This window comes from Felis catus, chromosome A1, assembly GCF_018350175.1.
Source record: "Felis catus isolate Fca126 chromosome A1, F.catus_Fca126_mat1.0, whole genome shotgun sequence".
In the NCBI taxonomy this organism is placed as follows: Eukaryota; Metazoa; Chordata; class Mammalia; order Carnivora; family Felidae; genus Felis; species Felis catus.
Window position 1 is genome coordinate 148,276,339 of NC_058368.1, and position 72,089 is coordinate 148,348,427.

The 72,089-nt window shown below is 33.9% G+C and overlaps 1 pseudogene; it reads right to left on the reverse strand.

Moving 5' to 3' along the window:
- Positions 1-35,581: 35,581 nt before the first annotated feature.
- On the reverse strand, positions 35,582-36,724 carry LOC101094649 (annotated as a pseudogene).
- Positions 36,725-72,089: the final 35,365 nt, after the last annotated feature.

Here is a 72,089-nt window from a genome sequence, read left to right on the forward strand (position 1 = left end):
TAATAGTGGATTTTTAGAGGATTAGAATATTCTCTTTGAAATGCCTTTCACTTTTCCTTAAAACTATCGAAATTCTACCTTTATTTTTCAGATCCATTTTCAGTCATTCTTCCATCATAAAATAAGGTCTTATTTCCTCTTTTTCTCAATTACCAGTTTTTATCCAACAAATTCAAATAATTCTATAAATGAGGGATTTTTAAGGACCCACATTTTGTACAACATATCAGAATTTGCAGTAGATTCAATATTATATAATAAACTTCATTTACATTTGGACCCCACCAGGGATGACAGTTCATTGCTTTTTACATCCATTTTACTTTCCCTAATAACACTTCTCTCCTCACCAAGGTATGACTCTTTTTTTTTTTTTTTCATTGCAAACATGCTTTTGCAATCATCCTCAACAACTCTTTCTCTCTATCATGCTCAACTGGAAAAATTCTAACTCATCCTAAATTCAGTTCTCCACAGATAAATATGGCTAAAATATATGTACTTGTATATGCATATACACATATTCACATGTGTGCACACACACATAACACCATTACAACTGTCATTTTAAATTCAGGATCATTAATATCAAGTGAAATTTTAATCATGTAGGAATCCTACAGTTGCCTAGAATCCCAGCCATTCTGACCTTTATTAGTCAGGATAACCTGGATTATACTGTTAATAAGCACCTCCTAGACTTTAGTGTAAGCATATAAACAATAGCTTACTTCCCACTCACGCCAAATATTCAACAAAAGAAATATTCAACAAAACAATGTTTAGGCATTGTCTAAGTTAATTCCACACTATTCTTTCACAACATCTTAGGACACCATGGTTGCAGGGCTGGGGGAAGAGTTCTCTGGGACATTTATCTCAGCAATCAATTGATTGTCTGAGCTAGATGTCCCAGAGAAGTGACATACATTTGATGACCAAACTGAGTCAAATAATGACATCTAACCTCAACACAGAAGTGAAACTGTTGCCAAATATAGGTCCCATGTTTCTCAAATAAAGATGTTTCTCACCAAAGCAAAAAGGTAAATATGTGAGATCATAGGGATGTTAATTAACTTTGAGGGGGCATCTTTTCTATATTTATATATCAAATCATCACATGATACACTTTAAATACCTTAAAATTTTATATGTCTCTCTCCTTACCAGGGTGAATGCTTTAAGGAAGTAATATTCTCAGTTTCAAGAGTCTGGCTTTTCACCAGGACGAGATAAGCAGTTTAGGTCTCTCCAGGGACTGGAATCTAACCTAGCAGAAGCAAGGATTATTTTGTTGTTGGTTGTACTTCCAAAAAATATAGCTCGGTATATTAAATAGCTCAGATACTTTAATTGCCTGATGAAAGAATGGCTATAAGTGAAATATATCTAAATAAAGTGTATTCATCAAGGTCTTCTTTATAAAATGGATTCACTGGGACTTTTATTATTCAAGTAACCGAGGAAAAAACAGTTTCCAAATAATTCCTTTGCATCCAAAGTTGTTGCTGAAATAGGAAAAAAAAATCTCTAATATACAATTCAAACTCACCCATATTTCTGGTGTCAAATACAAAATCTGGGTTCCCTATCTTGCTATCCAAACTTCAGCAATCCATTATTTTTATCATGTTTATGAAGAAAGAAAGAAAAACAAATATTAAAAAAAACCCTAACCTGTTTTAAATGCATTGCTTCTGTGATGACAGAATACACAAATACACAGCAAAGTAATACCTTTGAGTCAATCAGGCTCACATTTTATTGTCACCAAAACAACAATAACAAAACCTGCCATCTGTATGAATAAGTATTGCAAAATATTTAAATTATCCCACTTCTGGCATACTCTGAATTCATATACAATTCAGTTTCACATAAATTTGTTACCTGGAAACAAACACGTCTAAAGAAAATGAATTGGTATCTACGGCAGTCAGTGTATTTGAGTATAAATCTCAGAAGGAATTATCATGGAGTAGTTAGTTATGGTGAAAAAAATATGAAAATATTTTAATTCATAGTACTATTATTTAATTCTACGTAAGCTCTCTCAATACAACATTTTGAGTGATTTATAAATCGGTAGGAATTCTATCACTAATAATAATTACGTTTAGGTACACACACACACACACACACACACACACACACACAAGCTCTTTCTTTCCTGGATACCTTTCTTTTTTATTTCTACATAGAGCTATAAGGGAAAGTATCATCACAGACTGTGTATAAAATACTTATTTTCTCCAAAGTATATCAAAAAGACCACAGGAAAAATACGAAGAATAGAAATATCTTTGAAATAAATATTTATCTCAGGATCCATTTTTATTTTTATGTTATTAGCAAACAAAAGTTATCAAGTCATTTGATTGCCCGTAGTAATATAATTATCCAAGTTTACCATCTTACACTTTATAAAATGAAGAACTGGAATTAAAACAGTTTGACTCTAAAGTCCATGGTCCTTCCCATCCACCAAAATTATCAGTAAAGTACATTATATTTACATTATTAGAACTTTTTAATATATGAAAGACATGCATGTGTTCACATGTATATGTGCATATTAAGATTTTTTTTCAAGACTCATGCATTTAAATTAAGATAATCAGGATTCAGTTTGTTCTTTACCGTCATTTTACATGCAGATCTCATTCTCTAGAAGTGAATAAATTCAGTGTGTTGAGATAAACATTTTTTTAAAGACTTTAAAAAATATTTTCTCCCAAGACCTCTAAAGGTAATACATTTCACTTAAAACTAAGATATTCTATAGTTGAATGGAATCAGCCAATTATAATACTATAATAATACTATTATGGATACATTAAGTACTGCAAGGTTCTGTGACTCTTCGTTAAACATTTGAGATGCTTACTTTAGGTGAATATTGGAAATTACTTGAGTAGCAGAGGTACTCATCTGGATTTAGAAAGCCAGGACCACATTTCAGTTATTACTACATACAGTTATTTATTCCTTTCTAGCTATTGTCTTAAGGATTGGAGAAGTTTGAGAACCCAGGAAATTAGGTATCTAGAGGAACATACTGGATTGGGAAGTATTCCAAGCTGTTTTTAAAAAAAAATTAAATAAACTCAAAATGGATAAAAGACCTGAATGTGAGACAGGAAAACATCAAAACCCTAGAGGAGAAAGCAGGAAACAACGTCTTTGACCTCAGCCGCAGCAATTTCTTATGCAACACATCTCCAAAGGCAAGGGAATTAAAAACAAAAATGAACTATTGGGACATCATGAGGATAAAAACTCCTTCACTGCAAAGGAAACAATCAACAAAACTGAAAGGCAACCAATGGAATGGGAAAAGATATTTGCAAATGACATCAGATAGAGGGCTAGTGTCTAAAATCTATAAAGAACTCACCAAACTCCACACCCTAAAAACAAATAATCCAGTGAATAAATGGGCAGAAGACATGAATAGACACTTTTCCAAAGAAGACATCCAGATGGCCAACAGACATGAAATGATGCTCAACGTCACTCCTCATCAGGGAAATACAAATCAAAACCACACTGAGATACTACCTCACACTGGCCAGAGTGGCTAAAATGAGCAAATCAGGAGACTATAGATGCTGGGGAGGATGTGGAGAAATGGGAACCCTCTTGCACTGTTGGTGGGAATGCAAACTGGTACAGCTTCTCTGGAAGACAGTGTGGAGGTTCCTCAAAAAATTAAAAATAGAAATACCCTCTGACCCAGCAATAGCACTACTAGGAATTTACACAAAGGATACAGGAGTGTTGATCCATAGGGGCACATGTACCCCAATGTTTATAGCAGCACTTTCAATAATAGCCAAATTATGGAAATAACCCAAATGTCCATCAACTGATGAATGGATAAAGAAGACGTGGTTTATATATACAATGGAATACTATGTGTTAATGAGAAAGAATGAAATATGGCCTTTTGTAGCAACGTGGATAGAACTGGAGGGTATTATTCTCAGTAAAATAAGTCAGTCAGAGAAAGACAGGTACCATATATTTTCACTCATATGTGTATCTTGAGAAACTTAACAGAAGATCATGGAGGAGGGAAAGGGGAAAAAAAGTTATAAACAGAGAAGGAGGGAAGCAAACCATAAGAGACGCTTATGTACAGAGAACAAACTGAGGGTTGATTGGGGTGGGGGAGGGGGAAAGTGGGTGATGGGCATCGAGGACGGCACTTGTTGGGATGAGCACTGGTTGTTGTATGGAAGCCAATTTGACAATAAATTATATTTTTTAAAAAAGGGAAAAAATAGTCCGATTGAGATATTTTCCAGCTAAGAGACCACCTAAGCAACTATAGAATGTTTTGTATTTTTGTTGTTGTTTTGTATTGACCAGAATCAAACCACACAGTTGTACAAATAATTTGCAAATTTGGAGTATACTTCTGAAAAGGCATGTGATTTGCAGATAGCTCTGTCAGAAAGAACCAGCCCATAGTGGTCTAGGCTGTACTCTCCAGATTGTTCTGTCTTTTTATATGCATATAACAGAAACACTTCTTTGTTCTGTTGTACTCTGTGGAACACTCAGAGCACATATCCCAGTAAAAAAGAAAAATAAATCTTTTTTTAATGTTTATTCATTTTTGAGAGAGAGAAAGAGGTGCTGAGAGAGAGACAGAGCATGATCAGGGCAGGGAAGAGAGAGAGGGAGTCACAGAAACTGAATCTGTCATCACAGAGCGTGATGCAGGGCTCCAACTCATGAACTGTGAGATCATGACCTGAGCCAAAGTCGCATACTCCACCACTGAGCCACCCAAGTGCCCCTGGGAAGCAATACAATCTTTGCCCAAAGGTTTCAAATTGCTCTTATATCACATTCCAGTCATGGTATAAATGGATCCTCCTGGTACCTGGCAAAAATAGAATCAGAGTCCATGGTCAATGTAGTGAGAATTGTCCTAAGTGTAAGTGATCTCTGTCCTTTTTCTGCTGATGTGACCCTTCCCCAATAAAATGCAAACACATAAATATACACTGTTTCTGGGTATGTAGGTACATGTAGTCCAGCTCATCTAGAGAGTCTATAAACCTAATTATTCCTTTGTTAGAGTCATTGGCATTAAGAGGAATAGGACACAATACAATTTGATTTACATGTTTCATTCTTTATTTAATTATATATTTTATGGAAATTTCTATTTCAAATAAACTAGTTGCATCAAAGGATCTCAAGAGAGTCTTTTACAATAATAAATCTATTTAAAGCATATTTAGCGCACAATTATCTTTATATTCAACTGAATTCATTTTTAAAAGAGGATTTCAAAATGATAGAATATGAAAAACTTCAGAATGTAGAATAGGCTTATTTCCTATTCTTGTATCTGTTTTTATCAAACTGCAAATATATTATTAACGACCATGTTCTATACAATGAATTCAAATGTATGCTATGAAATATTCTACCATGTCTAATTAAAATTACTAACTTTTACTGAGCATTTATTTTGGGTCAGGCAGGAAACATGCAGGACAAAGAAAAACACTACATCTTTCCTCAAAATTGACACTTACAGAAGAGCAATTTGCTAGTCTTATTGTTAGCAAATGTTTTTAAAGTGGAGATTCCAATCAAAAGCTCTTTTACTTCAAAGTCTAATATATCCATAGTATAATTTTTCAAAACGTTGTTGAAACTGGAGGAGCCAAGATGGCAGAAGAGGATGGAAGTTTCTTATGTGTCTCATGTCCATGAAATACAGCCAGACCAACAGTAAACCATCCAACCACCTAGAAAACTGATTGGAGGACTAACACAACAATCTGCACAACCTGAACCACAGAATTCAGCAGGTACCTGGCACGCAGAGGTGAACTTGGGGAGACAGAAGCCAGAGGTAGGCAGGGAGCCACTTTTGCAGATGGAGAGAGGACAGAGACTGGGGCGGGGGAGAATATGGGAAAAGCACCCCTCCCCAAAAGCAGCTGGAGAGAAAGTGGAAAATCGGAAACAGCCACAGGGACTAAACTAAAAAGAGAGAAAGGAGAAAGGAGAGGGTTTAAATCCCATTAAGACTGTAAACAAGGGAAGCGCAAAGTCTGTAACTCCATAGCTCGATACCTGGTGGTGTTCTGGTGGGAAGGGCGAATCCCCCAGGAACAAAGTGGGGTCCGGGAGGTTCTAAGGCCACACAGGGAAAAGCAGTACCACTGCTGGAAGGATATTTGGTAGAGACTGTTGAAGCCACCTGGTCCGAGCAAACCCCAGAAAATGACCACATTCTCTGGTGCTGGAACAAGGTCATTAAGGGTGAAGCCTGGTGCCAGATGTGTGTTGTGATTTTCCATAATCCCTGGAAAGCTGCTGCTACATTATCTTGCAAACTTTTTCTGGGGTGGGCTGGCAGGTGGCTGCAGTCTTGGGGCACCAGTAGCAGTAGGGTCCCGCAAGCATTCCTGGGTGCAGCTGGCATTCAGCCATTGCTAAGTGAGACCCTCCCACAGTGGGAGGGATGGGTCAAAGCCACAGTCCTTCAGAAGTAAGGGGCAGGGGGAAACAGCCATATCTGAGACAAAACTCAGGAGAGAGGTACTGCCTAGGGCTTGGTCACAGACTGTGAAGAAGCGGGGAGTGGACAAAAGCTGAAGACAGAGGACAGGTGTGCAATTGCTGATGGGGGAGAACAGAGTTCTGATACTAGAGACTGGGTAGCTGGGTGATGCCATTTTCACTACTCCCACGCATGCGCATACGCAACTACGAGCTCTGCAACACTCCACCCCAGTAGGCTAGCAGCACCATCTAGTAGACAACAGAGCCGTTACCCTGAGGCCCGCCCAAGTGGGACAACCTCACTCATCAAGAACAAAAGTCTCACCGCCTACTTAGTTTATGGACTATAAAACCCTACAAAGCCTGACTTTCAGGGGAAAACGAAGTAATTTCAGTCCTATTTCAATCTGTTAGCAGGTCCATCTATTCATTTTTTTCTTTTTTTTTTCTCTTTTACATTATTCTTTTCCTTCAATACAGAAAGAGAAAAAAAATCATTTTATTTTCAATTTTTATTAAAAATAATTTTATTTTTTTACTATATTTTTTACTTTTGTGTAATTTTTTTCAAATTCTATCTTACTTCCATCATTGTATTTTAGTCTACTTCAGTGTACTCACCTTTTCAAATTTTCAAATGATTTCCTTGTTTTTTTTCTTTTTACTTTTTGTGTCTTTTCTTTTTCTTGAATTCAGAATGTGAAAAATTTCATTTTTACTTTCAATTTCTATTAAAAATATTTTTCTTTAAGTTTTTACTATATTTTTTGCTTTTATGTAATTTTTTTCGAATTCTATTTTACTTATATCATTTTATTTTAGTCCACTACAGTGTATTCATTTTTTCAAATATAAATGATTTCTTTTTTTTTCTTTTTTCTCCTTTTTGTTTATTTACTTTTTCTTGAATACAGAAAGAGAAAAAAATTATTTTTATTTTTAACTTTTATTAAAAATATTTTTCTTTAATTTTTTTCCTACTATGTTCTTTATTTTGTGGAAAATTTTTCAAATTCTATTTTACTCCCATCATCTAATTTTAGTCTACTTCAGTGTATTAATTTTTTCAAATTTTCAAACAATTTCCTCCCCCCCCCTTTTTTTTCTCTAATCTGTCAAACCACTTTCACCACCCAGACCAAACACACGTAGGATCTAGCATCATTTATTTGATTTTGTGTGTTTAATTTTAATATATTTTTTTAATTTTAATTTTTATGCCTGATTAATTCCTTTTCTCCCTTCAAAATTAAAAAACGAAGGAATTCACCCCAAAAGAAAGAGCACGAAGAAACAAAAGCCAGGGATTTAACCAACACAGATACAAGCAAGATGTCTGAACCAGAACTTAGAATCATAATAAAAGAATACTAGCTGGACTTGAAAATAGATTAGAATCCCTTTCTGTAGAGATAAAGGAAGTAAAAAATAGAATGAAATTAAAAATGGTATAACTGAGTTGAAACCACAGATGGATGCAGCGGCAACAAGGATGAATGAGGCAGAACAGAGAATCAGCATATAGAGGACAAATTTATGGAGAATAATGAAGAAGGAAAAAAGAGGGAGATTAATGAAAAAGAGCATGATTTAGGAATTAAGAAATCAGTGATCCATTAAAAAGAAACAACATCAGAATCATAGGGGTCCCAGAAGAGGAAGAGGGAGAAATAGGGGTAGAAAGGTTATATGAGCAAATCATAGTAGAAAACTTTCATAACCTGGGGAAAGACACAGCCATTCAAAATCCAGGAAGCACAGAGGACCCCCATTAGATTCAACAAAAGCCGACCATCAACAAGGCATATCATAGTCAAATTCACAAAATACTCAGGCAAGGAGAGAATCACAAAAGCAGCATGGGAAAAAAAGTCCCTAACCTCCAAGTGAAGACAGATCAGGTTTGCTGCAGACCTATCCACAGAAACATGGCAGGCCAGAAAAGAGTGGCAGGGTATATCCAATGTGCTGAATCAGAAAAATATGCAGCCAAGGATTCTTTATCCAGCAAGGCTGTCATTCAAAATAGAAGGGGAGATAAAAAGTTTCCCAGACAGACAAAAATTAAAGGAGTTTGTGACCACTAAACCATCCTTGCAAGAAATTTTAAGGGGGATTCTCTGAGGGGAGAAAAGATGCAAATAGACACACACATACACACACACACACACACACACACACACACACACACCAAAAGCAAGAGAGATTAGAAAGGAAATAGAGAATACCACCAGAAACTCCAACTCTACAAGAATCATAATGGCAATAAATTCATATCTTCCAGTACTCACTCTAAACGTCAATGGCCTCAATGCTCCAATCAAAAGACATAGGGTAACAGAATGGATAAGAAAACAAGATCCATCTATATGCTTTTTACAAGACACCCACTTTAGACCTAAAGACACCTTCAGATTGAAAATAAGGGGATGGAGAACCATCTATCATGCTAATGGTTAACAAAAGAAAGCCAGCATAGCCATACTTATATCAGATAATCTAGACATTTAAAAAAATACTGTATCAAGAGATGTAGAAGGTCATTATACCATAATGAAGGGGTCTATGCACCAAGAAAACTTAACAGTTGTAAACATTTATGTGCCAAATGTGGCAACACCGAAATATATAAATCAATTGATTACAAATATAAAGAAACTCATCAATAGTAGTACAAAAATAGTAGGAGACTTCAACACCCCAGTCACAACAATGGACAGATCATCTAATCAAAAAATCAACAAGGAAACAATGGCTTTGAGTGACACACTGGACCAGATGGGCTTAACAAGTATATTCACATTTCATCCTAAAGCAGTGGAATATACATTCTTCTCCAGTGCACATGGAATATTCTCCAGAATAGATCATATACTGGGACACAAATCAGCCCTAAGTAAGTACAAAAAGATTGAGATCATACCGCACCTATTTTCAGACCACAACGCTATGAAACTTGAAATCAAACAGGAGAAAAAATTTCGAAACGTAACAAATACTTGGAGACTGAATAACATCCTACTAAATAATAAATGGGCTAACCAAGCAGTTAAAGAAGAAATTAAAAATTATATGGAAGTCAATGAAAATGATAACACCACAACCAAAACCTCTGGGATGCAGCAAAGGCAGTCATAAGAGGAAAGGATATAGGGATCCAGCTTTCCTAAAGAAGCAAGAAAGATCTCAGATACACAACCTAACCTTATGCCTTAAGGAGCTGGAAAAAGAACAGCAAATAAAACCCAAAACCAGGAGAAGACAGGAAATAATAAAGATTAGGGCAGAAATTAATAATATCGAAACCAAAAAATACAGAACAGACCAATGAAACAAGAACCTGGTTCTTTGAAAGAATTAATAAAATTGATAAATCACTAGCCAGTTTGATCAAAAAGAAAAAGGAAAGGACCCAAATAAATAAAATCAAGAATGAAAGAGGAGAGATCACAACCAACACAGCAGAAATAAAAACAATAATAAGAAAATATTATGAGGAATTACAATTATATGCCAATAAAATGGGCAATCTGGAAGAAATGGATAATTTCCTAGAAACATATATACTAACAAAACTGAAACAGTAAGAAATAGAAAATTTGAACAGACTCATAATCAGTAAGGAAATCAAATTAGTAATGAAAAATATGCCAAAAAACAAGAGTCCAGGGCCAGATGGCTTTCCAGGGGAATTCTACCAAACATTTAAGGAAGAGTTAACACCTATTCTCTTGAAGCTGTTCCCAAACATAGAAATGGAAGGAAAACTTACAAACTCTTTCTATGAAGCCAGCATTACCTCGATTCCAAAACCAGACAGAGACCCCACTAAAAAGGAGCACTATAGACCAATTTCCCTGAAAAACATGGATGCAAAATTCCTCAACAAGATATTAGCCAACCAGATCCAACAACATATCAAAAAATTATTCACCACGACCAAGTGGGATTTACACCTGGGATGCAGGGCTGGTTCAATATCTGCAAAACAATTAACGTGATTCATCACATCAATAAAAGAAAGGACAAGAACCATATGATCCTCTCAATAGATGCAGAGAAAGCTTTTGTCAAAATACAACATCCTTTCTTGATAAAAACCCTTAAGAAAGTAGGGATAGAAGGAGCATAACTCGAGATCATAAAGCCATATATGAACGACCCAAGGCTAATATCATCCTCAATGGGGAAAAACTGAGAGTTTTCCCCCTAAGGTCAAGAACAGGACAGGGATGTCTACTCTCATCACTGTTATTCAACATAGTAATGGAAGTCTTATTCTCTGCAATAAGACAACACAAAGAAATAAAAAGCATCTGAACTGGCCAGGAGGTGGTCAAACTTTCACTCTTCACAGATGACATGATATTCTATATGGAAAACCCAGAAGATTCCACCAAAAAACTGCTAGAATTGATTCATGAATCAGCAAAGTTGCAGGATATAAAATCAACACACAGAAATCGGTTGCATTCCTATATACCAACAATGAAGGGACAGAAAGAGAAATCAAGGAATCGATTCCATTTACAGTTGCACAAAAAACCATAAAATACCTAGGAATAAATCAAACCAAAGAGATGAAAAATCTATACACTGAAAACTATAGACAGCTTATGAAAGAAATTGAAGAAGACACACACACACACACACACACACACACACACACACACACACACAAAACGGAAAAAGATTCCATGTTCCTGGATAGGAAGAACAAATATTGTTAAAATGTCGAAACTACCCAAAGCAATCTAGATATTCAATGCAATCCCTTTCAAAATAACACCAGCATTCTTCACAGAGCTAGAACAAATAATCCTAAAATTTGTATGGAACCAGAAAAGACCCCAAATAGCCAAAGCAATCTTGAAAAAGAAAACCAAAGCAGGAGACATCACAATCCTGGACTTCAAGCTATACTACAAAGCTGTAATTATCAAGACAGTATGGTACTGGCACAAAAACAGACACTCAGATCAATGGAACAGGATAGAAACCCCAGAAATGGACTCACAAATGTATGGCTAACTGATCTTTGACAAAGCAGGAAACAACATCCAATGGAGTAAAGACAGTCTCTTCAGCGAGTGGTGCTGGGAAAACTGGACAGCGACGGGCAGAAGAATGAACCTGGACCACTTTCTTACACCATACACAAAAAATAAACTCAAACTGAATGAAAGACCTAAAGGTAAGACATGACGCCATCAAAATCCTTGAGGAGAAAGCAGGCAAAAACCTCTTTGATCTTGGCCACATCAGCTTCTTACTCAACTTGTCTCCAGAGGCAAGGGAAACAAACAAACAAAAAATGAACTATTGGTACCTCATCAGAATAAAAAGCTTCTGCACAGCAAAGGAAACAATCAACAAAACTAAAAGGCAACTAACAGAATGGGAGAAGATGTTTACAAACGACATATCAGATAAAGGGTTGGTATCCACAATCTATAAAGAACTTATTAAACTCAACACACAAAAAACAAATAATCCTGTGAAGAAATGGGGAAAAGACATGAATAGACACTTCTCCAAGGAAGACATCCAGATGGCCAACCGACACATAAAAAAATGCTCAACATCACTCATCATCAGGGAAATACAAATCAAAACCACAATGAGATACCACATTACACTTGTCAGAATGGCTAACATTAACAACTCAGGCAACAACAGATGTTGGCAAGGATACGGAGAAAAAGGATCTCTTTTGCATTGTTGGTGGCAATGCAAGCTGGTGCAGCCACTCTGGAAAACAGTATGGAGATTCCTCAAAAAACTAAAATTAGAACTACCTTACAACCCAGAAATTACTCTACTAGGCGTTTATCCAAGGGATACAAGTGTGCTGTTTCAAAGGGACACATGCAGCCCCATGTTTATAGCAGCACTATCAACAATAGCCAAAGTATGGAAAAAGCCCAAATGTCCATCGATGGATGAATGGATAAAGAAGATGTGGTATATATATATATATATATATATATATATATATATATATATACACACACACACACACACACACACACACACACACACACACACACAATAGAGTATTGCTCGGCGATCAAAAAGAATGAAATCTTGCCTTTTGCAACTACATGGATGGAACTGGAGGGGATTATGCTAAGTGAAATTAATCAGTCAGAGAAAGACACAAATCATATGACTTCACTCATATGAGGACTTAAAGAGACAAAACAGATGAACATAAGGGAAGGGAAACAAAAAAAATATAAAAACAGGGAGGGGGACAAAACAGAAGAAACACATAAATATGGAGAACAAACTGAGGGTTACAGGAAAGGTAGTGGGTGGATGGGCTAAACTGGTATGGGGCAATAAGGAATCTACTCCTGAAATCAATGTTGCACTATTTGCTAACTAACTTTGATGTACATTTTTAAAAAATAAAAAGTAAAACAAGTTAATTAAAAAATGTTGAAGCTCAAAATTTGAATATTAAATAATATTTAAGGAAAATACATCTCAGGAAATTTTATAGGCACTATGTATATATGCCATTGTAAATAATAAAAAAATTAGCAGAGATATACTATGAAAGCAACAATCTCATTTCCTTAATTTTAGAAAAATGTTTACTTCTTTTGAGTATGGAATTCTAAATATGAATCACTAAATCATCTAATTTGTATCTTGGCTAAGTATTTAGATGATTAATCAAATAAAAAAAAGTATCTATGAGCAAAAATTATTTTTTACAACCTCTACTGCTCACCAGATTTTTTAATTTTGTATTTATGTAATTTTTGAAAGAAATCTCAGACAATTTATCAAATAATTTTTACCAGTTCTTTTTGTGTATTTTAAAAGGAACTGTCGTTAGATCATTTTTTCCCCAAATAAAATGTGTAATTTCCTTTAACTTGCGGAGCCAGAACCAATTGTGAAAAATATTCCACATTGTGAGATCGACCTGATTTGTTTCAGTTGCATACCACTTTAAATGATTTATTTTTAAATCCCTGGGCATCCGATTTTGTAAACACCCAAGTGTGTTGTCCCCACAGTCATGCTATGTTGTCCTCCTCCATATAGTCCCTATATTCTATTAACTTCACTTTCATTCTAAATGATTTATAGGAATCAGGAAAATAAATCACTTTGAGATCTATCACTTAAATTCATTTTCCCAGTGTCAAATAAGTGAGAAGTGATAGAATCTAAGCATTTAACTTCTAGTCACTAATAAATTTAGAAATATGAATACATGGATATGTACATGTGCTCTTGTGTAGGTACCTCAAGAATCTAGAATTCTGTAACACTATGGGAAATTATATAGGGACAACTGTTTATTCACTGTTAGCTCCTGTTTATTTAATTTTTTAAAAATGTTTATTTATTGAGAGAGAGAGACAGACTATGAGTGGGGAAGGGGCAGAAAGACAGGGAGACACAGAATCAAAGCAGGCTCCAGGCTCTGAGCTGTCAATACAGAGTCTAACACAGGGCCTGAACCCATGAACCCCAAGATCATAACCTGAGTTGAAGTTGGACACTCAACTGACTGAACCACCCACATGCCCCTCCTGTTTATCTATTTAAGATTATGTATAGTAATGAAGTGAAAGGCAGATGTTTGGTATTTACAATTCTCCCCCTGCTCCATGATGAAGAATAAATATTTTTTTAACTTCTATACAAAGGTACTAGTTAGCTGAGGTTACTCTAAGAAAGTACCATAGATTGGGTGGCTTACATAGAAATATACTTCTCACAGTTCTGGAAGATGGAAGTCTGAGATCAGGGTGCCAGCATGGTTGAGTTCTGGTGAGACCTTTCTGGTTTTGCAGAAGGCTGCCTCCTAGCTGTATCAGAGGGAGGGAGAGAGTGAGAAGGGGAGAGAGAGAAGAATGGTAAACGGAGAGGAAAGAGGGAAGGGAGAGGGAGAAGGAGGGGAAGGAGGAAAAGAGGGAAAGAAACAAGGACTCTGGTGTGTCTTCTTATGAAAGCACTAATCTCCTGATGAGGGACCCACCCTCATAAGTTTATCTAAATCAAATTACCTCCCAAAGGTCCCACCTCAATACACTAGAGCTTCAACATATGAATTTGTGGGGACACAACTCGGTCCACAAGATCCCTCTATTAAATGCAGCTTTATTCAATGTCTCTCTGTTTTGCTTACACACATCTAATCTTATGAAGCAAGTTATAAATCCTAACTCAATTTTATGCACATTTATTAATTACTTGTTTGATTCAATCAGACCTAAAGAACTTAGTGCAATTCCACCACTCAGTGGAAAATAAAGACTCTCACCTCATGGGGAGAAGCTATCCAGGATTTTGCCTTCATGGCAATGTCTGCATCTGCTCTTGCCTCTCAACACCCAACAATTAGATATTCCAAAATCACCTGGACTCTGCCTTGGCCTTCACACTCAATTCAACCAATTCAGCTTATACCAAGATAAGTGGATGACTAACAAATTAATTGCTTCAATAATTTTTATGCTCTTCTTCTATTCTTTAAACAGGAGATTTTCTTTTTCTTAATTTGTTTTTTAATTTGCAAGTCCTACTCTAATTCTATGACTGGATTCAAAAGCATTACTGTTGGGAACTTTTAATTGTAGAATGCTCTACTAATATTTTGCCTTTCCTATGTGGATAACTATCGTGGAACTTTTTATGACTTTTGGTTACCTTAATTTCCCCCTTCCTTTCCATTCTTCATTTAGATTTGCCCATAATTATATAAGAACTTTCACAATCATCGTCCTTAGTTTCTCAAATTAATCAGTCCTTGCCACTTCTGTTTTCTGATAAATGTTTTTATCTTGAAGCATAGTTTTCCTTGATTCTTCATCCTGTCCTTCCCCAATGAGTGTCTAGAACATAAGTCTGTCAGTTTTTCTCACTTCCTCTAGGTTACACATCCAAAGGTCTTCCAAGAAATTTTTAAGCAGCTTTCCAATTTACAATAGAGATAGGAAATATTTGATTCAGCGGAGTCAAACAAATATTATAACTTTCTTATATAGGTAGCTAATTGTGATGAAACAAAAGCCAATACTCATATAAATATATGTGCTGGATTAAGTTTATTTTAGGGTTTATTTAATTCAAATAGGCTCTAGATATCCAGACTTGTTCCTTTTATTGATTTTCCAAAAAATATTTTTATTGAGTTGATCCTTAAGTGAATTGTTTTACTCATTCAATCATCCATTATACTATTTTTTTCTTGACTATTGTGACTGTGTCTTCAGAGTCTGATACTGTGCTGATATGTAATGTTGCACATATATTTTTTCTTGTCTTTAAGCAGGTGTTAGTCTTGTACAGAAGATAGAAAAATAAACACTAGAGTAGAGTGCAATGCATTACCAATTATACTGTTTCAAGTATGAATGGGGTGATTTGGGAGACTACAAAAAACAGGAAGATTATTTTATTTATAACTTAAAAAAAAAGGAGGATCCCATCACCTATTTAACCCATCCTCTACCCCCTCCCCTCTGTTAATCATCATTTTGTTCTCTATATTTAAGAGTCTGTTTCTTGTTTTTCCCTCTATGTTCATTTGTTTCATTTCTTAAATTCCACATACAAGTGGAATCACATGGTATTTACTTTTGACTGACTTATTTCACTTATCATGATACTCTCTACCTGAGATGGAGATTTTCTCAGGGATTGGATCACACAATTATGGAGACTGAAAAGTGCCAATATCTTCCATCTGTAAGCTAGAGACCCAGGGTGTCCAGTGGTATAATTTAGTCTAAGTCAGAAGGCCTGAGAACCAGGGGAGTTGATGGTTTAAATTCCATTCTGAGAGCTGAAGAAAATAAAAGATCCAATTCAAGCTGGCAGGAAGGAAACAAAAAGGAGCAAATTCTTTCTTTCTTTGCCATTTGTTCTATTTAGGGCTTCAACAGATTGGATGATTCCCATCCACACTGGAGAGGACACTTTACTGAGTCCACCAATTCATATGCTGGTCTCTTCCAGAAACATCTTCACAGACACCACCCAGAAATAATGTTTAATCTGGGCAACTTGTGGCCAGTCAGGTTGACATATAAAATCAATTTATCAAAAACATCAGCAATGAAGAAGAATAAAATCTTGCCATTTGAAACAATGTGGATGGAACTAGACGGTATTATGCTAAGTGAAATAAGTCAGTTAGAGAAAGGCAGAAATATGATGTTACCCATATGTGGAACGTGAAAACCACAACATATGAATATAGGGGAAGAGAAAGAAAAATAAAAAACAGAGAGAGAGGCAAACCATAAGGGACTCTTAAATGCAGAGAATAAACTGAGAGTTGCTGGAAGGGTAGTGGGAGGGGGGAGGGACTAAATGGGTGATGGACATTAAGGAGGGCAATCGTTGGGATGAGAACTGGGTGTTACCTGTAAGAGATGAATCACTGGGATCTAGTCCTGAAGCCAAGATTACACTGTATGGTAACTAACTTGAAACTAAATTAAAAAAAAAAATCATCATCTAATTAGGAAGGTATGAGAGATCAAACTCTGATATACTGCTGATGTGAATGCTAAATTAAACAATGCCTATGAGAGAAACTTAAAAATACCTAGAAAGATTGTATATTGATGTATTTCTCTTTTGAAAAATCCCACCACTCAGAATCTGTCAGAAAATACATTTGCAAAATGTGAAATAAAATATGACCAAGAATATCCATTATAGTATTTACAGAAATTTCAAAAGCTTAAAACTAACCCACATTCATTGATATAGGCCTGAATGAATAACTATAATAGCACATCTACTGAATGGGATATGCCATGAAGTGGAAAGAAAAATCCTTTATATCTGCCATGTAATAAATTTCAGGATTTTGTTTTATATTAATAAAAAGTAGGGTGAAGAAGAATATATGCATAGTATTCTACCATTTGGCTTTTCCTTTACTTTTACTTTACCTTTCTACCTTTACTTTTTTAAACTAAAGGTAGAACATTTATATACAAATAAGTACATATATGTTCATTTGCTTTCATTTGTGACAGGAAACATTGACAGTGGGGGAGAAAAGGCTGATAATACAGAATAGGTGGATATGGTAATACAGAACAGAGATGAAAGAGAGTTGTCTGAAAGTATCTCATTATATATTTAGATTTTAAAACATAGTTCCAAAAGATATATTCAAAGAGTAAAATTAAAAAAGAAGCACTGGCTAAAATTTATAAACAAACCAAAACAAATAAACCTAATTCTTATCAGTTTTAGGACATATCCAATTTGAATATAATTATTTCAAGTGATTTTAGAACCTAGTATTTTGTATACACATTAGTATTTAGAAGATACTTTTCAGAAAGAAAAAAAAAACTGAGAAGAAATCTTAGATTTGATGCAGTAGTCTAATTGTTAATTAGTGTTGGTATTATTTTGTTAAAATGAACTTCAATGTCCATGCATAACTGAGTAATTCAGCATATGGAAATTTTCAAGCTGCAAACTTAGTTAAAATAAGGAATATTTAAATATAAAATAAGCTTAATTTATACTTAAATTTGGTGGCTTTTATTTTGAATATTTTCCTCTTTGTATTTTTATGCTATTAGAATATACACTGTAAAATGCATTTCTATTTCTTTATATTCAGATATGAAAAGTAACTGTTATTTTAATATATTAAAAGACTGAATAATCTAAAACTTTAGATACATGAAGTACTCAGAAAACTAAACTGTGTAATACCTTGTTTTACAAATAAAAATAACAAAACTTCACATTAACATATATTTACATAATTTGATTGTATATCATTACTAATATATAACTTAGACACATAAAACATACTTTCAAAATGTAAACAATTTTGCATTTTTATTATTCAGAGTGTGTATGTGTATAAACTAGTTCATAATAACACTGTGTGGTGATGCAAAGTATGTGTGTGTTGTGTGTGTGTGTGTGTGTGTGTGTGTGTCTGTGTCTGTGCACATGCATGCATGCATGTATGTCCTTATGAACAGAAAGGATCATTTTATTTTAATCTCTCAATGTTAATTTTGATTTTTCCAAACCTGAATTCTTTGACAGTTTTCTCTTGTTAAATGTGACTTTTTTTCTTTGCTCTAATGTCCTGGCTGTCCTCTGTGGTGATGTAATTCTCTTAGCATTGACAGAAAGCCCCCAAAAATCTTGGTGGAAAGGAAATGCTTTCAGTGATATATAACACTGTAAAATTCAACAACTTGTACTATTGCTCATATGTCTGACATAGTCTGATCAATGGCATGGAAAAATTGGATACCATCATAGATATGTATTTTCTGACAATTACTTTCTCTTTCCAAATGCAATTTTTTTCTTTATAATTTTCTTTAAATCTTTAAATTATGATTAAACAGAATTACTTAGAATTGGTCATATGTGTAACTGCTATTTTGAATTTGATAAATTTTTAAATGTATAATTACATTAAAAACTTTTGATAGCCTGCTGTAGATAAATTATGAACTTTACAATATCTCTTAAGTTTTCCTTTTCTTTATTTTACCAATAAAAATGCATATATTTTAAAAAATCATGGAAAATATATACTTTGTAAACTAAAATTCAAAAGGTCCCCTGACCTATCCCTTAACTCTGTTCCATAGAGGGACTTGCTGATACTATTTTTAGACATGTATTCTGTTATCTACAATAAATAGCATGTATAGTCTATCATTACTGGATAACTCAATTTTAGAATTTACCAATTTATTTTCTATTAATTAGATGGGATTTAGCCATCTTAAACTCCTGTTGTCTTACTCCCATTAAAACCATCTTAAATATCTATTTGTCTATCTATCTATCTATCTATCTATCTATCTATTATCTATCTCATTAAATGTATGTTATAAAATGAGATTACATTTTAACAAGATTATCCCTCCATTTGGAAATATATGCATTCTTAAAATTTTTTAAAAATGTTTATCTTTGAGAGAGAGAAAAAGAGAGAGCATGGGCAGGGGAGGGCAGAAAGAGGGAGACACAGAATCCAAAGCAGGATCCAGGCTCTGAGCTGTCTGCACAGAGCCTGATGTGGGGCTTGAACTCACAAACCATGAGATCATGACCTGAGTTGAAGTTGGACACTTAACCAATTGAACTACCCAGGAAATCTGGTAATGTTTTAAAAGTTACATGTATTTTATATAAGTTATAGTAAACATAAAATATAATAAAACTATTTCATATGATTCTCAAAGACTTTTGAAATATAGCTTTCTACTCATCATTTAGCTTAACTACATAATTCTCTTTAAAGCAACTGGCCATTTGTCAGAAGGGAAGATGGCAGTGTAGGAGGATGCTGGGCTCACCTCCTCCTGCTGATCACTTAGATTCCACCCACATCTGCCTAAATAACCCATAAAACCACCAGAAGGCTAGCAGAATGGACTCTAAGGTCCAAGCATAGACAAGAGGCCCATGGAAGAGGGTAGGAAGGGCGGAGAGACAGTATGTGCTACATGGACCGGCAGGAGGGAGCTGGAGCAATGGAGGGGCAGCCTGCCAGGCAAGGCAGAGCTCCCAAAGTCTGGCTTGCAAAAGCAGAGGGTCCAGACTCCATGAGTTCTGACAGCCAGTGGGACTTAACATCTGGAATGTTAAAAGTGAACAGCTCTGCTCTTGGATAGTGGGGAGGGCCAGAGGACACTGGGAAGGAGAGTTGTTGAGCCCCAGAAGACAGAGCTCAGATTGGTGGGGAACAAAGTTGCTGGCAATCGCCATCTCCCTCTCCCATCCCCCAGCCGAAATCCCAAAGGGAACAAGTTCCCATCACTGAACTTGCTTGCACCCTGCAAACGCCCAATGCTGTGCTTCTGTGGATCCATCCCTCCAATGGGTCTGCCTCCCTCCCAGTACTGCAGGGCCCCTCTTGCAGGGGACCACTGACAGCAAAGTGAGCTAAGACTGCCCCTCCTTCCCCTGTGCACCTTGCTGATCCATTCCGGCTAATACACCAGATCCCATCAAAGCAGCACCACAAGCCTGTTAATGTGCAAGTAGCCCAGACAAGGGCCACACCACTCCACAGTGAGTCCTGCCCCTGGGAGAGGGGAAGATAAGGTACACACCAGTCTGACTGTGGCCCCAGTGGCGGGCTGGGGGCAGACATCAGGTCTGACTGCGGCCCCACCCACCAACACAGGTCACTCCAGACAGCACAGGGGAAGTGCCCTGTAGTTTGGAGCCACACCAGGGACTGCCGAAAATGATGAAACAAAAGAATTCTCCTCAAAAGAAACTCCAGGAAATAGTGACAGCTAATGAATTGATCAAAAACGATTTAAGCAATATAACAGAACAAGAATTTAGAATAATAGTCATAAAATTAATTGCTGGGCTTGAAAAAAAGCATAGAGGACGGCAGAGAATCTATTGCAACAGAGATCAAGGGAATAAGAAATAGTCATGAGGAACTAAAAAAATGCTATAAATGAGGTGCAAAATCAAATGGAAGTGGCCATAGCACAGATTGAAGAGGCAGAGGAGAGAATAGATGAATTAGAAGATAAAATTATGGAAAAAGAGAAAGCTGAGAAAAAGAGAGATTAAAAAAATCCAGGAGTTTGAGGGGAGAATTAGAGAACTAAATGATGCAATCAAATGGAACAATATCTGTATCATAGGAATTCCAGAGAAGAACAGAGAGAGAAAGGGGCTGAAGGTGTACTTGAACAAATCATAGCTGAGAACTTCCCTGATCTCGGGAAGGAAAAAGGCATTGAAATCCAGGAGGCACAGAGAATTCCCTACAGATGTAACTTGAATCGATCTTCTGCAGGACATATCATAGTGAAACTGGCAAAATACAAGGATAAAGAGAGAATTATGAAAGCAGCTAGGGGTAAACGGACCCTAACATACAAAGGTAGACACACAAGGTAGTGGCAGACCTATCTACTGAAACTTGGCAGGCCAGAAAGGAATGACAGGAAATCTTCAATGTGATGAACAGAAAAAATATGCAGCCAAGAATCCTTTATGCAGCAAGTCTGTCATTCAGAATAGAAGGAGAGATAAAGGTTTCCCCAAACAAAAACTGAAGGAATTCATCACCACTAAATCAGCCCTACAAGAGATCCTAAGGGGGATTCTGTGAGTGAAATGTTACAAGGACCACAAAGTACCAGAGACATCACTACAAGCATGAAACCTACAGACATCACAATGACTCTAAACCCATATCTTTCAATAATAACATTGAATGTAAATGGACTAAATGCTCCAACCAAAAGACATAGGGTATCAGAATAGATAAAAAAAAAACACACATAAAAAACAGACCCATCTATTTGCTGCCTATAAGAGACTCATTTTAGATGTGAGGACACCTTCAGATTGAAAGTGAGGGGATGGAGAACTATCTATCATGCTACTGGAAGTCAAAAGAAAGCTGGAGTAGCCATACTTATATCAGACAAACTAGACTTTAAATTAAAGGCTGTAACAAGAGATGAATAAGGGAATTATATAATAATTACAGGGTCTATCCATTAGGAAGAACTAACAATTATAAATGTCTATTCACTGAATTCAGAGGCCCAAATATATAAAACAATTACTCACAAACATAAGCAATCTTATTGACAAGAATGTGGTAATTGCAGGGGACTTTAATACTCCACTTACAACAATGGATAGAACATCTAGACACACAGTCAATTAAGAAACAAGGGCCCTGAATGATACATTGGATCAGATGGACTTGACAGATATATTTAGAACTCTGCATCCCAAAGGAACAGGATATACTTTCCTCTTGAGTGCACATAGAACATTCTCCAAAATAGATCATATACTGGGTCACAAAACAGCCCCTCATAAGTATACAAGAATTGAGATCATACCACACATACTTTCAGACCACAATGCTATGAAGCTTGAAATCAACCACAGGAAAAAGTCTGGAAAAACCTCCAAAAGCATGGAGATTAAAGAGCACCCTACTAAAGAATGAATGGGTCAACCAGGCAATTAGAGAAGAAATTAAAAAATATATGGAAACAAATGAAAATGAAAATACAACAATCCAAACGCTTTGGGATGCAGTGAAGGCAGTCCTGAGAGGAAAATACATTGCAATCCAGGCTTATCTCAAGAAACAAGAAAAATCCCAAATACAAAATCTAACAGCACACCTAAAGGAAATAGAAGCAGAACAGCAAAGACAGCCTAAACCCAGCAGAAGAAGAGAAATAATAAAGATCAGAGCAGAAATAAACAATATAGAATCTAAAAACACTGTAGAGCAGATCAATGAAACCAAGAGTTGGTTTTTTTGAAAAAATAAACAAAATTGATAAACCTCTAGCCAGGCTTCTCAAAAAGAAAAGGGAGATGACCCAAATAGATAAAATCATGAATGAAAATGGAATTATTACAACCAATCCCTCAGAGATACAAGCAATTATCAGGGAATACTATGAAAAATTATATGCCAACAAACTGGACAACCTGGAAGAAATGGACAAATTCCTAAACACCCACACGCTTCCAAAACTCAATCAGGAGGAAATAGAAAGCTTGAACAGACCCATAACCAGCAAAGAAATTGAATCAGTTACCAAAAATCTCCCAACAAATAAGAGTCCAGAACTCCCTTGGGAATTCTACCAGACATGTAAAGCAGAGATAATACCTATCCTTCTCAGGCTGTTCCAAAAAATAGAAAGGGAAGGAAAACTTCCAGACTCATTCTATGAAGCCAGCATTACTTTGATTCCTAAACCAAATAGAGACCCAGTAAAAAAAGAGAACTACAGGCCAATATCTCTGATGAATATGGATGCAAAAATTCTCAACAAGACACTAGCAAATCGAATTCAACAGCGTATAAAAATAATTATTCACCATGATCAAGTGGGATTCATTCCTGGGATGCAGGGCTGGTTCCACATTCGCAAATCAATCAACGTGATACATCACATTAATAAAAGAAAAGATAAGAACCATATGATCCTGTTAACTGATGCAGAAAAAGCATTTGACAAAATTCAGCATCGCTTCTTCATAAAAATCCTCAAGAAAGTCAGGATAGAAAGAACATACTTAAACATCATAAAAGCCATTTATGAAAAGCCCACAGATAATACCATCCTCAATAGGGAAAGACTGAGAGTTTTCCCCCTGAGTTCAGGAACACAACAGGGATGTCCACTCTCACCGCTGTTGTTTAACATAGTGTTGGAAGTGCTAGCATCAGCAATCAGACAACAAAAGGAAATCAAAGGCATCAAAATTGGCAAAGATGAAGTTAACCTTTCACTTTTTGCAGATGACATGATATTATACATGGAAAACCCAACAGACCCAACCAAAAGTCTGCTAGAACTGGTACATGAATTCAGCAAAGTTGCAGGATACAAAATCAATGTACAGAAATCAGTTGCATTCTTATACACTAACAATGAAGCAACAGAAAGACAAAGAAACTGATCCCATTCACAATTGCACCAAGAATCATAAAATACCTAGGAATACACCTAACCAAAGACGTAAAAGATCTGTATGCTGAAAACTATAGAAAGCTTATGAAGGAAATTGAAGAAGATACAAAGAAATGGGAAAACATTCTGTGCTCATGGATTGGAAGAATAAATATTGTTAAAATGTCAATACTACCCAAAGCTATCTACACATTCAATGCAATCCCAATCAAAATTGCACCAGCATTCTTCTTGAAGCTAGAACAAACAATCCTAAAATTTGTGTGGAACCACAAAAGACCCCAAATAGACAAAGTAATATGGAAGAAGAAGACCAAAGTGGGAGGCATCACAATCCCAGACTTTAGCTTCTACTACATAGTTGTAATCATCAGATGGCATGGTATTGGCACAAAAATAGACACATAGACCAATGGAATAGAGACTCCAGAATTGGACCCACAAAATACGGCCAACTAATCTTTGACAAAGCAGGAAAGACTGCCCAATGGAAAAAAGACAGTCTCTTTAACAAATGGTGCCGGGAGAACTGGACAGCAACATGCAGAAGAATGAAACCAGACCACTTTCTTACATCATTCACAAAAATAAACTCAAAATGGATAAAGGACTTGAATGTGAGACAGGAAACCACCAAAACTCTAGAAGATAAAGCAGGAAACAACCTCTCTGACCTCAGCCACAGCAATTTCTTACTCCACACATCCCCAAGGGCAAGGGAATTAAAAGCAAAAATGAACTATTGGGACTTCATGAAGATAAAAAGCTTCTGCACAGAAAAGGAAACAATCAACAAAACTAAAGGCAACCAACGAAATAGGAAAAGATATTTGCAAGTGACATATTGGACAAAGGGCTAGTATCTAAAATCAATAAAGAACTCACCAAACTCCACACCCTAAAAACAAATAATCCAGTGAATAAATGGGCAGAAAACATGAATAGAAACTTTTCTAAAGAAGACATCCAGATGGCCAACATGCACATGAAAAGATGCTCAATGTCCCTTCTCATCAGGAAAATACAAATCAAAACCACACTGAGATACCACCTCATGCCGGTTGGAGTGGCTAAAATGAACGAATCAGGAGACTACAGATGCTGGAGAGGATGTGGAGAAACGGGAACCCTCTTGCACTGTTGGTGGGAATGAAACTGGTGCAGCTACTCTGGAAAACAGTGTGGAGCTTCCTCAAGAAATTAAAAATAGGTCTACTCTATGACCCAGCAATAGCACTGCTAGGAATTTACCCAAGAGATACAGGAGTACCAATGCATAGGGGCACTTGTACCCCACTGTTTATAGCAGCACTTTCAATAAGCCAAATTATGGAAAGAGCCTAAATATCCATCAACTGATGAATGGATAAAGAAACTGTGGTTTATATACACAATGGAATACTATGTGGCAATGAGAAAAAATGAAATATGGCCTTTTGTAGCAATGTGGATGGAAATGGAGAGTGTTATGCTAAGTGAAATAAGTCATACAGAGAAAGATAGGTACCATATGTTTTCACTCTTAAGTGGATACTAAGAAACTTAACAGAAAACAATGGGGGAGGAGAAGGGGAAAAAAAGTTAGAGAGGGAGAGTGCCAAACCATAAGAGACTCTTAAAAACTGAGAATAAACTGAGGGTTGATGGGGAGTGGGAGGGAGGGGATGGTGGGTGAGGGGTACTGAGGAGGGCACCTGTTGGGAGGAGCACTGGGTGTTGTATGGAAAGCAATTGGAATGAAATAAATTTCATATTAAAAAAAGAAAAAAAAATTAACAGTTTGCCATGCTAAAAAATAAAAATAAAAGAAATAAAGCAACTGGCCATGTAGACATTGGTTAAAAACTTTCGACAAGAGAAAATCTCCAGGCAAAATGATTTTACTGACAAAATCTCTGACAGGGCATTACTTACACATAGATTTACAATCTTCTCACAGACTCACTGTAACCTGCAAAGAGATATTTCTTATCCCTTAATCTTTTCTTGTATGTTCTTAAATTCCAATTTAAATTTATCTTTGTAAATTTTAGAAATTTTATTTTAGCTTTGCATAATTAATTACTGACAAAAATACCATTTAGCATAGCTAGTGTCCTCCTGACAAGATGAAGGTTTGAAGTTTTCACAGCACTCAATTTGGATATAACTTAAATGAAGGTGCTTTTCATTAAAGCATTATTTACATATTTGATTGAACATGTGATTAATGTCTTTTATTATAGGGAGGGACTGGCTTTGGTAGAAGCAAGTTAATTGAATAAAAGTGACTACTCAAACACAGCATTGGAAATGCATATGTTTTCACTCTTATGTGGATCCTGAGAAACTTAACAGAAACCCATGGGGGAGGGGAAGGAAAAAAAAAAAAAAAAAGAGGGTAGAGTGGGAAAGACCCAAAGCATAAGAGACTCTTAAAAACTGAGAACAAACTGAGGGTTTAAGGGGGGGGTGTTGGGAGGGAGGGGAGGGTAGGTGATGGGTATTGAAGAGGGCATCTTTTGGGATGAGCACTGGGTGTTGTATGGAAACCAATTTCACAATAAATTTCATATATTAAAAAATAAGGAAATGCAGTTGGCTAAGAAAAAATGAACACATAACACAATTGTGGGATGCTTTAAAACTAATGTTTAGAGGAAATTGGTAACTTTGAATGTTTACATTAGAAATAAAGAAGAGTATAAAATCATTTTTCTAAGCTTAAACTTTAGCAAGTTACTAGGAATTCCTTAAGAAGCCTTCTTAGAAAGACCAAACACATCTCGCATTATAGCTCATTAAAGCAGGAAAAAAAAAATCACAAAGCCACACCTAGCTGCAAGGCAGGCTAGAGAATTAATACTTTAAACCCAAAGTATGCCTACACTGATTATAGTTGAGATCCCTTGTGAAAAAAGAGAATGGATGTCGGTTAGCAATTTGCAGTCTCTGCCACACAACTGAATACAGAGATAACACCTAAGGGTCTACGAGTATCCCATTAAGTGACCCTTTCCACAGACATTACATTTTTCTAGAAAGAAATAACATTAAAAAACTGAAACTACAGCATTCTTTGAGGAATGAGTTAGGCCAATCTACAGTCTGAATAAAATGTGAAGGAAAGTAGAATAGGATAATTCTATTTGGTCTTGGTTAAAAATAACTCATTTAATCCACAAATATATGGAAAAATTAACCATATGACAAACACTAGTCACATATTGAGAATACAGAGATAAATAAGACAAACATCTCTACTTATAAGGAACTTATATTCTGAGGAAAAGGCATAAACTAAAGAAAGAAAAAGGAAAAGGAAAAGATATGAAATAAAATAAAATAGAATAAAATAATAAAATAAAATAAAATAAAATAAAATAAAATAAAATAAAATAAAATAATAAAATAAAATAAAATATCCTGTGTAAGTACCAGGAAGAAAATAAAACAGCGTGGGACAGACTAGTGGGAGAGGCTACTTTATAATGGATGTTTAAGACAATCTTTCTGAGAAGTTGGCATTTGAGTTGAGAATGGGATTAATGACAGTAATTATATTTTTTATTTATGTATTTTGAGAGAGAGAGCACAGATGTGCATGCATGTGTGCAGGTGAGGGGCAGAGAAAGGGGGAGGATCCCAAGCAAGATCCACACAGTAAGCAGGGAGCCTGTTTCGGGAACTCAATCTCATGAACCCTGAGATCATGATCGGAGCTGAAATCAAGAGACAGATGCTTAACTGACTGAGCCATCCACGAACCCCAGGGAATATTACTGGCCAAAATAAAAAAGAGAAGAAAATCCTGCCATATGTGACAACATGAATGGACCTTGAGGAAATTACGCTAAGTGACATAAGTCAGAGACAACCATTGTATGATCTCACATATACGTGGAATCTAAACAAATAAATAAACTCTTAGAAAAATAGATCAGATTTGGGGTTACCAGAGGCAAGAGTTGAGGGGTTGAGGAAATTGGATATAGGGACTCAAAAGATTTCTAGTTACAAGGTAAATAAATGCTGGTGGTGTAATATATACATGAGGGCTATAGTCAGCACTGCTCTGTGGTATATTTGTAAGTCACTAAGAGAGTAGATCCTAAAAGTTCTCATCATAAAGGGAATAATAGGTTTTCAGTAAATATAACTAATATTGTGGTTAAAAACATATAACATGAAATTTACCACCTTAACCATGTTTAAATATACAGTTCATTAGTGTTGAATATATTCATACTCTTTTGCAACAGATTCTGGAAGTTTTAATCCTGGAAAACTGAAACTTTATACCCATTAAACACTAATTTCCCTTCCCTTCCCTACCCTCTAGCCCTTGGCAATCACCTTTTAACTTTCAGTTTAAAAGATTCTTGCTACTTTAGATACTTTGTGTTAGTGGAATCATACCATATTTGTTCTTTTGTGACTGGCTTATTTAATTCAGCAAAATATCTTCCAGTTCTTTCATGTTGTAGCTTTTGACAGCAATTCCTTACTTACTAAAGCTTCATAGTAGTCTGTGATATGTATATGTCACGTTCACTTTATCCATTCATCTGTCAATGGACATTTAGGTTATTTCCTTATCTTGACTATTTTCATTAATGCTGCAATGACTGAGTAAGCACAGATAGCTCTTTGAGATCTTGATTTCAATTACCTGGATATATACTGAGAAGTAGGAGTGTTGAATTATACAGTAGTTCTATTGTAGAAATCGCCACACTCTTTTTCATGATGGCTACAACATTTTAAATTCCCATCAATAATATAAAAACATTCCAATTTTTCTACATACTCACCAACACTTGTTATTTTTTTCTCTTTTGATAGTGGCCATCCAAATGCAGTTATGTGATACCTCGTGGTTTTCATTTGTATATCTCTTACAACTAATGATGTTGAGTAACTTTTCATATATTCTTGTATATATTCTTTGGCTACTCATAAACATATTATTTGGAGGATTGTCTGTTCCAGCCCTTGCCCATTTCTTCATTTGGTTATTTGTTTTTGAGTTGTATGAGTTCATTATATATTCTAGTATTAACACCTTATCAGATACACGATTTGGAATTATTTCTCCCTATATGGTAGGTTATCTTTTCAGTTTGTTGCTTGTTTCTTTCTCAGTACACAATAGTTTTTAAGTTTGAGGTACCCCCATTTGTCTACTTTTGCTTTTGTGGCCTTAGTTTTTGGGGTCATAGTCAATAAAACATTACCAATCTAATATCATGGAGTTTTCCCCCATATTTTCTTGTAGAAATCTTATAATTTTGGTCTTATGCTTGTCTTTAATCTGTTTTGAGTTGTTTTTTGTATATGGTAGAAAGTAAAAGTCCAATTTCATTCTTTTGCTTATGGGTATGTAGTTTTCCCATCACCATTTGCTGAAGAAACTGTCCTTTCCCCATTAGGTAGTGTTGACCCCCTTGCAAAAATCATTTGACCACATCTGCAAGAGTGTATTTCTGGGCTCTCTGTTCCATTGATTTACGTGTCCATTTTTATGACAGTTCTATACCATCTTGATTCTTGTTGCTTAGTAGTATGTTTTGAAGTCAAAAAGTGTGAGGCCTCCAACTTCGTTCTTCTTTTTCAAGATTATTTCAGATGTAGATTTTATATATCTATATATATTTATAGATATTTATATATCTATAAAAATATTTACATTTTATATATCTATATATATTTTATATATAAGATTATATATGTAGATTTTAGGGGGAATTTTTCTATTTCTGAAAAAAATACACTGAAGTTTTGATAGAGATTGCATTAAATTTGTAGATCACATTGGATAGTATGGACAATTAAATAATACTGAGTTCCAATCCATGAACGTAGGATTTTTACATTTATTTGCATCTCCTTTGATTTCTTTTAGCAATGATTTGCAGTTTTCAGTGTTACACATCTTGTGCCCCTTGATTAAGTTTATTTTTAGTATTTTATTATTTTTGATGATACTGTAAATAAAATTGCTTTCTTAATATCTTCTTCAGACCAGTCATTACTAATGTATAGACTCAGAACTGATTTTAACAGTTGTTACAGAATCTTTGCGTTTGTATACATAAGATTTTGTCTTCTTCATGATCATTTATTTCTTTCCAATTTAGACTTTTTTTCTCGGTATAATTGCTTTGGTTGTCTCCTGAAGTGTTGTGTTCAACAGAAGTGGTGAGAGTAGAGATCCTTATTTATTAACTAAACTGATAACTAAACTCCTGCTTCTGATCTTAGAGGAAAATAATTCAGTACTTTGCCATTGAATCTAATGATTTATGAGTTTTTCATTTATGGCTTTTATTATTTTGAGATAGTTCCCTTTTATCTCTAGTTTGTTGAGAGTTTTTTTATCATTAAAAATGTTGAATTTTGTCAAACAATGTCAATTTGTTCTTCATTCTGTTAACATGGTGTATTACATTGATTTATTTTTATAGGTGAAATCATCTGTGCATTCCAGATTAAAGTAAATGTTTTAATAACATGTTTAAAGAGGATCTTTTACCACTGTAATAATGTGATTTTCTTAATTGCAACTGTATATAAGTCTTAGTCTAAATCCTGCTTCTGATGGAACAGCTTATGTCTGACTTCAGCTATATTCTGATGACTAAGAAATCGTTGAACGTGTGTGTGTGTGTGTTTGTGTGTGTGTGTTGTGCAATAAATGAGAACAAATACAAAATACTAGTTGAAAAGGTAAACTCTCAAACCATACTCTATGAGTTAAAATTTTAACTCTTCTAAGAAGCTTACTAGTTTTTTGAGGTTGGACAGATTAGTTAGTATGTTTGTACCTCAGTTACCTGAACTATAAAATGTAAACATCAACAATAAGTGTCTCATATAGCCAACAACAAGGATACATGTAATTCTGGAATTGGCTATTGCATGCAATTTCATTGCTGAAATTAGTGTTAATTTTTAAAATAAATGTTTTTATTTTAGAATAGTTTTATATTTATAGCATAATTATGATGACAGTACAAAGAATCCCCACACTCTCCACATCTAGCTTTCCCTATTATTAGAATCCTGTATTATTAGTATGGTACATTTGTCACAACTTAATGAACTAATTAATTAATACTGATACATTTTTTAAATTAAAATCCAATATTTTTACTTTTTCTATCCCATAAATCTTAGTTTTACTCAATGTCCACATTCTTTTTCAAGATCCCATCAGGTTACCACATTATATTTAGTCATCAGGTTTCCTTAGGCTACTCTTGACTGTGACAGTTTCTTAACTTCCATTGTTTTTTACCATCTTGACTGCTTTGAGAAATACTGGTGAGGTATTTTTTCTATAGCCCTCAATTTGAAATTGTCTGGTATTTTTTTCTCATGATTAGCCTGGAGTTAGGGGTTTTCAGGAGGAAGACCATAGAGTTAAAGTGCTATTTTCATTATATCATATGAAGGGTACATACATACTTTCAGGACGACTTATCACTGTTGACATTAACCCTGTTTCCTGTCTGGGTGGCATTTGTCAGATTTCTCCACAGTGAAGTTACTATTTCTCCCCCTTTTTCTATGCTACCCAGTTTGGAAGAAAGTCACTCTGTGCCACAGCCCACACTTAAGATATTTATGTTTCTATCTAATATTCTTTTAAAAGTTTCATTTATTCTGCCTGCAGTATGTTCCTTTTCTTCTTGTTTTGCATTTCATATTGTTTTAATATTTTATTATTTCACTTTATACCTAAATTGGTGGTTACAAACTACTTTACTATTTTGTAATGTGCATGCTACAAATCACAGCACTCATCAAAAAATTATATATATTTTCATTATTAGTAATAAAATTTACTACCTTTACAACAATGCAAGGGCCTTTGAAAAACTTTACATATGTTCTTCTATTTCTGTCATATGTATAAAATTATGTATGTGAGAGGGGAGTGGGGGTGGCTCAGTTGGTTAAGTATCTGACTCTTGATCTTGTCTCAGGTCATGACTTCACAGTTAGGGAGTTCAAACCCTGCATTAGGCTTCATGCTGGCAATGAAGAGCCTGCTTGGGATTCTCTCTTTACTCTCTCTCTGCCTCTGCTCTCCCTCTCTCTCTCTCTCAAAATAAATAAACATTAAAAAATAAAAATTGAAGAGAGACATATATACATGATATATATATATACATGATATATATATATATACATTATATATATATATACACACACACACACACATATGTACATATATATATTTAAAACTATCCAAAGAATTCTCTTAATATTTTTGAATATTGAGAGAAAACAAATTTTGAAAGTACTTGGGAAAATCACTGTATAATACCAAAATGCTACATAGATATTTTTAATGTCCTATTAAATTAGGTAACTTGAAAGAAAATAGAAAATAATAATTCATAGTTTACAAACCTGTTGAAAATGTCAAGTTTTTATTGTTCATTACAAGTGCCCTCCTTTTTTTAATGTTTATTTATTTTTGACATAGAGAGTGCCAGAGGGGAGGAGCAGGAGAGAGGCAGACAGAGGATCTGAAGCAGGCTCTGTGTTGACAGCAGAGAGCCTGATGTGGGGCTCAAACTCATGAAGTGTAGAATCATGAATTGAGCTGAGGTTGGACATTCAACCAACTGAGCCACCAAGGCACCCCAGTAAGTGCCCTCCTTAACCTCTGTCATCCATTTAACCCATCCCCCCACCCACCTCATCTCTAGCAACCCTCAGTTTATTGTCTATAGTTAAGAATCTCTTAATGTTTGCTTCCCTCTCTTCTTTGTTTTCCCCTATAGTCATCTGTTTTGTTTCTTAAATTCCATGTATAAGTGAAATCATATGGTATTTGTATTTTCTGACTGACTTATTTCACTTAGTATAATATACTCTAGTTCCATACACAATGTTGCAAATGGAAAGAGTTCATGTTTCTGGTGGCTGAGTAATATTCCATTTTATATGTGTGTGTGTGTGTGTGTGTGTGTGTGTGTGTGTGTGTGTGTATACACACACACACACACACACACACACACATATATGTCACTTCTTTTTTATCCATTCATAAGTTCATGGACTTTGGGCTCTTTCCATAATTTGACTACTGTTGATAATGCTGATATAAACATCAGGGTGCATGTATCCCTTTAAATCAGTATTTTTGTATCCTTTGGGTACCTAGTAGTGTAATTGTTGGATCAATGTGTAGTTTTATTTTTAACTTTTTGAAGAATCTCCATACTGTTTTCCAGAGAGGATGCATGAGTTTGCATTCCCACCAAAAGTTTAAGAGGGCTCCCCTTTCTTGGCATTCTTACCAACACCTGTTGTTTTCTTTGATGTTAATTTTAGCCATTCTGACTGGTGTGAAGTCATATCTCATTGTAGTTTTGATTTTTATTTCCCTGAGTTTTTCTTTTACTTAGTTGGCATAGATATTAGACTTTTTTTTTTCAAAGAAGCCTTAATTACAAGAATGAAAATGGTGACCCATTTACCACCAGGGATAATGGGTATATAAACAGAAACTTTAGAATAATATATTTCACCATACTCAAAAACTTCTGTGTGAAAGAGTGGATAGTTGTAACTAGGATCAGTTAAATATAATACAATTATTAAGTTATTGATAATACTTCTGTATGTATGGAAGAACTCTCTCAGATATAGACATTTCTTTTTCCAATGATAATTTGCAAGTTTTTTTGAGTTTTATTAATATTTTAGTTGCTTAATTACAGGGTAATTATAAAAAAAGTAGGTAAGTGAGTTACATCTATCTTTTTGAACATGCCAAAATGATATTGTTTCATAAAGATAAAGATTAGCTTAAAAATTTTAAGAATTAGTTCAGAAAGATAACTATTAGCTCAGGAAAAAATAAATAAATAAAAGATCAGCTTTAAATTCCATTATTTGTGAGTTCAAAATAGTAAAGAGGAAATATATACAGGAAGAAAGAAAGTATAAACAAGAAAGAAAATGTGTAATTGAAATACTGATTTAAGGGGTGCCTGGGTGGCACGGTCAGTTAAGCATATGACTCTGACTCAGGTCATGATCTCTCAGTTCTTGAGTGTGAGCCCTGCATCAGACTCTGTGCTGACAGTGCAGAGCCTGCTTGGGATTCTTGTCTCCCTCTCTCTCTGCTTCTCCCCTGCTTACTCTCCATCTCTCTCTCAAAATAAATAAAAATAAAACTTAAAGAAAAGAGGTTTGTTTTTTCTCAGAAAGGAAATTTTAATGTAGTAAGCAAGTTTAGTAAATATCATTGTATTTTCTGTTGGTAATGAAGACCTGATACTTTCAGAAATGTATCAAAAAGAAAAAAAGGACCAAAAATATTCCTAATAAGAGGCTTTACAAGAAAAATAACAGCCCAAGTTCTATCCTTCTCAACCAGGAGAATTTGTCTCCTACACAAATCAGCAACCTCCCTCCAACACAAAAAAGCACTGCCATTTGCCTTGCAAACAGAACATAAAACATATGCCTTAGTTATTGAACTTGCACGTTAAGCGGAATTAGTGTAGAGCATATTTTAATACATTACTTCAGTACCCACTTGGTCTGGTTTACAATATTTGTTTGTAGATCCAGTTTTTGCATATTCCGTAAGTATACTGAACAATAAACCATGTGTTGTCCCATTATTTTTTAAATGTCAGTTCTTGTAGCTCAAGCAAACAGTTAAGATTATAAAGAGCTCTCTTGAAAGAAATTCTCAGATGAAAATACATTAAGGAGAAGCTTAAAGTTAAACAAACCTAGCTCTTTTTCACTAAAATGGTGGGATCAAAGTAGAATGTCAATTCTGAAGAGCAGCTCCATTTGTTTCCCCACGAGAAATGTCCAAACTTTTCTGGACTGACATAATTTTAAAACTAAGCCAAAAAAATATAGACCTTAAGATACTATGAAACTTGGAATAATGTCAGAGTTTATGGAATGGGAAATAGAATTGTTTTCTTTTTTCTTTTTAAAGAAACTGTAACTAATACATTTTAAGGGGAAAACAAACCAAACCAAACCAGAACTCTGAATATGGACAGCACTACCCTAGACTCTATGCACAGAACACCATGCAAGAATGAGTTACAGGTCAGTAATATCATTATCAGAGTAATTGGCTAGGACTTCTACTTTCAGCTACAGAGCTCCTAAGTCAAAAATGTGTTAAAAAAAGGAGGGGAGGACAAGGAGAAATGGGTGTATGCATGGTTCTATTATACACATGATATTCAGCAGCATTAAAATAATACCTTCCATAGGGTCCTCCAAATTGGGTAAAACCTATCTTCCACTGTTAAACATGGGAAAGATTAAGAGAGTGCAACAAATTCATTTGTAACTACATTTCCCATATTTGAGTGACAAGTATGTTCAATCTACTGCTGTACATTAAGAATATGTTGTGAATACATATGAATAAAGCAAAATGAAAACAAAAAGCTAAATTATGAACCTAATAACTGGAAAAACCATCTGTTTTAAAGCCAAATAGGTAGGATGCTGATCATAACTATATATGACATAATCTATAGAAAGAACGGCTAAGAAAACAATCTTCATTTGTTCAATACTTAGCTTGATGTTGTCCTAAGAAAAACAGTGATAATTCAATGAATGTATCATGCATACAACTAGAAAGTCCCCTTCTTGTTTCAAACTAATTTAAGTAACAATCTTCCTTGACGGATTTTTCTTCCGTGTCAAATAAACCTTCTATGTACAGGACCAATCTAAATCCTTCCTCCCCTTCAAACACTAGAAATTAACATCCAGGAACATTCTACAACAGAAAGTGCCTTAAGAAAGAGGATTTAGTGTCAGTGATATAACTGACCTGAGGAAGCTGGGGTGCTACTGACACTGATAGGAGCTAGTCAGGCAATGGTGGTTTGATTCTCCTGGGGGGTCCTCTAACAATTGCATGATCAGTCCATGCAGTGGTTTGCAGAACTCTGCATAGCCCCCTCCTGTGAGATGCAGAAGATAAAACACGTCGTGGCAGGAGATGGCACAATCCAAATGCATGAAGCTCCCATCAGTACCTAAGAGTTGAACATTGGCAAGCTTAGGCAGGGAAACCTTAAGTTGCTGGTTCACCCTTGTGTTTTTTGCCTCAAAGGGTGGGGCTTCTCACCTAGAAGTAACAAACCCAGTGCAATGATTTTAGTCCGAAGCTTCCTTGTTTTGATAGATTGTATGATGGTCTCAATTCCCCCTGCCACTTCTGCCATATTTTCTTGGTTGTTTGTTTCTTCCCAGACAACAATGACCTTTGGTTTAATATTCTCCAGTTCTTCATTCTTTAACCTTCATAAAACATTTCTTATTGTATCTCCGCCAATTCCAAAATTCAGTGCATGAAGTGGGGGGAAAATGCCATATTGTTTATTGATGCATTAACTGCACCATGGAGTCCCCCACAAGCAATACAACAGGTTCACTGTCTTTACAGTCCAGGACAAATCCGTTGTGCCGAGACATCCATCTGTCATCCCCTTAAATGTCTTCTGCTGTATGTGGAATAGCTTCTGGGTTTGAGTCTCCTTGGCTCATTCTACACTCAGGCAGATGGTACACGTGGGCCTTTAATGGTTGAGACATCCGTGGGTGGTGCACCTGTAGCTCAATGGGTCCCAGGGGCCCTGCTCCAATGTGCCTGCCCTTGGGCCAAACACCAGCCGGAGCTGCTTCTCCTCTCCTCTTGACCATGACAGCAAAGGCAGCTTTTCTTGGACCCTCTTTTTTTTTTTTTTTTTTTTTTTTGCAAATATGCTTCATTAAATGCTTTAAGTTTGCTTTATTTGTTTATTTATTTTTCTATGATCCAGCTGAATGTTAGTGGGTGTGCTGTAGAGGGTAGATTTACGACTTAAGACTCAATTCCTTTATCTGACTTACAGAGATATGCATTAGTATTTGGCCGGGTTGCACAGAGGAGTGCAGACAATTAATCCATTACTAGTCATCATGTTTTACAAGAAAAAGAAACTAGCTATGTATTATAAAAAGGAAAATGTCTCCTTTCATAAACACCCATCTTACCTTTCTCATTAAAACCCAGTTTGTATGCCTTTAAGCAGACTAAGAAATACTCTACAAAGAATTAATTAGCATTAGTTGACTAACTGTAAACACACAATTTGGGTAACCTATTTTGTTATAGATCCAAGAAGATCAAACAAACAAACAAACAAATAAATAAAAATAAATCAGCTACTATGCCATCTACCAAAGGAGACAGATATGTGAAGACCTGGCAATAAACACAATTAATGCTGTGAAGCAAAGTAAGTGACGATATAGGCAGAGGAAATGTAAGTCAAGGAATAGAGATTTATAGATGTTATTCTCTCTTTTTTTTCAAATAAAATTCTTTCTCAAGAAAAACATGAGTTTGGATGCAATTAGAACATAAGGAAGAAATTGAAACAAATCTGGAAAGGCAGTTTGCTATCAGACAGTGGAAGATCCTGAATGCATATAAATGAGTTTAGATTAGAAAAGATCTAAAAGTTTGGTAAGGAGAGTGGTATGACCAAATATTACAGTATGACCAAATATTTTCTTTTTTAGAAAGAAAAGTGTGGCTGGCATGTGGAATATGGTTTAGAGTGAGTAAAAACAAAAATGAAAGACTAGTTCTACAAGCTCAGATGAGAGACAGTTGAAACTTGTATCAGGCAGTAGTAATATAAATATTACAATAAAATAGTGGGAGAAAAGAGAGAGTTAATGAAAAAGAAGCAGAAGGATAGGGCTTATTTACACAGACAGGAGGATCCAAGAAAAGCCAGAGGTTGGAGTGAAAATCAGAAAAGAAGAGAGAAGTAGGTAAGGGGAAAATGGGAAATCACAATTCATACCTCTCTGTTGTTAAGAAACTATTTTGAACCACCCTCAATTTTTTCTGAAACAAATGCTTCCAATTTGTCCTATGGGATGTTTTCACTATATCACACTTAGTTAAAATGTGAGCTTTTAGGGACTACAACATACAACACTGTTTTCAGAAGCTTTAAAGTCTAATAACTAAATTGTTTTCCTGAATTCAGGCTTTTTTTTTTTTCCCTGACCATACCATTAAGCACTACTGTAAAACTGGTTTTGTTATTAGCCTAGGGCTTCTAGTAAGCACTTTTACTTTTCTAAAGGGCGAAAATCACAGACCCTTATGCCCTAAGTAATTGAGATATCAGTATAGCCTTTATTTTATTCATGGAGATTTACATTCAATTTCCATTAACCTTAATAGGAAGCCATTACCTAACTGGCATGGGTTATTGGTAATTAGAAAAATTCAAGATAGACTTACTTCATGTGATATTTTTGTTGTTGTTGTTACGAATGTCAACAACTTTCATTTCAAACTAAGTATGCATCATGTTATCTACTCCTAAACAATTCTGCACATGGGCAAAACTAATCATCTTATAGGAAAATTGTAAAAGAGCATTGAATCCGCTAAGAATGTTAAAGTATCTTTTAAAAATGCTCAGTTCTTATACTTATTTTAAGAAATGTCTAATGATCTGGGAAGTTATCTAAGAGAGATTTTATCCTTGATATCTGAATACAGATTCAAACAGCAAAACAAAACAACACAAAATATCAGCACATGTCAAATATAAAATTAAATACAAAGCTTTGCTGTTAATATTAGATTTTTAAATGTAACTTATGAATTTGTATAATTTGGGTGATGGAATTATTGAATTCAAATAATTAAGATTGGGGAGCAGGGGACGCCTGGGTGGCTCAGTTGAGTGTCCAACTTTGGCTCAGGTCATGATCTCGAGATTGGCAAGCTCAAGCCCCGCATCAGGCTCTGTGCTGACAGCTTGGAGCCTGGAGACTGCTTTGGATTCTGTGTCTCCCTCTCTCTCTGCCCCTCCTCTGCTCATGCTCTTTCTCTCTATGTCTCAAAAATAAATAAACATTAAAAAAAATAAAAAGATCAGGGAGCAGAAATAAATGAATTTGAATTTAATTTATAGGAGAAATACTAAAATTAAAACTTAGAATTAAATATCAAATGATTATATATGAATATATGTATGAATTAATAGTGTCAGTTCATGTTCATCTACAAATAAAGTGGTTGTAGAAAATCATAACAGCAAAACCACAAGAATCACTATGATAACATCACCCTTAAATTCTACTTTGACATTTAAATTTGTGTATTACTTTTTTAAAAAATTTGTCTATTTAAATAGCATTTATAGTTATGTATTTTCCATGTATTTGGGGCAGAATTCATTATTATGGAATAATCAATAAAAGTATATTTCACCTTTCATCTGTCACATTTTCCATGCATGAAAATTAGGATATAAGCTAAATTTATCTTTTCCTAGAAAGAGTTTAAAAAAATAATCGTATAGGGACGCCTGGGTGGCTCAGTCGGTTAAGCGGCCGACTTCGGCTCAGGTCATGATCTCGCGGTCCGTGAGTTCGAGCCCCGCTTCGGGCTCTGTGCTGACAGCTCAGAACCCGGAGCCTGTTTCGGATTCTGTGTCTCCCTCTCTCTGACCCTCCCCCATTCATGCTCTGTCTCTCTCTGTCTCAAAAATAAAATAAACGTTAAAAAAATAATAATAATCATATAATGAATACTAAAATACAATTAGTTGACTATAAGTACAAATCAAATTTCTAAAATTTAAAGCTGTTTTGATGTTATAATAGAAACATATTAAATTGCTTAGGCTGTTGTTTTAACTGTTATTCAAACGCAACTTTATAAAAAGTCAATGAATGGGCCTAATATTCAGCAGTTTGTATGTGAAGGAATCCTGGCTCTGTTAATCTTTCTGCTGTTTTTATCTAACCTGTGATTAAAGCAAGAGATAGAGAAACAGAAGGGATTGCAATTTTCTCAGCCAAGTTTTCTTTTTTCTTTCTTTTTTTTTCTCTTCTCTACTCTACTCTACTCTACTCTACTCTACTCTACTCTACTCTTCTTTCTGAGGGATAGGACCAGCAGGGGAGGGGCAAGGGTGGGGCGGGAAAATAGGATATGAAGTGGACTCTGCACTGACAGCAGAGAACCCATTGTGGTGCTCAAACTCACCAAACCTGAGATCATGACCTGAGCTGAAGTCAGAGGCTTAACCAACTGAGCCACCCAGGTGCCCCAGGGCCCATGCTTTTCAATGTCTATATCATTGGGCATTCACCTCATTAGGGATTTTGTTTACATGTATGTCTGACTCAATAGGTCTGGAGTGAAAGATCTAAGACCACCTTTCTATCAGTCTCCTACATAATGCCAATCTGGGTACTTTACTTTGGGTAGTGAGTCCATTTCTTCTAATTTTCCCAAAGAGTAAATAAGCTCAGGGTCACCCTTGTTTCCAAAGATCATAAAACTCAACATGGACAGAACCCAAACTATGTAGTAGTTGTTCTATTAGTGACTTCTCAATATTCTTTATGTTTCTAAATGTTTATTATGTCATTCTCTATGTCACAGAATTTATATTTTAGTTCCATTTAATTCAAAACTAAATCATTGTTAGTAGTACTCTCCAATAAGTTATTTTTAGTAGAAGGGGAACCCTAACTTAGGCAGAATAATGGTAACACTTAGGAGAAATGAGAAATTAAACCTAAACCAGGATTGGGAGCAACAGTGACCTGTAATATCAATATAATACCTTAAGTGTGTCGGTGGCACGGATGATTTAATATGGAAGTACCACATTGTGTTTTAATTTTGGTATGATGATTCGATTTGATTCGATGGACACACACAAAAAAATCATTTGAATTTAATCTTTAAACTTTTGTACATATTTGCCCCTTGTGACTTTAGTCAAGCATGCCAAATCATTACAACAGAGTTCCCAACTGGTATAGAGATTTTCTTTAGCATGTATAATGAAGTGCACTGTAAACTGGAGTAAGGTTACAGCTAGGTCTGCCAGCTTGCTGGAAGCCGGAATGAGAAAGCACAGATAGTTGATTTGTATTGATGCAATCTCTAATTTGGTTATGTTTCAATCTTTCCAAAAGCTTTTAAAATGTGTCGTGGAATGAAGTTGGATGATTACACATTGTCTTCTACTAATAATAGGTATAAATTCAGCACATCTTAAAAGCCTGCATGAATGTGTCAGTTTACAGGAGTGATATTGAAATTATCTACAGTGATGCATTTCAAGGAGAACACAAACAGTAAGATAAATGGAAATACAACTATTTTTTTAATAGACTCTTTCTTAGGGAAAATTTCCACTCGTGTCTACAAGCTTTTAAGGAGAACAGCAGCCTAGGAGTCAAAAATAGTTGGTGGTCTAAAGTAGCTGGAACTATGTCAAGTTGGTCCATTCATACTCTGGTCAGTCTCTAAGCAATGTTAACTACCTCACAGCGCACAGCATCTACTAAAGCATCTATTTTCATACTTGCATGAAAGACAGGCACATAGCTGACTATAACTAAAAATGTAAAAAAGAAAGAAAGAAAGAAAGAAAGAAAGAAAGAAAGAAAGAAAGAAAGAAAGAAAGAAAGAAAGAAAGGAAGGAAGGAAGGAAGGAAGGAAGGAAGGAAGGAAGGAAGGAAGGAAGGAAGGAAGAAGAAACAGAACAAAGCAAAGAAACAAAAACCTGTTTTCACAAGGCCCCTTCTATTTCCCACTTATTCAGCTTAGAGCACTATACTTAATCTAATTCTCCCAATAACACCCAGCTCTGGGTTTTTCCTACTCTCGTCCCCCATGAAAAATAAGAACAACTGTCCTCCATCTTTCCAACTTGATCTCCTGTTGACAGAACAGTCTGTTTCATTGAGTTGGTGATAAACACTTAGACTTGTTTATCAATGACTCATGGATTATGGGATATGCAATTTCAACAATGACACAAAGTGCTGGATTTAGAGAATATGACATATTACTCCATTCATTGACCACATTTATATTGTATATTTAAGATAGTCAACACTCCCTCTCTCTCTGGTCCTCCTGTGTTCATGCTCTGTCTCTCTCTCAAAAATAAACATTAAAAAATTAAAAAAATATATAGTCAACACTCTGTGCTTTGCAGGACTACATTACAGAGATATAAATGATATTTCACATTCCTTACAACCTAGACAATAATCATAAATGCAGAAATTTCAGGCATCTTAAAAATTCTTTGGGTGTACAATACTGTATGTTTTATTTTGAGATGTTTAGGGACCTATAAATTATAACACATAATTAACTATAAGTTGTGCCTATGTATATGACTGTGTCTATGCAAAAGTAAAAGACAGAGTTATATGAGCCTTTCTTTTAATTCTAGGCGTTTTAGTTTTACAACGCTGTATAGAGAAAATGGAAGTACATTTACTATGGACTAGTTCAGAACCAAATGAAACATTAGTAATTTATTCAATCTGAAAAATGTACTTGTAATTACATCTCAAAGATTCATTTGAGATTCATTCATATATTACTAGGATCCAAGACAACCCGAAACGTAACTTTGGTAAGGCAAAACCAATCTAATATCTCAAGTTAGGAAAATTTACTGAGAACTAACAATACAAACATACATATAAGTGCACACATGCACACAGAGTCACACGTAGGTCTGTGCATATATGCTGTTAGTTTTTCTTACTTTCCCTCTTTCTTTCCTCAAACATCACATGGGCAAAATGATAAAAACATGTTGGAGCTAATGTAGAAGAGCGTTTAGATAATTTAAGAGCAGATAAGAAACTACCTAACAACATAATTTGGCCCTTAAAGCCATTGGTGACATTTCTAAACATCTAATAATTACACAGTTGAACCTCTTTCTAGAGTTCAATGTGAAGTTAAAGCTCACCTGGGGGCTTACTGAAACTTATGCATGGTCAAATCTTAACTTTTCTCTGCCTGGCTAGAAGGAAAGCTGATTTCCACAACTCTACAATCTGACATTTCATCTACAACATTCTTTATATTGGTTTGTCTCACTTAACAGTAGAGTTTATTTGTGTCTATTTCTGTTCCACTTTTGTAACAAACAGATGGAACCATGAAACAGTATGTGTTTGCTTTCTAGTTATATCACAAGAGTTATTCTCAAAAAGATTGTATGTATCATATAGTTATTTTTCCCAAACCCTTCCAATTCAGTAGTTAATTCAAAAAGTCTCTCTGAAGATAGATTGTTACTATTTTAATATTTCTTGGCATAACAGCTTCCCATTTAGCTGCAAAATTGTATTCTAATTAAATTCTTTTCAAGGAGCTATGCAAATTATTGGCAGACTTAATGCTCCCAGCATGTATCTTTTCTTCCACTGCAAGATTTCAGGAGTTTCATGCACAATTAATTTACTAGAGACAATATCTTTATGTGTGTGATTCATAATACTGTATTATTTGGGGATATCTCCTTCCTTTAAAAGAAAATCCAGGAAATAGAGACATCTTTCAATTTTCATCTTTTTTTCTCTGACTGCCATTTAACTTCATTTGGACGGCTGAATTGAACTTTTAGAAAACTTACTTCCACAGAATGTTTTCATTGATGACTTTGTATCAAAGCCCAAATTTCAAATAGGCACAGATAGTCCTTTCATTCTCTTTGTCACATGGTTGTGTGTGCAGACAGCACAAATTCCTTTTTCTTTATTCTATACCATATATAACACTTTTCTCTTTGAATCTAATTATAGTATTCCTCCCTTTTTTTTCCCCACCAATGGCCTCTTAACTAATTGTAGGCCATTTGAGAAATTATTTAATTTCTGGCAGGCTAGCCTAATATGAACCATAATACAATTTATTTAATTCAACTAGGCTTAATGAAATCTTAAAATCTAAAAACAATCGAGACAAAAATTCTTAATAAACATTTGTTGAATAAACTTCCCCACATCTGCAATAATAAGACAACATTCACTTGTCAATTTTCCTGAAAGGACCTAATGAAATTCATTGCCAATTATAAGAGTAAAGGTGGATTACCCCAGTCAAATTCCTTAATCTCTCTGTGGCTCAGCCTCTTTCCTATAATATTGGTGTAATATTGGGAAAAACGTAATATTTATTTTATAGAATTATTTTGAGGATTAAATGAAATACATATACAATGAATGGATCAGTGTCTGTCATCTATCATTCAAACAATAACAACAACCACCACCACAATAATAATAGGTTTTCCTAAATAACATGTCTTAGCTTCAGTTAGTTCTTTAGGAAAGTAAAAGATAGAGAAATAGCAGACAGGGGACATGGACCTAGTCAAGTCCAGGAACTCAGAGTAGAAAACACAAAGACCAGAAACAATATTAACATTTTGACAGGTTGAATACAAAATGGAATAAGAACATGAGGTTATAGGCAGGTTTTGAATTTATGTGATGTGGAACTGATAACAAAATGGACAAGGAGAGTGGGAAAAATCACAAGGCTGATGAGAATTGTTCTTTTGACAATCAACATAGGATGCATCAGGGTGGGGATGATAGGAACATTATAAATAACCCAAAAAAACAAATATGCATTAACTTAAGCAATACCAACAAGCCCTTTCAAAAAAAATACCAGTTTCTTTTAGACAGACTGATCAAATTCTTAGCATAATTCAATTGATGGGAAGAAATATAACAAGTCCTTTTTATAAAATATTTTGTTCTATTTCTCACACATCTAGATTTGGTTCCAATCTTTAAACATTTACATTTTTATAAAGTTATTTTTCTTATCATTTAAGTTAGCTTTGCGTGTAATACTTACACATATTCTGAAATTCTCAACTCAGAGTTTTTACAACTAATCCCATTATATTAAAAGAGAATAATAACAACTATGGATTTTGAATATTTATTATGTACCAGCAGCTGGTCTAAACCTGTTTAATCCATTTACTTTTCATTGCAGTCTGATGGAATACTATTGAGAGATGAGCACAAAGGTAACTTGGTTCCAGAACTCATGAAAACATTAGGATGATCAGTCTGCTTCTTTAGTAAACAAATAATGTGGGAGCATCATGATGACCACAGAGGAGCCATTAGAATATCATTACTGTGGTAAGGCTTCTGAATGAAGTCAAGTAATTTATAGATAGCTGATTTTATTTTTTCTTGGACTCTTATATGTTTTCACTCTATTAAGTACATATTTTATTTAGGCAATCAAATGAACCAAAAAAGGCCAATATGTCTGGGCCTTTTGCAGGGAGAAATGCCCCCTGGCCCTCCCACACTCCTATTACAAGGTAGCATACTTTCATATTCAAACATCCTTCCCCTTGGATGGACATTGTTGAAAACTGATTTAAAGGCAATGCTTCCACATGGATGAAAGCTTAGCTGCATGGAATAAGCGAATAAGCTTAGCTTATTCTTGCCCTAGAGAGAGCAAGAGGAGTTGTACTACATTTCAGTGTATCATTCAAAGACAATAAATGTAACACACCTTGTACAGCAGCACTAGTCTGTGACCAAGACTCAGAGCTGTGACAATGTCTCCTCTCTTCCAATTCTTCACAGTCACTTTCTTCCTCATTGCTAATGCATCAGGAGAGAGAACTTTTCCCCAACTGGTCGCTTTCCTCCTGAGATCAAGTAAAAGAAATAATGAAATAATAAATATTAAATCAATTCCTTTATCTTAGAGAAAGAAGCTCAATAAATCAAAACAATCCTTTGTCTTTCTGAGCACGTTATTTCAATGCATATTGAAATTTAATCAAATCATTGGGTGGATTTTATTGATCAAAGAGAAGATAATCACTGTATTCTATAACAAAATAGCCAAGTACAGTCTAACACCTATTTAACCCTTTCATCTAAATGCCATGCATACATAATGTAAATGGGATTTTAATATATTTTCTGTTAAAAAATGTTTAAATCCTAAAGTATATCATTTAAAATAAATATGGCCTTTTGTAGAAACATGGATGGAACTGGAGAGTGTTATGCTAAGTGAAATAAGTCATACAGAGAAAGACAGATACCATATGTTTTCACTATTATGTGGATCCTGAGAAACTTAACAGAAGACCATGGGGGAGGGGAAGGAAAAAAAAAAGGCTAGAGAGGGAGAGAGCCAAAACGTAAGAGACTCTTAAAAACTGAGAACAAACTGAGGGTTGATTGGGGGGTGGAGGGAGAGGTGGGAGAGAGGGAGGAGGGAGAGGGTGATGGGTACTGAGGAGGGCACCTGTTGGGATGAGCACTGGGTGTTGTATAGAAACCAATATGACAATAAATTTCATATTTAAAAAAAATTGTCTTTTTATATGGCGTAGTGTCCGTTAAGTGTTTTGATCATTTAATATTATTTGTTCCCCACTTAAGTCTCTTTTTCCCATTTATTTTCTAAAATACACTGAAATCAAAAGACTATTTTTCCATGGAAAACATACACAAGGAGATTCATCATTATGTAGCAGGAAAACTAGTGGCACAATAAATTATGCTCCCTAATGCTTAATGTTTATATTAAATAAATATTTGTTCTGGATAAAGCCCAATAACATATTTTAAAGTTAAAAAAATAAGAAAATCACAAAAAATATGAGTCATCTATAAATAACAAAAAGATTGTGAATAAGAAATAGATGTCTACAACCCCAAATGCTGAGAAAGCCAAATTCTGTCTGTTTTGAAAATCTATTTTTGCTTATTTGTGATATTTTTAGTTTATAAAATTGTCAAAAAATATTTCAATAACAAAGGGAGTTTTACAGCTTACAGAGAATAACTTAGAGCTAAATGATATAATTACATGCACCTTACAAATACACCTCTGTTGAGCTCTAGGAAGTAGTATGCATGGTGAATTAATCTTTGATAAACTGGCAGCCAGAATAGAGTTATTAAAGTGACAATTTTTGTTTGTTTTGGTTTTGTAAATTGCTGAGCAGCTGTGTTCCCATGTGACTGAAATAAGTAGAAAGGATTTCAGAATGCTGGGCAAACAAAAGTGTTCCAGGTGGCTAAATTATGAATCAAATATTTTCACATTCAAAACAAGAAACCTTGCTCTTATAGTCTATCATTCATATTCTACATGCACATACAAAAAAGCTTCACATTTTGAATACTGCCTCTGATCAGGAAAGGAGTTGGTATTTCAAATTCCTATTAAATTATTAATTAGCTAATTGAAGAAAATATGATTTGTTAGTAAAGCCATTAGGAAAATAAATGTCATCTGTTAACAAATTTTATAGCATGTTTAAACTAAAGTCAATTTGGATGCATCCAATGCTTTTAACTATTAGCAGGACCCAATGTATCAATGTTACTCTCAAGCAATAGAAAAGACTGGATACTCTAAGTATAAAAGAAGAGTAGGTAAAATGCAAAGAGCACATATCAAGAAGAATCTACTATTCAGATAAGAGCTGATCAGGAAAGTCAGTAAGGAAGAGTACATTTAAAACTTGAGTGGCAATCAGGAAAATATAGTTAACAGAGTCACTTATAGCCATACTTAATTTCATGAAAGTATAAGCTGTATGACCATTTCATTTAGGTGTTACCAATATATTATAGTATTAGTTTTCACTAAATATTCACTCTAAGTATTTTCTCATAATGCATTCATTGGTCCTGTTTAATACAAACATTTATTCTTTATGTATTTCATTATGATTGTCCAGTTTGTGGATTATTCAAACTATTTGCTTTCTGAAAAGTTAATTTTTAGCCATTTTTACTAATTATTGGACTTCCACCAAAATGCAAGACTAATTACATTCATACTCTTAATGAATAGAGGCTTTTTCTTCAAAATATATTTTTCTTGATAAATTAAGAAAAATATACATTTTGAAAAGTTAAATTATATTTTCTAAAGTTTTAATATATTTTTGCATTGGTGAAGTAAAATTTAGCTGTGTATGAAAACAGATCAAGATAGTGATATACATTTTAGACTAAGAATTTCAAATTAGACAGTGACACTGATATGATTTTTTTCATTCAAGAATTTTAAAGTCAGTAGTATACAGAGAGTACAGACAGTGATTAGGCCAGAATAGTAAATAACTTTGGTGGCATATTTATAAATCTATGATAACAAAAGGAAAGAAGAACAAAAAGGGAAAGAATGATTATTTTTTTAAAAAATTCAATTTATAGTCCATGTAAGGAGATTCGAAGGCTATACTCCTGTTCTCACAAAAGGAAAAGAAAAGCTGAATAAAATGAAAATCAACAACTCTTAAAACCATCAGAGAATTGAGGTGTAACAGGGCAAACCACCTCCCTGGAAAGAAAGGAAGGTACCAAATAATCACAGTTTACCAAAAGCATAAAACCCAAAAGCAGAAGCCTACCACTCAAACCAATACTAGTAGGAACACTTAAACTGTAACTGACAAATTTCTGGAGACTTAGTGTGTGTTAGCTTGAGAGTTAAAAACCTCTAAATGTCTAGTCATAGGAGGCCCCACACATTCATGAGTTTTGCCTTTAGGAATCCAATCAGGTTCTCAGGATAATGATCTAGGAAAAATTCCTCAGCCAACCTAGGAGAAAGGAAATACCAAACTCCAGCTCCCTGTAGCCTCCAAAAAAGCAGATGAAGACAACTGATGAGGGAGATGAGAAGCAAATGGGATGGTCAAAACATATGAACGCAGTCTCACTAAGAGAATGAAATGTAGTCAAAGAATTATAGATTGTTTTTCCTCTCCCCACATTTTACCACATCATTCAGGTCCTTGTATAATATCTAGAAGAACTGCTTTAAAAAGAGTCTCTAGAAAAACTCAAGACACCATGAGAGACTAGGATGTTAGCTCTTAATACCTACCTCTACAGAAAACAGTGTACATAACCTACCTTCTAGCCAGATAAACATAAAACCTCACACTGCTTACCACAGTTTCTTTCACTAGACAATCATGTCAAGCTTTTAAGAAAAAGTCACAAAGCCACCTAAAAGGGATATTTTTAAAAAGTTTGAAGATACAAAGCAATAATCAGAACCAGACTCAGAAGAGATTTTGACATTGGAAGAGATTTTGACATTATCAGATTGGAGTCTTAAAATAACAATGATTAACATGGTAAGAGCTCTAACAAAAACAGCAATAAAAAAGTGGACAACATGAGAAATTCAGAAGGGTAATGTAATCATGGAGATGAAAACTCAAAGGAAGAATCAACAGGGTATCATAGAAATCAAAAAGTCTATAATAGAAATGGATACTGGCTTTGAGGGGCTCACTTGTAGACTGGACACAGCCAAGGAAAGAATAAATAGCCTAGAAGATATGCCAGTATGAACTTCCCAGGGGTGCCTTGGTGGCTCAGTCAGTTAAACATCTGACTCTTGATTTGGCTCAGGTCATGATCTGAAGGTTGTAGAATCGAGCCCTGTGTCAGAGTCCACACTTAGTGTGGAGTCTGCTTAAAATTCTCACTTTCTCTCTCCCTCTGCCCTATTCCCCACTCACACACACACACTCTCTCTAATAAAATAAAAAATAACCTCCCAAACTGAAAACAAAGAGAAAGATGAATGTTAGAGAGATGGATAGATAGATGGATAGACAAACAAACAAATAAATAAATGAATGGGTAGAGTTTCCAGGAATTGAGGGACAGTTACAAAAGTCTAATATGCATGTACTGAGAATATAAAAACATAGGAGAAGAAAGGAACAAATACTTGACATAAAAATGTCTCATTGTTTTCCTAAATTAATGACAGACACCAAACCACTGATCCAGAAAGTTCCAAAAACACCAAACAGGAAAATCCAAAAAACTTACACCTAGGTGTATTATTTTCAAAACGCAAAAAATCAAAGACAAAGATAAACATCTTTAAAATCTAGGAAGGGGTAGAAAGCTTACTGATAGAGGAACAAGGATAAGAACTACATACAAGTTATCTTCCAAAACCATGCAAATAGGAGAACAGAAAAGTAAAATATTAAAAGTGTTAGAAAAGGAAAACAAACAAAAACACCAAAATTCTGTATTCAGTAAAATTATCCCTTTAAAGTGAAGGAAAAAATACTTTTTCAGACAAACAAAAAATGAAAGAATTTGTTATCAATAGATCTATCAAGAAAAAAATATTAAAAAAGGCTATTCTGAGAAAAGAAAATTTTAAGTCAGACTCTTAGATTTACATGAAGAAAGGAAATATGTGAGAGAAGGAATCATTGAAGATAGAATAAAATATTTTTTTCATATTCTTAATTGATATAACACAGAATAATTTTTTTCAAATTATAATAGCAAACTGTATTTGATGATTATAGCTTAACATAAGTGAAACGAATGAAAACAATAATACAGGAGAAAGGTGAGAACAAGGAATATAGTTTTAAGGTAGCTTCCTCATTCATGAAGTGTTCTTTGAAAGTAGACTTAGATTAGTTGTAAATGTGTATTGTAAATTCTAGAAAAAAAAACACTAAAAATATCCTAAAGTACAACTGATAGGCTAAAAAAAAAAAGAACAGAAAATGCAATTATTTAAAATGCTGAATTAAAATCAGAAAGGCAGAAGGACTTGAAGACAAAAAGAAACAAAGAACAAGGATGATGAATAAAAAACTGTTACATATAGGTTAGACATTAAACCAACTTTACATCAGTAATCACTTTATATGTGATTAATGCAAATTAAAAGACAATAATTGTCACTGGATAAAACCAAAATACTCAACTATATGTTGACTATAAGAAGTCCGCTTTAAAGACACAGATAGAATTAAAAACAAAATGATGAAAAAAGATAAAACATAATAATATTAATCAAAAGGAGCCAGATTAGCTATATAAATTTCAGACAAAGTTAGCTTTAGACTAAGGAAACATTATCAGAGATAAAGAGGAGTATTACATAATAATAAAGGGATCAATTCACCAAATATACAAAATGCTGTGTATGTACCTGACAACAGAGTGTCAAAATACGTGAAGCAAAAACAAATGAAACCTAAATAAGAAATAGATGAATCCATTTTTGTAGCTGGAGACCTCAACATCTCTGTTAGTAATGGATACCCAATAATCATAAAACCAATAAGCTTATAGTTGAAATGACTAGTAACACCAATCATATGAATCTAATTGACATTTATAGAATAATTCATCCAACAACAGAATATACATTCTCTTCAAGCACTCAGGGAAATCACCAAGATAACTACATTCTGGGCCATAAAATTATCTTAACAATTTTAGAAAGAAAAAGAAAATACAAAATATTCTCTTAGACCACAATATAATTAAACTAGAAATCATTAACAGAAAAATAGCCAGAAGGTCATCTAATACATCGAATAACTCTAGGTCAATTAAGAATTTGAAAAAAAAATATTTTAAACTAAATGAAAAAAGTATATAAAAATGTGAAGAATGTGAATAACACAGTGCTTTGAGAAAAAATTATAACATTAAGTAAAGACTTTAGAAAACAGCAATCTAAGGTTGATAATTTAATCTTCTTCCATAGTAAATTAGACAAGTAAGAGAAAATTACATCCAGAGCACGAAGAAAAATAAAATAAAATAATCAGGTATCCATGAAATTGAAAATATGAAATTAATATAGAAAAAAACAATAACACTAAATGTTGGTTCTATGAAATAATAATAATAAAACTGATAAATATCAAGTCAGACTAATCAAAAAATAAAACAAAAAATCATACATTACTAATAGCAGAAATGAAAGTCTATAGTGATCTCATGAACAAAAAAACATAATAAAGAAATATTATGAAAAAATTTATGCTCACAAATATGAAAACTGACGAAACAGACCAAGGTCTTCAAATACATAAGCCACAGAAACTCATAAAAGGAGAAACAGATAACCTGAATAAGCCTTTACCTACCAAGAAAGTGATTCAATAATTAATAGCCTTCCAAAGCAGAAAGCACCAGGCCTGGAGGGTGACACGGGGGAAGTCTATGAAACATTTAAGCAAGAAGTCATACTAAGTATACATAATCTCTTTCAGAAAACAGAAGCAGAAAAAAAATTAACTCATTCTATAAGGCTGGTATTACCCTAAAATTAAACCAGATAAAACAATTACAGAATAGGAGAACTAAATACCAATACATCACATGAACATTCCCAATAAAATATTAGCAGATCAAATGTAACAATTTATAAAGAATTATACAACATGACCAAATCAACTTAATAAAGAACATCTACCAAAAAATAAAAAAAAAGTCCTACAGTTAACACAATACTTAATGGTGCATATATGCTTTTTTCCAAGACCAAAGCCAAGACAAGGATGCTTTTTTCATGCCTTCTATTCAACACTACTGAAAAGTCCTAGCTAACACGATTTTTAAAAAGGATATAAAAAATAATAAAGATTATAAAGAAACCAATAAAAACTATCTTTAGATGATATGTTTATGTACAATATCCAAAAGAATAAAATACATATATTCTTGGAGCCAATAAGTGATTTAAAAAGTTTTCAGGGTGTATTTTATGTGCAAGTTATATCTTATATATCTGCAGTTATCAACTGGAAATAGAATATCATTACATATAAATCACAAAGATAAATATTTAGGTAATCAGAGTGAAATTATAAAAAGTGAATGAAAAAGAGGGGTCCCTTAGTGGCTCAGTCAGTTAAGCATCTGACTGTGGCTCAAGTCATGATCTCACGGTTCTTGGTTTCAAGCCCCACGTTGGGCTCTGTGCTGACAGCTCAAAGCCTGAAGCCTATTTCAGATTCTGTGTCTCCCTCTCTCTCTGCCCCTCCACCACTCAAACTCTCTCTCTCTCTCTCTCTCTCTCTCTCTCTCTCTCTCTCTCTCTCAAAAGTAAATAAACATTAAAAAATTTATAAAGTGAATGAAAAAAAAAACTAAATAAATGAAGACATAGACCATGTTTATGGATAGGAGGATAATATCATTAATATGTCATTTTTTCCCAACTTGATTATAGATTCAATGCAATGTCATCCAAAATCCCAGTCACTTATTGGGTAGATATTGGCAATCATAACTATAGTTTATATGGAAAGGCAAAAGACACAGAATGACCAATACCATACTGAAGAGGAAGAAACAAATTTTGAGGACTGGCACTACCTAATTTCAAGAATTAATATAAAGCTACAGTAATCAAGATAGCTTGGTATGGGAGAAAAATAGACAAAAATATCAATGGAAATGAATAGAGTCTAGAAATAGGCCACCACAATTACAGCCAAATGAACTTTGGTAAAAGAGCAAGCAATTTGATGGAGGAAGGATAGTCTTTTCAACAAAATTTGCTGAAACAACCAGGCATGCATAAGTTAAAAAAAAATAAATTTAGACATAAAACTTTAATCTTTCAGAAGAATTAACTCAAAATGGATCCCAGACCTAAACTGAAATCATAAAACTATAAACTCTTAAAGTGTAACATAAAGGAAAATATAGGTGACATTGGGCTTGAAGATGACTTTTTAGATACAATGCCTAAAATAGCATCTGTGAAAGAAAAAGCTGATAAATTGGACTCCATTAAAAATACAAAACTCTTTTATGAAGGTTATTGTCAAGAGATTAAAAATGGGGTTATAGACTAGTAGAAAATATCTACAAAAATGTACCTAATTAAGGCACTTTTATCCTAAATATACAAAGAATCCTTAAAACTCAAAAAGACAAAAATGATCCAATTATAATAAGTGGGCCAAAGATGTGAACAGACACCTCATCAGAAAAGATATACAGATAGCAAATAAACATTAAACAACAAAACAAAACAAAAACTTAGCATCATGTTATTAGGCAATTGCATGTTAAAACAAGATACCACTTCACACTTAACAGAAAAATAAAAGCCAAAAACACTAACAACATCAAATGCTGATGAGGATTTCTAGAACACAAACTATCGTTCATTGCCAGTGGGATTTCAAAATGGTACAGTCATTTGGAAAACAAGCTGACACTTTCATAGACATTGCTTACATTATGATCCAGATAATGAGCTCCTTTGTATCTATCCAAATGAGATGAAAATTTAATGTCCACACAAAAACATGCACACTTATGTTTATAGCAACTTTATTCACAATTGCCCAAATTTAGAAGAAGCCTAGATGTCCTTCAACAGGTTAATGGGTAAATTAACTATGGTATATCCATACAATGGAATACTATTTAGTTTATAAAAAGATTAGCTATCAAGCCATGGAAAGATATGGAGGACTCTTAAATACATAATAGTTAGCGACAGAAGCTAGTCTGAAAAGGCTGTATGATTCCAATTATATTGCCTTCTGGAAAAGGCAAAACTAGAGACAATAACAAGATCAGTGGTTACCAGGGATTTGAGGGAACAGAGAGAGAAGAATGAATAAGTGAAGCAAAGGGGATTCTTAGATATGATACTGTAATGATGAGTATATGACATCATCCATTTTTTTACCCACACAACTATACAACACAAAGAGTAAACCCTAATATAAACCTTGGATTTTGGTTAATAACAGAGTATTAATAATGCTTTTTCAATTTTCTTTGCAATTCTTCAAATACACTACAGTAATTCAAGTTGTTAAAAATATGAAAAATGGTGTGTAGGGGTGGTGGGTAGAGAAAAGGAAGAATATGAGAAGGCTAAACTTTCTACTCAACTTTTTAATAAATGTAAAATATTTCTTTTTTACATTTTTAATATTTATTTATTTTTGAGAGAGAGAAATAGAGAGAGAGAGAGAGAGAGCAAGCTGGAAGGGGAGAGGAGAGAGAGAAAGAGACACAGAATCCAAAGCAGGCTCCAGGCTCCAAGCTGTCAGCCCAGAGCCTGATGTGGGTCTTGAACTAATGAACCGTGAGATCATGACCTGACTAAAGTCGGATGCTAATTCAACTGAGCCACCCAGGTGCTCCAAATTTAAAACGTTTCTAAAAATAAAATCTATTAATTAAAAAATGAAATAACTTCAATATCAGTGCACTAATAAGATTTTAAAAATATATCCCATTTACTGAAACATAAGATGTGAATATTTGGGAGGGGGGATTATAGGAGATCACTTTATGAAAGAAAAATTACTAAGTTAAAACTTTCTGAATAATTATTTTTGTTTTTCAGATAAAGTTTTAGGTAAAACACAACCAATTGAATAAAATACAGATTAACCATATAGTAAAGAGATAATTTTAGGGAAATAGTCCACTTTAAAACAACATTAATAAGAGATTTGTAATAGTTTCTAAAAACTGATTTTCAATAATTTAGTGAATGCTTTATGAATAAGAAATTTAATTGGAATTTTGAAAAGCTTTGTTTTACATTAAATAACAGTTTTAGCTACTAGAATATTTTACTTGAGAGTGGAATTTCATTGGACTAGTTAATCATTCTTAGTTTTTCTCATTTATCGAATGAGATAGTAATTCATGTTTTATTCATGCCATGTTGTTACTAATTTGAACATATATACAAAATCTTAAAAAGAAGCTCGTTTCCTTTGATCACTTAAACACAGTACTTCTGCAATGTCATGTCAAGAAAGTGTGACAGATCTATATCATTTATTCAACAAAGTTATTCAGTATCTACCCAATACCAGGCAATGCAGTAGAAACTGAGGACACATTCAAAAAATGAGGTATGGTTCTAGCCTCAATAAAGCTTAGTATGAAGAGGTAAATGGATGTCAAACAGTTCTATTACTTTGTATAACATTTCAATGGCAGTAAGTGTTGTAAGGAAGAATTAATTGTAGGGAACAATGAGAGCACATGATAATAGAATTTGTTCTGAGCCCTAATCTTGTGATAATGGAGTCATAATCAGAAGGTTGTGAAATAATTAACAAGATGTAGACAGGAACACAGAACATGATCATCATCAACATCAAATACCCACAAATATACTATGATTAAAAAGAATCCAGAAAAAACCCTAAACACACACACACACACACACACACACACACACACACATGCACACACGCACACATGCGCGCGCACACACACACACACACACACACACACACAAAGAGATAATGGAAAGGAATCATTAGCCGGATCAACAAAACACAAGGGAGCTCAAAGATAATTATCACTATATATTGGATTTTGTATCCCTTTCTGCTAATTACCTATTTGGAGGAATTATAAAGCTAGATCTCTATCTCCTACCTTGAAACAAAATACGCTCTAGATAATATATAATAGTGAATTAAACTATAAAGGTATTTTTTAAAATTTTGGTGGAAAAGTATCTTGATATGAGAAAATGATATCTAAATATCATAAGAATCAATATTTGATTGTTTTGAATGAATATGTAACAAAAACACCAAAGGAAACTGAATGTCAATGTCACTAGCATTTAAAGAATTTGAGGGGAAGAAAAGTTTGCCAAAAAGGAAGAGTTATCTGGGAAATAACATGACAACTAGGAGAGTATGGTGATAAAAAGCTAAGGGAGGATTATTTCAAGACAAAGGGAGTGGTCAAGAATGTTAATGATGACAATAATTCAAATATTAAAACAAAAATAGAGGGACTGAAGAAATATCCAATAACGTCAGAAAGAAAGAGATATTGAGGTGTAGTACAGTTCATGGAATTGGAATATTTTATGTACAGTCATGAAAGAAAAGTTACAAGGTGTAAAAATTGACTCGTGTGAAGTATTCACAAATTATGTAGTGAGAAATGAATGTTTAATTGTGAACTTCAGTTCACTTCTTTTGTGGTGAACAATATAAACTTTCTTTTGAAAAGTAAATATAGAAGTTATTTTGGACTGCTTTGCTATATATTTCTAATTTCTTTTAAAATTATTGTAATTGTATTGTATTTGTTCTGCAAAAAGTCATCAAATATTTCATAAAACAGCATGAAAACATATAGTTATGAAATTTATCTCAAGATGTTATCTGGTTGAAAATTCAAGTGCTAAAATTGTATTTTCTTCATATTTAACATTTAAAACACCCAATTAAACTTTATACATTTCTCTAGAAAATTATATTATGAACTTGAGCATAAATTGATAAATAAATTGTTGGTGGTAGAAAAGATACTTGTGAAGTTTGAAATTTAATTATTTTGAAATTTATCCATTTAGTCAAATCTCTTTTCATTGTTCAATTAGAAGAGAATTTGACAGGGGCACCTGGATGGCTCAGTCAGTTAGGCGTCCAACTTCAGCTCAGGTCATGATCTCACAGTTCCTGAGTTGAGCCCTACATCGGGATTTGTGCTGACAGCTCTGAGCCTGGAGCCTGCTTCGGATTCTGTGTCTCCCTCTCTCTCTGCACCTTCCCTGCTTGTGCTCTGTCTCTCAAAAATAAACGTTAAAAAAAAAAGAGAGAGAGAATTTGACAGATATGAGTCAGGATTAAGTTGTCTAATTTTAGAAATGTCTCTACAAGATTTTATGAATGTGAAAAATCAATTTTTACTATCTCTCTTCTGAATACTATTTGACTTAGTACATTCTTTTTTCCAGTTAGTTCCTTCAAATTTTAGTGGGAAAACACATCATAAATAACAATAATTTCTTATAGTGTGTTCATAAAAGTCCATTTTTCATAAATCCTTAAGTGGATAGGGAAATATTTTTAAAGAAATTTTACTACAAAATTTGATGAAACAGATGAAATAAGAACTAAGTAAGTATAGAAATACTCCATGTTCATGGATAGAAAGAGTCAACACTGTCAAGATATTAGCTCTTCCCACTTTTATCTATAGATTCAATGAAAACCCAAACAAAATATCAGCAAGTTATTTCATGAATAGAAACAAACTTAGTTCAATGTTTATATGGAGAGGCAAAAAGTCCAGATTAGCTGACACAATATTGAAGGAAAAGAACAATGTGAGAAGACTGACAATACCTAAGTTCAAAACTTACTAGAAAACCTCAATCATCAAGATAGGTAGTACTGGTAAAAGAATAAACAAATAAAATGATGAAACAGAACAGAGAAAGAGGCCCATATAAATACAATCAGCTGATCTGTTAAAAAAGCTAAAGCAATACAATGGAGAAAAAATAGTTTTTCAACAAGTAATGCTGGAAAATCTGGAAATTCTTGTTAAAAAAATAAGCCTATACAATCTAGCTGTTCACAAAACTTAAAATGGATTATAGACCTAAATATAAAATGCAAAACTACAAAACTCCTAAATGACAAAGGAGAAAACCTAAATGACCTTGTATTTGGTGATGACTTAATAGATAGAAAATCAAAAACACAATTCATAAAACAATTGATAAGTTAGATTTCATTAAAATAACAAATTTCAGAAACAAAACAAATAAGCATAGGACAAAAAAAGAGAGGGAGCCAAACCAAAAACAGACTCTTAACTAAAGAGAACAAACTGATGGTCACCAGAGGGGAGATGAGAGGGGGGATTGGGTGCAATAGGTGATGGGAATCAAGGAGTGCACTTGTTGTGATGAATACCAGGTGTTTTATGTAAGTGTTGAATCACTAAATTGTGTAACTCAAACTAATATTACACTATATGTTAACCAACTGGAATTTTAAAAAAAAACTTTAAAAAATTACAAACTTCTCTATAAAAGGCAATAGCAAGAGAAGGAAGAAGACAAGCCATAGACTGGGGAAAAATAATTGTAAATGACATATCTGATAAAAGCCTGTGTCCTAAAAAATACCAAGAATGCTTAGAATTCAACAGTAAGGACACAAACAACCCCTTTTTAAAAGAATCGATCAAAGATCTTAAACAGATACCTCATCAAAGATAGACAGATGGCAAATAAGCATACAAAAAGATTCTCCACTTTATATGTTATCAGGAAAATGCAAATTAAAACAATAATGAGATACAGCTACACATCTTATAGAATTATGGCCAAAATCCAGTACACTGATAACACCAAATCTCAGCAAGGTTGTGGAAAAACACAAACTCTCATTCATTGCTGGAGAAAATGGTATGTTTATTTTGGAAAAGTTTGGTGGTTTCTTAGAAAACTGGACATAAAACATACTCTTACCATATGCTCTGGCAATTGTGCTCCTTGGTAATTTCCAAAGGAGTTGAAAACTTAAGTCCATGGAAAAGCTTGCATATAGATGTTTATAGCAGTTTTATTCATAATTTCTAAAACTCGGAAGCACCAATATGCCTTTCATATTGGTTAGCGAATTAATAAGCAAACTGTGGTACATCCAGGTAATGAATATTATGCAGTGGTAAAAAGAAACAGACTATTAAGCCAGGAAAAGACATGGAGGAAACTTAACTTCGTATTACTTAATGAAAGACGCTAGTGTGAAAAGGCTACATACATTACATATGGTTGTAATCCCAACCATATGTTTGCTGGAAAAAGCAAAACTATGATGACAGTAACAAGATCAGGGGTTGGGGATAAAGCGGAATGCATAGGCAGAGCACAGAGGAATTTAGAGAATACTCTGTATAATACTCTAATGATGCATAGATATCAATATACATTTGTACAAAGCCACAGAATGTGCAAAATTGACAGTGAACCCTAATATAAACTGATATTTGGGTGATAATGATGTGTACCATGGCGGTGCAGGATGCTGATAACAGGAGATGCTGTACATGTGTGGGACCATGGAGTATATGGGAAATCTCTGTACTTTCTGCTCAGTATTGCTGTGAACCTAAAACTATTCTAAAAAATGGGGTCTATTAAAAAAATTATGTTGAGTCATGTTGTATAACAATACTTATTACCATGGAACTATTTTTCAAAAGATTTGTCTTTTTCAGTCTACTGTATCTTTACCACAGGAAAAAAATTTCATACCATTTTTAATTTAGAATTCACACCTTTTTGGAAAATTTATCATACCAACTTCTGACAAATATATAGTAAACATTTCTGTTCAGAATTGCACATTAGCCCAGTGACTTAAAAAATATTTTTGTATAACTATGAAATTTATCATGATAATAATGAAGTCTAAAGAGATTATATGATTACGTTCTACTTAATATATAATAGAAATATCATTGATTTACAAAGCAAAAACAATAAAAAAATTAGCCAAATAGAGAGTAATAGACAAAATATATAAAGAAGAATAACAGGGAACAACTGTACCTTTGCAGTCTACTTCCTGCTAGACATGCAAGCAGTGTGTTCCTTCTGAATTGATACTGACATATCAATAGGAAAGGACAGTTTTCAAGTGAAGATTTCTTCAGATTAATGGGACAAACTCCTAGTCTCTTCTATATCTTAAATCTGCGAGTAAATAGTTCTGTTAGCCAAGGTTTAAATCAATCCTAAAATCTTGGGCTTTATATTCTGTCAAGTAACTCAATTGCTGTCTGACTTTCCTAACATCTGTTTCTTCTAGAAAACACATGTAAAGATGTTAAGGTCACCAGAAACAGGGTTCTGTAAAATTGTGAACCAGCGATTTACCTGTATGACATGTGAAAAATAATCATCTGAAATAGAGCCTAAAACACTGTATTAACAAGGAGACAACGTGTGAAACATAAATTCTAGTTTAGGTGGCATTTCTTTAAGGAATAATTTCTTCTAAATCATATCCCACTTTCTACTTATTTGTCAACTGGGATGTACGAATCAATACACTTTTTTTTTGTTTTCCAATAGAGTAAAAAAGCCATAGAACTCATTATTAGGATGGGTGAGACCAGAAGTCAATGTTTTTAAATTTTCTCCTCTTAGAAGCCATTGTTCATAAAATGAATAATAATGAATTATGAGGAAGAAGTAATCACTCAAGAACAGTTAGGTACTGTAAGATTTGTGTCTACTCCTCATTGTCCCCGCTTGGAAGCATTCCAACATAAAGCTCCTCATATTAATGAATGTAAAGAAAAATATTTTCATACTTGTAACACACCAATATTTTTAATGCACTAAAAATAATTACTAGGATAAAATTTAAAAGGATATACAAAACACAAGCCCAAATTTATAAATTAATTCAGTAGTCTTCCCAAAAAATAGGGAAAACTGAAAAAGAAGCAGTAAAAACATATATGTTTTTTATTGAAAGTGTACATAACTGTAGACAGTTAATAAAAAAGAATCATTATCACATCACACCTAGTTTTCATTCTATAATTATAAGTATACATGATTTATGCATTAAAAAGTTTTCTATATAAAACATCTATATGTACACTAGGAAAAGAATGCATACACCAATATTAAAAGTCTTCAATGAGTTAAACTATTTTGCTTTTTCTTGCTTGTTAGTTTATCTAGTGTAAGTTGGATTGACAACACAATTCTTACTGGTATAGTATGTCAAAACTGGTTAATTTTGAAAGTAGAGAAGCCATTTTCACTGAGTTATGCCAATGGAGATAGAAGAATAACTTCAAAGTAATTTTTGCAAATTCAGAATATTTACTTTTAATTTTTATTAAAACTTAAGAATGATGTTCTCTTTATCACCATCTTGGTTTATTTATTAGCCTTTTCAGAAAAGTAGCCCAGAGCTGTACTAGAAAAAAAAATATATAGAAAATCATACTTCTTATTCATAAAAGTATCTATTAGGTCCAAAGTGCATATCCAATATTTTAGAGCAGTAATGTATCTTAAAAATCAGCTATTCAAAACTTCTCTTTTTCAAATGAGAACTATCATCTAAGCAGTAAATTAATAAGCATTAAGTGCCCGTGGAAGATTGTTTACAGATAGTGCAACAATTTCTCCCTTTGGCAATGATATCTGCAAATCTCCAATCAACAAGTAGAATCTATTTCTCTCACAACGGATATGGGATGGCCCTGTGATTTGCTTTTACAAGTAGAATAAGGGCAGGTGACTAAGTTTTAAGAAACCTTGCAACTTCTTTTCTTAAGCTCTTAGGAAGCCTCAGCCAACTCATAAAGAAACCTATACTGTCATAGTGGGGAGTCCAGACAGAGATAGATGCCTTGAAGAATAAGAGATGCAAAATCACAAGGAGAGAGCAATTTTAAGGATAACTGACCATAGTACAGAGTACTCAGCATTTCAGCCATCCTAACTGTACGGTCAGACATATAAGGCCATAACACTGCCTCAGCCTCAATGAGATGCAGAGAAAATCCATCTTTATTAAATCCTTCTGAATTCCAGACAATAGGAGGAAATATAATGGCTAATGTTTTAAGACACTACGTTTTAGAATGGATTAAGTCAATGAATTTTGGAGTAATGTGCTATTTAGTAATCAATAACTGAAACTAACGACACCATAAGGTAAGCAATTTAAAGACAGATAAAAGATAACATCTAATTATACGTATATAGTCTAGAGGTGGTTAGTGATAAATTCATACACAGGTTTAAGAATATATAAGCACCACACTGGTGAAATTCAAAGTGTCACAGGAACAGAAGAAAGTTAGGCAGCTAAGTAATAGATCAGCAAACATTTTACAAAAGGGAGGATAATGAAGCCAAATATCACTCAGGTCTTCAGTTCACTCATCAAATATTTAATGAGTATTACCTGGGCATTTTGACAATATATAGAAGTGAGAAATTTCATGTTTTGTTCACAAAAGAAGTGATATTTTAAAAACTGGATGGAAGGACCCTGTGAAGAAATGGTGGAATATGAATTTAGAGAATTATGAATTTGGAGAATACTTCAGACTTCTGCCTTAGTAAAACAGTAAGGGAAATATTTGAGAACATTAATCATTGAAGAGATCATTTGAAACGCAGATAATGAAAAAAAAATAGTAAGAAGCACATAATACTCTATAAGTTACAGATTCTGTATCATTTAAAAATAAGTCATGCAAAATCAGAATACTAAGTTTTAATAAATGCATAAAAATAAGTTTACATTTAACTCTCCTAATGCAAAAACATCTGAGCTCCATTATCTAAAAAGTCATTCAAATTACTAATGTGAAAACAATTGTACAAAATTACTATTGATATATGAAATTGTTGGATGTTTCTTTGATGGGAAAAGAAGTTTTTAATATGTTTTAAGGTAAAGAAAACTAGACATTATTTTTAAGCATTTTATACTTTAAATTCATTTTATTTGTTAAACATTCTTTTAAAATATATGCAATATAAAAAAGAATTATTTATTTTTTACTTATACAAAAACAATTTTCTGATTGGATATAGAATAATTACGACTCTAAATTTTCTTTTCACAAGTTCATGTACTAAGCAATGGATCAGTTAGTAAAATGCTGTACTCCTAATGTACGCATTCACAATGGTTTTTGACATATAATAAATGAAGTTTGCTTTAGGAAGAATGACATATTGAAATCACTGAAATTGAATTTTTACTCAATGTGAGCTTAATTATGAAAAAGAAGTCCTCTAGTTCCATGCTGGAAAAGATAAACTATTCATCACTTTGCAAATTTTATCAGCTCATAGTTTTACCAAACCAAACCATGTCCTCTTGCATAATATAAAAGTTTAAACAGCATAAAGTTCTAACAAAACTCTAAGATACATATCATCATAGACTTAGACTATACTTGGCTCAACTCATAGCCTTCTCTCTGATGAAAAATATGGAATTACTGGGAATGCACAATCTTTAGAGAAAATCCATTTCATAATCTAAAAGATAACAAAGATAAGGACTTATTTTATTCTATATCTTTCTCTTGTAGTCCCTTTTCATCATTTATATTTAAATAATTTATTATATAAATATATTTTCTCCCTTTTAATATTCATATTCATATAATCACATTGCACTGTACTCCCCTTCCCAGTTTTATTGATGCAATTGACATATAACATTGTGTAAGTTCAAGGTATTTGTGTCAATTTGATATATTTGTATACTGCAAAATGATTACTACCATAGCATTAGCTAACATGTATATCATAATACAAAACTATCATTTCTTTTTTGTAATCCGAATATTTGAGATCTGCTTTCTTAACAACTTTCCAGTATATTAAACATTATCGTTATCCATAATCACCAAGTTGTTTATAATATCCCCAGAACTTATTCATCTTACAACTAGAAGTTTGTGACCTTTGACAAACATCTCCCCATTTTCCCCCGTCCTAGCACCTGGTAACCACTACTCTACTATTGATTGCTATGAGATTGGCTTTCAAATTCCATATATTAAGTTCGATCATATAGTATTTGTCTTTCTCTGTCTGATTTATTTCATTTAGCATGATGTCCTTAAAATTCTTCCATGTTGTCACAATTGACAGGATTTCCTTCTTTTTCATGGCTAAATAATATTCCATTGTATATAATACCACATCTTCTGTATCAGAACTTACTTTTTGAGCATAGATTGAGTATAGTAACCATTTATATTTGGCTCTTCAACAGCTGAATTATCTTTGGTTCTTCTAATAAAATCGGTCTGGTACAGATTACTCAAAATGGAATGTTCTTATTAAGGATAGAACATCAACTAAAGGTATTTTGAAATATGTTTACAAATAATTAGCACTTAATATGTACAAGAACAGTAAGTTTAAGTCACTGGCTACCAGAAAAAAAATAAAATTATTAATGATTCAAGCTTGGATGAAGAGTAAACTTTATTCTATATGATTTCTGGTGAAGTACAATGTATTAGAAATACATTTTTATTTCCTTCCTGTATTAGTCATAAATTAGATTGAAGCAATAAACCAGTATTAACCCAATATTCAATACAAATGAAAGGAAGAAAGTATTGATTAAAGGTATCAACAAGCTTTTGGAATATTGAAAGTGTCTAAAGAAGCACCTGAAGTGGAGAAAGCTTAACATTAAGTGGTTTCAAGAGGAAAAAGCAAATCTTTGAAACAGGCAGAACACTGATAAGGCTCAGAATTTCAGGCATCAAGTACCCTGAAAGTGAGAGATGAGGGAGTCATTAAAAAATTAGTTGAAAATCTAAAGGCAATTAGCTCCCAAATTTGTTCCCATATCTCATGTTATGAGTCAATTATTCCCCCTCCCATACTATACACTACCCCCAATCTTTCCAACAAGAGACAGGGGGATTTATCAAAGTATAAACCATCCAGATGTAGGAATATCATGAATAACAGGACAGGCAAATATGTTTTAGAGAAAACAGAGGTATAAAATAAAGCCAGCTTACTAAATGAATGGTGGCCAGGCAGCCCCCTTCTGCTGCAAATATCCAAGAACATTGGAATATTCCTCAAAGTCTCATCTCACTTTCTGCCTATGTGACATTTTCATTTCGACATACACGCACACATACACATACACACACATCTTATCACATGTAAAACTGATGGTTTCTTCCTTGGAGAGTCTGAGCAGACAAAGACATCCTTATATTCTGACATTTGTTTACATTTCAATAAAATAACTGAGTTTCCATTACATTAGCACACTCAATGAAAAAACCCCGCCACTTAATAAGTACACCAATCTACAGAGAGCTTCTAACCAATTACTTAGTGTTTTAGTTTAAGATATGATTGGACTGCTAATCAGCACAGCTAATTGAGGAAATAACTTAATATAAAAGATAAAGACCTCAATAGGAGAGCAGGGAAAGAGGCGGGAAGAGAAGACAAACATAACAGGAAGAAGCAATGACATGGAAATAAAAGAAATATTTTAAAAATATATATAACATAATCAGAGAGATAAGTTGCTACTTACCATGAAACCTGAACAGTATTGTATAATGAAGAAAATGAGAAGATAATAATTATCTCTCAGATGTTAAATGTATGACAAAGAGAAAGATGTCAGGACCTAAATTCTAAGAGATTTGTATACTATGAAAGAACAAAGATAAAGGAAATAATAAAAAAATGTGCACACCCTACAATAATCACATATTCAACAAATATGAATTCCAGGAACTGAGAATAAAAAAATAGAAGGGAATAAGTCAAATAAGAAAGTTGCTCAGAATTACAAACATAAACAACCATGTTGAAGTAGATTACTGATTATTCTGCCAATGAACTTTAAAAATACATGCATATAAAGTTGCATTATTATATACTTTTATAGTAACAGAGAAATTTCCAGAAAGAGAAATAGGAAAAAAATGTCAGTGAATAGGAATTGTAATAGCATTCTCAACAGCAAAAGTAGATAAAAAAAAGACAGTAAATACACTAGCTTCAAAACTCTGCAGGGAAATCATGTCAAACCTTTCTAAAGCAATATCTCAATTAGGTACAAGGTATTTTTGTCTGTTATTTTTGTTTTTTAAAGGTATTTTAAAATATCTATACCTCAAAAATGTTGCTACATGTAGTTTTTCTCCTAACAAAGTGGAAATCAGTGTTTTGCTCAAAATAAAAATAAACTCAACCACAAATAAGCTATGAGATCCAGGATGTAAAGAATCTAATAAAAGGAGTGATGAAGAAAATTCCCAGGATACCAGGCCAGATCAGAGGACAAAGTATTCCAAGAAAGAGGGCTGAAAGAGTTTGGTAACAATTATTAACTCTAAAAAACAGTAAAAGTAAAAAAATTAAAGAAAATATAAATTAAAGGAAATATAACCCACAGAAGAATATTTTCATAATCACAGTATAAAAATGTTACAATTGTGTCCAGAAGGCAAGAATATGGGAAGGTAGTAATAGAAGTAATAATGTTCAAGAAGAAGAATTAGAAGAGGGAAATGTAATTTTCCATTGTAAGATTTAGTTTTACAGGGATATTTAGTGATTAATAAAAATAAAAATAATTTCTAATAATGGAAAGTTAGATGCTTAGAATCACCCTCTTGGGTAAAACTGAAATTCTGGAAAATATTTTTAATAGACTTTACTTTTTAGAAGAGTTTTACATTTACAGCAAAATTGAGTAGAAAGTACAGAGTTCCCATACACCATCTACTTTAAAAATCCTCCTGCTTATACCTTCAGCTGAGAGGCTGAGAAGCTGAGCAGCAGTTTTTAAAAACCCAAGACATTCAGTTCAGGGTCTTACCAAGTAGAAAATTGGGCGTGGTATAAATTCCAAGAATACGGGTGAATCAGAAGTATATGGGGGCACCTGGGTGGTTCAGTCAGTTGAGGGTCCAACTTCAGCCCTGGTCATGATCTGGTAGTTCATGAGTTCGAGCCCTGCTTTGCTCTCTCTGCTGTCTGCATCGAGCATGCTTCAGATCCTCTGTCCCCCACCTCTCTCTGTCTCTCTCCTTTTCACTCTCTCTGTCTCTCTTAAAATAAATAAACTTAATAAAAAAAGTATATTGGCCCCCACAAGAACTGTAGTCAAAAATCAAGTCAACTCTATTAAATTTCTTATCTCGTATAATTTTCTTTGTGTTTAAAAAGTCTCTTTAAATTTTTTAAAGGCAATTCTGCTAGCTCTAGATCATCTCAACTTTTACTATCTGAAAATGTCTTTATTTTACTTTGAAAGATATTTTAACTAAATATACAATTATGGTTAGATTTATTTTTCTTTAACCCTTAAAAAATTATTTTCGCTATTTCTGGTATGCATGGTTTCTAATGAGAAATATAAGGCGTGATTCTCCTGAGGGCTGTACCCAATGTTCTGTATATTGTGAAGCCTCTTCCCTCTGGTAAGAAAGCAAACTATTTCCAGCATGTTTGACTCAGGGAATTGTTCTGTCTATTCCTGTACCCCAACCCCTATTGGCCAGGATATCTGTTTTTATGGATCATGTAGAATTATATTATACTATTTGATTCCAATTATACAAATGCATGCCATCTGACTTCCTCCTTTCTTTGAAAATTATTCCAATTTCTCTTTATTTTTCTCTTTCTATTTACTTCTTTGTGTGTATTTCTCTCTCTTCCTCTCCCTCCTCCCAGAACAAGTGTTTCCCTAACAATACTCTTTATCCTGACTTAGTAGGTAACCCATCACTCTTATTTAGGCAAAGGAAGAATGACAAGGCTATCTCTGTAGTGGGCACCATTTGTTGTGTCTATTCAGTCCAGTTGGTATTGTTTTTCTATACATAAATACATATACAAATAAGTACATATACATATACATAAGTACAAATACCTTGATACTCCATGGTTATAAAACACCAAGTTCTAAGGTGGTGTTTCATAACCATGGTGTATCAAGATATTTGTACATTCAGGGTCAGTAAGAGAGGAAATGGTGTTTTTTAGTTAAGTGCAAAGAATTATGCATTACACAGACCATGTGAGCTTACAGATGCACTTGTTAAACCTGACATGAAAGTTGTTGAATAAAAGAAAAGAGAAAATGGGGAAATCATAAAATTCAAAAAAATATTAAAAACAAAGTATAGGAAAAACCAAAGCTGGAGGCATCAAATTCTGAACTTCAAGCTGTATCATCAAAGCAGTATGGTACTGGCACAAAAACACACACACATGGATCAGTGGAACAGAATAGAGAACCCAGAAATGGACTCACAAATGTATGGCCAAATAATCTTCAACAAGACAGGAAAGAATATCCAATGGAAAAAAGACAGTCTTTTCAACATGTGGTGCTGGAAAAACAGGACGGTGACATGCAGAAGAATTAAACTGGACCACTTTCTTACACTATACACAAAAATAAATTCAAAATGGATGAAAACCCTAAATGTGAGATGGAAAACCGTCAAAATCCTACAGGAGACAACAGGCAACAACCTCTTTGATTTTGCCTATAGCAACTTCTTAATAGACATGTCTCCAGAGGCAAGGGAAACAAAAGCAGACATGAACTCATCAAGATAAAAAGCCTCTGCAAAGCGAAGGAAACAATCAACAAAATTAAAAGGCAACCAAAGGAATGGAAGATGGTATTTTCAAATGACATATCTGATAAAAGGTTAGCATCCAAAGTCTTTTAAAGAACTTATCAAACTCAACACCCAAAAAACAATCCACTGAAGAAATGGGCAGAAGACATAAATAGACACTTTTCCATAGAAGACATTCAAATAGCTAACAGACACATGAAAAATGCTCAACATCACTCATCATCAGAGAAATATAAATCAAAACCACAATGAGATCCCACCTCACACCTTTCAGAATGACCAAAATTAACAACTCGGGAAACAACAGGTATTGTTGAGGATGCAGGATGGGGGGGGGGGGAAGGGGAATACTTTTGCACTGTTGGCGGGAATGCAAACTAGTACAGCCACTCTGGAAAACAGTATGGAGGTTCCTCAAAAATTAAAAATAGAACTACCCCAAGATCCATAAATTGCACTACTAAGTATTTATCCAAAGGCTACAAAAATGCTGATTCAAAGGGAGCACATGCACCCCAATGTTTATAGTAGCCTTCTCAACAATAGCCAAATTATGGAAAGAGCTCATGTCCATTGACTGATGAATGGATAAAGAAGAGGAGATGTACACACACACACACACACACACACACACACACACACACACACACACAATGGACTACTACTCAGAGATCAAAAAGAATTAAATCTTGCTATTTGCAACAATGTGGATGGAACAACGCTTATTATTCTAAGCGAAATAAGTCAGAGAAAGACAAATTATCATATGATTTCACTCACATGTGGAATTTAAGCCAAACCATAAGAGACTCTTAAAAAACTGAGAATAAACTGAGGGCTGATGGGGGGGGGGGGAGGGAGGGGAAAGTGGGTAATGGGCACTGAGGAGGGCACCTGTTGGGATGAACACTGAGTGTTGTATGGAAACCAATTTGACAATAAATTTCATAATAAAAAATAAAAAAAGAACTAAACAGGCAAAAAAAAAAAAACCACAAAAGAAACAAAACAGGTGAACATAGGGAAAGTAAAGGAAAAATAAGATTAAAACAGAAAGGGAGGCAAACTATGAGACTTTTAAATATAGAGAACAAATTGAGGGTTGCTGGAGGGGAGGTGGGATGTGGGGAAACTGGGTGATGGGCATTAAGGAGGGCATCTGTTGGGATGAGCACTGGGTGTTATATGCAAGATATGAATCATTGTTTTCTACTCCTGAAACCAATACTACACTATGTGTTAACTAGCTTGAATTTAAATAAATAAATAAATGTTAAAAAAATGTTAAACCAAAGTATAGGAAATACATTTTTATACATATATTATCCAGTCGATATATGATGTGCCATCAAGGAAAAAAGGATAAAAATTGCTGTTCTGGAAAACAGTTGAAAATACTACTAAAAATGGCAAGAATAGTGTATTATCTGGATTCTCCTCATTAAGCTTGGTGCAACAGAAAATCACTTGTTTAGGGAGAAAATAAGTCTCTATTCATGAGGCAAAATTGGTTATGAGGAGATCAAGGCTAGATATTCCCTGCTTTTCAGAACAAAAATTAGTGAATACTGTAGATCTGAGAAATATTAATGTATGACATTATGAAAATTTATATAGACATTTTGGATTTGCCTGTATTTCCTCTTAGCATATATGTTAACTTTTCTACTGAAGTGTTTTGACTGCCACTAGAATATTTACCAGAACACTGTTTTAATTCTTCCTTTTTTAGAAAACATAAAACATTATGCATAAATGGTATTTTTAATAAAAAATCAAAGTCTGAAAATGTTTTTCATGAAAATCCTTTTGGAAACTTCCTTTGTCTCTACCTCCTTCCAGCTTAAAAGTATATGACCAATTGCTTTTCACAATCCCTCTGAAGCTTTCTGCCCATGAATCCTGCCCCTGCACTTTAATACAAACACCTTTTTGCAGTGAAAAAAATTATAAACAAACAAACAAACAAACAAATAAATAAATAAATAAATAAATAAATAATAAATGAATGAATAAATAAATAAATCTATTTTACATGGAATGTAAAACTGAATTTCCTAGGACTACATCTCTGAATACAGTAGGCCATTCAAAATTTCAGATTTTACCTTTTCTATTTGATTGCTCACATCAAATTCTAACTACACATTTTGAGAAATTTTTAATTGAAGTATAGTTGATACAATGTATTAGTTTTAGGTATACAACATAGTGATTGACAATTAATGCCTTATGCAAGATTGAGGTTTTTTAAATACAAAAACCTAGGTGCAAATTTTCAATGTTCTTTGTTCAGATTAATCCTGACAGTCATATATTTCATTCTATAAGAAATAAGTACCATAAAAGGAAATAATATAGTATCGTTATCATTTCAAGTTTGCCCTAATTTTTCTTCAGCATAAACTAATTTACTTGATTTTGATTTCTAGAGTAACAAACCTTAGGAAGAGTGGTCAGGGATCACCTGCACCAACACTTCACAATAAATTATACCTGGATCCTGCTAAATGTTTATTACTCCTGTCTAACGTCGTGCAAACGACCCAGCTTACACAAAAGGTCAGAAAGCATTAAGCCAAATCTGGGTTTTGCACAAACAGAGTGAAATGTAGAATGGCAGAACACCTAACAGAGTCAGCTGTGATTCAAGATAACTGATGGGCAAGGGCAAAGTTATCAACTTGCTGAAATTGAACTAGGCTAAATCACTTTGCTTTCTCTGAGGCAGTGAAAACAGCAAAAAGACTATATAATTCAGCATCCCGAACATGGACATAAATGGACTGTACATGAAATTATAACTTTGGACCAAATATGTATAGGCAATAGCCACCATCCTAATCTCACTCTGGTGAATAAAGAAATGTCTGAAAACTATGAGTCATAGCAGGAACAAAAAAGAATATACGCTGTAATATTTAACTTCCTACCTAGTTTTCCTTTTTTTTAAATCATATACTTTTGCTTTTTGAATCTCCATAAATGTAATCAAGCATTTTAAGTTGGGTTTTTATAGAGTGAAATCTTGAACTATTTGGGTTGTATATTGGTGAATGGAATTAAAAGAGAAATTTAGCCTACATGTAGAACAAGATGCATTTGCATCAATATTTTATTATTATTATTCCTTGGACAGGTATTAGCTCACTGACTTGTATAAAGGATTATTCACTAGAAGTAATTAATTATATGTAGACCAATAGAAGGTTATTAAATGTTGGCCACCCACAAGAGTATTACATCTGTGTTATTAAACATAACTCTTCAGCACTTGGTATTCTTTCTCCTGGGAATTCATTTATGATTATTAGGTAAGTGTTTATGGCATTAATTTGAATGTTAAAATGACCAAGCTAAACAAAACTAATGCCTGTGTAAGTTCATTAAAATAGTATTTCACAGGGGCACCTGGGTGGCGCAGTCGGTTAAGCGTCCGACTTCAGCCAG